The 60948-nt window shown below is 31.9% G+C and overlaps 2 protein-coding genes and 1 long non-coding RNA gene across 6 annotated transcripts; 1 reads left to right on the forward strand and 2 right to left on the reverse strand.

Moving 5' to 3' along the window:
- Positions 1-1709: 1709 nt before the first annotated feature.
- On the reverse strand, positions 1710-7521 carry LOC120088203. Of its 4 annotated transcripts, XR_005484861.1 has the most exons (5): positions 6143-7521; positions 5848-6031; positions 2404-5608; positions 2290-2320; positions 1710-2174 (listed from the first exon to the last, which is right to left on the reverse strand). It is a non-coding gene; the product is annotated as an uncharacterized LOC120088203 (long non-coding RNA). The 4 variants fall into 4 exon arrangements; XR_005484859.1 differs by having other exon boundaries at positions 1710-2320; XR_005484860.1 differs by having other exon boundaries at positions 1710-5608; positions 6143-7221; positions 7426-7515.
- A 4140-nt stretch (positions 7522-11661) lies between these two features.
- Positions 11662-19537, reverse strand: LOC120089191 (glutamine--tRNA ligase-like). Its single transcript, XM_039046604.1, has 23 exons — positions 19181-19537; positions 18942-18992; positions 18674-18745; positions 18422-18518; positions 18200-18295; positions 17379-17440; positions 17122-17223; positions 16926-17021; positions 16549-16701; positions 16390-16445; positions 16102-16192; positions 15929-16015; positions 15510-15707; positions 15332-15430; positions 14288-14419; positions 14077-14213; positions 13866-13965; positions 13690-13785; positions 13127-13227; positions 12934-13039; positions 12750-12839; positions 12534-12663; positions 11662-11977 (listed from the first exon to the last, which is right to left on the reverse strand). The coding sequence occupies exons 1-23, from the start codon at positions 19316-19318 to the stop codon at positions 11889-11891; spliced, it is 2379 nt and encodes a 792-aa protein (XP_038902532.1). The 5' UTR covers positions 19319-19537; the 3' UTR covers positions 11662-11888.
- A 14806-nt stretch (positions 19538-34343) lies between these two features.
- On the forward strand, positions 34344-39007 carry LOC120088253 (formin-like protein 6). Its single transcript, XM_039045407.1, is given in 5 exon segments — positions 34344-35462; positions 35465-36036; positions 36111-36310; positions 37296-37537; positions 37629-39007. Coding segments are annotated over 5 exon segments (2733 nt in total). The 5' UTR covers positions 34344-34535; the 3' UTR covers positions 38421-39007.
- The last annotated feature ends 21941 nt before the right edge of the window (positions 39008-60948 follow it).

The raw sequence follows: 60948 nt of genomic DNA on the forward strand, positions 1-60948 counted from the left end.
AAAAAAAAAAAAAAAAAAAAAAAAAAAAACCAAATTTAAAAAAAAAAAAAAAAAAAAAAAAAAAAAAAAAAAAAAAAAAAAAAACCAAATAGTTACTAAACGGGTTCTTAGTGATCTTCAGTTTATTTTAAATTATATCAATAGAAAACGGTTGGATAATACTAATGCAAGGTATAAATTGATTCACATGTGGAGATTTAGAGTTAAAATTGATACAATTACTAAATTGAAATTTTAACGATACAACTCTCAAAATAGGGTTATAAATTGGTGTATTTTTCTTATTCTTCTTTTTGTCATTAATAATCTCTAAATTTACTAATTTATTTTCTAAATTCTACTATTAAACAATTTTTCTTATTTTATTAAGGTATACATAATACATTATTATCAATAAGCATAATTCAACTAACATAAATTATAAATCATTGACCAAGAAGTTAAAGGTTCGAAACCCTCATATATTCTTGAACTAAAAAAGCTACAACATTATTAAATTCTAATGTGAGATAGCTTATTCACTATAATATAGTAATATGAAGGGATTCCATAATACGTAATACGAGAATATTAATTTCATCATTATGAACGAAATTAGGGTTTATTTTTTTTTAGTACAATAAATCTCTTAGTTTGTTTTGAACTATGCCCAATTGAGAGAATAAGGATAGAAAGAAAGAGGGAGTTGCCCATATTTAGGTTGAAGCATAATAATTATTTTTGTAACAATATTATAAAGTTTTTTCTCCCTAATTTGCTACATAATAGAAAGCTAACTTTTACTTTCTCCCTTCTACGTCTAATCATATTATACTATCAACTACATTATATTGCACTAACTTTCTTAAATAATTTGAGGTGAATATGAATATTAGTGTGCATTTTCCCCCTCTATTAATTCATTTTAAGTTTTATGTAAATGAAATTATTTTTCTTATCTCATATTTGTTAGGTTAGAATATCTATTTAGTTTTAATAGAAAGGACATATATATAGCATGATTATGTAAAGTTACAATTTTTTTTATTATTATTATTATGGTTTGTTTTTAAGAGCTCAATAATTTGTGGGTGGAAAAACTCGACTCTTAAATCTATTAATCGAAGTTATATGTCTTAACTAATTGAGCTATATTTAGATTGACATTTGGAGATTCGTTTTTTAGTAACATTTCTATCACGTAAATGAAACATATTATATCATCGGATCAATATAACTACATACTATATATATATATAGTCAAAGTCAAAGCCCTCCAAAGAAAGTCACATTATTAGATGACTTTTGAATGTATCATGTCGGTCACTTGAGGGGCAAATCATTAATTATTAGACATGCCTTGGGTCCAAGTAAAGATTTAACTCATTGCCTCTTCAATCAGGATAAATTAAAAAATATTCTCTCTTTCTACTTGGCCATTTTTTTTTTCAAAGCTATTAACTCATCATCATAAATTCTTTTATTTGATTTTTTTTTTCTTTATCATTATTTTCTTCAAGTGTAATTTTATTATATTCATGTCCTCTTGAGAAAACTTGGTAATAGGTCAAACTGTGCAGGGGATTTACGTAAATTTTATTGGTTTCTTTTCTTACTCTTACTTATGATTTGAAATTTTAGAGACTCAATATTAATCGTAATATATTATAGTTTTAAACAAACTTTTCAAATAGTTGGCTATTTTTAAGACATGTGTGACAATGTCTATATACTAAATCTCTCAAAATATACATTTTCTTACCAGAAAAGTGTGTCTATTATAAGTTAATTTAGGAAGAATTACACTTTTAACCCTTAAGATTTTAAGTTTATTTTAAATTGAACAATTATTTTTATCCCCAGATATGTAGGAAATGTTTTATTTTAGTCATTTGTTCTTTGCTTCAACTTGGTCTTATCAGCCTCGGTCTTTGCTCTTCGCTTCAATTTGGTCTCCTCAGCTTCGGTCTTTACTCTTTATTCTAATCCTCCATCTCTGTAGTCTTGACCTTTGCTTTTCACTTCAACTGGGTCTTCTTGGCCTCAATATTGCTCACATCATCCTCAATTTGAACTTGATATTGGTCGCCTCGGCCTCAACTCGAACTTAACATTAATCGCCTTAGCCTCGACTCAGACTCCTAGGCATAGTCTATACCACTGCTTCATGTGGAGGGTTGTCCGACAAGTTGAAACTGCCTTGTAAAGTATGCATATTATCAATATAACAATTTGTTTCTCACGACAACATCAATTGTTGATGTCAAATTTTGGAAAGGAAAGATACACCTAGCCTTCACGTGACATCACCTGTAATTTTGTAATTTGAGGAAGAAAAGACCTACAAAACAAAGAAAAATGGCATTGATACCTAAGTCAGTGTGTGAACTATAATGTAGAAAAGAAATCAGAACTATCAATTACCTCCTCTAGTGTTGGTATGACCTATTTATAATCTCTCTCATTCCTTGATCCTATTTGGAATCGAAATCTCCCCAAGGCTCGAAGACCTATTTTGGACAGGAAAGATACACCCGGCGTTCATGTGACACATCAAGGATAAATTTGTATGAGCAAGAGAAGACCTGCAAAACAAAAAAAAAAGAGCTCCGATGCTTAAGTCAGTTATCTTATGATTTATTTATAATCTTTCTCATTCCTTGATCCTATTTGGAATTTGATCTCCCCAAGGCTCCAAAGACCTATTGAAACCCTAGGGTTTCTTTAGGCTCGACTCGACTGGTGGTATGGGCTACATTTCCTTCTTGGGCCTTCCTTAACTCTTTTCATCCTTCTTTTTAATCCAATACTTCAAATAGCTAATTTTTTTAACTGGCTAGTTTCGAAATTTTTAAAACAATGCCAAATGTAGCTCACACCCAAATGGTATAGACATTTTAAAAATAAAACGAAATTAAAAACTTACATTTTTTTTTTCTTTTTGCAATTTTCCTAACTAAACCACACATAAAAATTAATAAATAGAAAAAAAATGTAAAAACAAGCTACAAAAGTTGATAATCATCAAATTAACAAATTATAAAATTATAACAAAATTAACATAAGAATTAAATTATGGTCTGATATTCCATATCGAAACGTCTATTTTGTTTTCTAGTCCAAATTTATCCACAACAGCCGATGACAGAAATCCTTTTGCTCGATTTTTTTTTAAATTATCGACTTCTTGACAACATTGAAAGTACTCAAACTTCGAGAATTAAAATGTAGGAACCAAACTATAGATACAATATCATATCTTAACCTATAAATTTTAAGCCACCAAGTGAAAAAAAATGCTAAATTATCAGAGTTAAACGGATAAATTTAAATTTTATAATTCATCCTAACATTTATGATCGCAATACAACAGTTAACTAGAGAAAAAAGATAAATAATTAACTAATGATAATTTTTCTTGATTTATTTGGAATTCTTTGCTTCTTCTTTTGTATATATATATGGGGATTGGTAGGGGAAAAGCAAACACAGGATTTGCCATTTTTATTCATCACTCTCCATCTTCTGATATCTGAACTTCTTCCACGTCATGATTCTAGGATTTTCACCCGGTTTCAGTACTGTGTTTTACACTCACAGCAATATAGTTAACATTAACGTTTCCTGTTACCTTCATTCTTGTTCTTTTTTTTACTTCTTCTCTGGCATATTGGTGGCCATTATTTGTATTTAATAGTTGTGTTATATGTTCTTTTTTTTCAAAGAGAATCTTGTCCCAGATGGAGAAGATTTCTTCTCATTTGAAACTTGGGGACTGGACGCAGAGTAATCTCTGCAAACCCATGAACAGTTGCATTCGGAGGCTTCTTCCTTTCTTCTTTTTAGTCTTCAATGTAAAGATTTGGAATCTCACTTCCATTCTGCTCAAGAGATGATTCGGATCTAGTACCAAGAGTTTGAGCAATGGGAGAAAGTCATCGCATTGAAGGAATCGTGGTTTGATGATGCGGAGAAATCATTACAAGCGCGCTCAGAGAATGTCAAGAAAGAAGAAGTCTATTTGGAAAGACGAAGAGAGCAGCTCGAGAAACAATATGAGAAAGGGAGGACGTTCCTAAAGGAGATTGAATCTTTAAAAGCTGACATGGATTCACAGATATTACTGCTGGAAAAAGGCAGGGAAGAACTAAGGTTAAAGGAAATACAACACAAGGTATTGGCTAACGAACTTGAGTAAAAAAAAAAACATATCAATCTAGTCAGAGGTTTGATGAACAAATATAATGAAAAGGTTAATAAAGAGGTGGAATTGAATTTAGCCCAAGAGAGATTAGGAGTTTTGTCGAAAGATATTAAATTGAAAGAAGACGAGGTTGATAAAGTATGCACGAGATTCTTGGACGTTGAGATTGAATTCGCGAAAAAGGAGAAGGATTTTGATCAACTTAGCATGGAACCAAACGAGAAGGGTTTATATTTCCACCTGAACACGAAGTTGACTGGACCGAAATTGATACCATGTATAATTTTATTCGTTCTTAAAACAGTCTTCAGACCCTGCAAAACTTGTCTTGAATCTGATTTTTAGGTTCTTTTGACCAACAGTTGAAGAAAGAACAACTGGGCCTGGAAGAAAGTTTCTTGAGGTGGTCCACACTTCTTTTCAAGACAATTAGAGCAGATCTCACCCATTATTGGTCCAAAGGAAAGAGAATATGCAATGAAGCTTGCAGTTGACTGGAAATTCAACATGAGAAGTGAGGAGTTTGAGGAAAAGGAGAAGGGGCTTTTGATGTGGTTTGAAAGAGGATTGACCACTGTGAACATGTGATGGAATTAAAAGAACAAAAATTAAATGGCATAATGTAGTTAACCGAAGAGCGATCGATGGAATGTGAGTTCTAGCAGAAGAGTGTTGAATCGATAAGAGCATTGTTTCAAGAACATGAAGAAGAGCTTGCAATCAAGGAGAAGCAATATGATGCAATCTAGATGGCAATTAAAGAGAGCAATGGAGAATGCAAACTGAAAGAAAGGGAGCACGATACAATTCAAAATATGATCGCCACTAGGTGGAAAGAGAGAAGATTAGACAAGATAGAGAAGACTATAAAAGTGCAGACTAAAGAGCTTGATCTTAAAGAGGAGTTTGGTGCAATGGAGAGCAAGTTGAAGGCTCTTTTTGAAGACATGTGTTATCACATGAATCAGAATTAGAATCCATCAAAACGTGTATAAGGAACATAGTAAAGAACTTGAGGAATGTTTATATACTGTTTACAGATTTTAGTATGATTGTACAGACGATTAAAGAGAGCAATGGAGAACTCGAACAAAAAGAGGAGCTTGAGACAATTCGAGATATGATTGACAAATGGAAAGAAAGACAATTACACAAGATGGAAAAGAGTATAAAATTGCAGACTGAAGAGCTTGATCTTAAAGAGGAGCATACAGTGGAGGAGGCTGTCAAGGGTATTTCTGTGTTTCTTCTGCAGAGGATGCTGCTGTCGGGGTTGCTCTGAATGCAATGGTTTCATTTCACCGTTGGTCGGATTTGATAGTTGTGCTTTGAAATTGGCCTTAGATAGTTGTGGTTGCTGAGTCATCGAATGAGTTGGTTGACCATGATTGTTGCATTTCGACCTTCTCATCTCTTCAAGTGAAGCTGTTACATGATATATAATTAAATTCGCCTTTATCCACGAAAGTTATATGCTTTTCAAGCCCTCAAAGTTGGGCTTTCAGGACTAAGGTTACAATGTTCGACACGTGTAATTACCGACTTCACAGCATCTATCTCCTTAGCAGTTAGAGCTATATCTTAGCAAAAAAATATAAAATAAAAACCATAGAATAGAAAGCGATGTTCATATTTTGAGGATTTCACAAGAATAGTGGACTAACCACGGCAGCACGTACATCTTCCTGACCTGTATTCTTCTTCTTGCTGGCTTTTACTTGGCATTTTTAGCATCTCGTAAATATTCGTTCAGAATGTGTACATGTCGAAAGCATTCCAACTTATATCCACATATAGACCTGACAGCCTTAATAAATTGATTTGTTCCAATAAGCTTTTGTACAATTTCTGCAAAATGCAAGATAATGAGATATGTTACATAAAACAAATAATTTCTCGATCCAAAATGCCACATTAAAAGACAGCCTTAACAAAGTTCCAACGTTGATGGGAAGTTACCTTGTATCTTTTGCTTATACCCGAACATGAGAGGCACAATTCCAATGCCTGTTCATGAAGCACTATGTGCTCAAAGTGCTTTAAAAGCTCATCCTCGCAATCCATATGAAAGAAGTAGAAGTTGCAAGAAGCCAACAGCATCCGTCCATAGACCCATTTGTATCACTTCTCATGTTGAATTTCCAGTCAACTGCAAGCTTCATGGCATCTTCTCTTTCCTCTCGACCAATAATTGGTGAGATTAGCTTTAATTGTCATAATAGAAGTGTGGGCCACCTCAAGAAACTTTCTTGAAAGCCTAGCTGTTCTTTCTTCAACTATTGGTGAAAAGAACCTTGAATCAAAGTTTTGCAGGTGTCTGAAGACTGTTTGAGAATGAATAAAATTACACATGGTAATCAATTTCGGTCCAGTCAACTTCTTGTTTAGATGTAAATATAATCTCTTCTCGTTTGGATCCATGCTGAGCTGATCAAAAACCTTCTCCTTTTCCTCGAACTCCTTCTCAACATCCAAGAATCTAGTGCATACTTTATTAAACTCGTTTTCTTTCAATTTAATATCCTTCGACAAAACTCCTAATCTCTCTTGGGCTAAATCCAATTCCACCTCTTTATTAGCCTTTTCATTACATTTGTTCATCAAAGCTCTAATATATTTTTCTTTTGACTCAAGTTCGTCAGCCGGTACCTTGTGTGGTTTCCCCTTTAATCTTAGTTCTTCCCGAACTTTTTCCAGCAAGAACATCTATGAACCCATGTCAGCTTTTAAAGATTCAATCTCCTTTAGGAATATCCTCCCTTTCTCATATTCTTTCTCGACCTGCTCTGTCCGTATTTCCAAATAGACTCCTTCTTTCTTGACATTCTCTGAGCGCGCTTGTAATGATTTCTCCATCATCAAACCGTGATTCTTTCAACGCGATGGCCTTCTCCCGGTCGCTCAAGCTGCTGGTACTGCGTCCGAATCATCGCTTGAGCGGAATGGAAGTGCGGTTCCAAATCTTTCCATTGAAGACTAGAAAGAAGAAAGGAAGAAGCCTCCGAATGCAACTGTTGGTTGGGTTTGCAGAGATTACTCTGCTTCCAGTCACCAAGTTTCAGATGAGAAGAAATCTTGTCCATAAAGAAAGAAAATATTGTTCTCCGCCAAAAGAAAAACATATAATGGCAGAGCTATTATATACAAATAATGACGATCAATATAGCAGAGAAGATGCAAAAGAAAGAAGAATAAAAAAGGAAAATGTAATGTCAACAATGTCGCATATAAATGCAAAATACCGAAAGAAGAGTGAAAACCCTAGAATCCCATGCGCCATGGAAGAGGTCAGAAATCTTGAAGATGGCAAAGACTCGGGGATGAACCAAAATGGCTAAATACTCTGTTAATTGAATAGAGAAGCCCCTTTTTATAAATTATAAATAAATAAAAAGAAACGAATTCTTATTATTCTTTTAAAAATAATTTTTTTAAAAAAAAAGTATTATTATTGTTATTATTATTATTTAGTTTTATAGTTTTTAAATAAATAAATAAAAATTGTCGTTTCATGAGATAATCGATAAGAGTCGTACTTTAGGAAAAATGGTTATTTTTAACCTAAAAATGTTTTCACTTCATCAAATTAACCTCTATTTTAAAAAAATTAGGAGTTTGTTTGGTTTGCAATCTAGATTCTGTTTTATATTTTCAAATTCACTGAATTTAGAAATTATGTGTTTGGCAAACCATCCGAATTCTGTTTTTGGAAACTGATTTAAATTTTGTGATCCAAATAGTGTAAATTATGAAAACAACATTTTTTATGTTTTCATTATATCCAGAATTCGTATTTTAAAATTTTAAATGTAGAATTATATTAAATAAAAATAAAAATAAAAACATTTAGAAATATAGAATATCATATTATAAACTTGATTTAAATTTTTTTAAATTTAAATATATGTTATGCAATGTATTATAAATTAGGTTAAATTTCAAATTTGGTCCCTATAATTTAGATAAAGTTAAAAGTTATTTCATATGGTTTTAAATTTTATAAATAGTTCCTATGGCTTGATATAACTTTATATATAGTCTCTATGATTTGTTAAATCCTCTAAATAGTCCTTATGGTAGAGAATATTTATGAATTTTTTTATCAAACCTAGGGGTAAATTCTAATTATAAACCATAAGACCTAGATTTTAATTTCTTCCAAATCATAGGGGTAAAAATTTTCAATTTATCCTATAAATTATATAATATTACAAAATAATAATTATACAATTTTTTAACATAAAAAACATATTTATAAATAAATTAATAATAGTTTTTTGTCAACTAATATTTAGTGAGTAACTACTACTAGTTTGTAATTGTTTAAATTAGAATCTAATTCCTGAATTTTGCTGCCAAACACATATCTAAAAACATAGAATACGATCATGTTTTCATTTATTCCTTGTTTTCAAATTCTTAACCAAACAGACCCTACATTTTCTAATCTCTTTCTTACTTTTTGAGATCTAATACTACTTTTCGAACCCAATTTCAATTTTAAACCTTAAAATTTATTTTTTCATTTTTTTTTTCATCGTGTTTTTGGCAAGTTTCAACCAATATTTGTGGTAGACTTATTGTTATTTTTAAATGAAAAAATAAAATAAAATTTTGTTGAAATTTCTTGTAAGAATTGAAATTTTTCTGGTAAAGAAACAGTTCTTACGTAAAATTTTCATTAAAATTGAAAATGGAAGGAAATTTAATAAATTTCAATTCTTACAAGAAATTAAATTAACTTCAACGTATAGGAAAAGGTTGGAGTTGGAATTGGGTAAAAGAAATAAATTAACATAAGTTGATGGATAAAAAATTAGAATTGATAAAAAGAGGGGGAAAAAACTACTAAAAATTTCTAATAATCTAAATTACTGTTAAGAAGCTTACTAGAAAATATCTAGTAAACTTTCAAGGGAAATTTCGGTGAGCTTGATTTTAAGTTTAAAGAAATTGGGCTGGCAACCAAGATTCCTTAAAATTGAACTTCCATTCATTTTCAATTTAAGTAAAATTTTACGTAATAACTCTTTTTGCCCAAAAATAAAAAAAAAAAAAATCAATCCTTATAAGAAATCTCAACAAAGTTTTATTTTTTATTTTTGTTTATTTTAAAAGTAACAACAAATCTACCTGGAAAGATGAAGTTTAAGGATTAAAATTGAAATTAAATTTGAAAAGTTGATATTTGAATGGGGAACAAAATGATATTTTCACTATATGAGACTCCACTTAAAAAGAAAGAGGAAACTAGTTTTTTTTTTTTAAAAAAATGTTAGTTTTATAGGGTGAAAACTTTTTTATGTTAAAAATAGCAATTTTCCCAACTTTAGCATCTTCGATTCAATAAATGGGCATTTATATATGGCTATCGATACCAATTTTAAACACAACCAAAACCATATGAAAAGTAATGAATGAGGTAGAAAACCCTCAAAGGAAAAATCTAAGAAATCCGCAAAGGTTTACACAAAATGAGGAATGGATCCTATCTAGTTATCAATGGTAGTTGGATTGAACACTCCCTCCTCTATAATCAAATACGTACCAAGATTACGAGTTCATACGAGATCGCTTCAACAAACTAGTTTCCTATATAAATAGCCCGTCTATCTCATATTAACCTTGTGTATCATATATTCAAGAATATTGTTGTCGCTTGTATGTATCCATCATCAATATTGATAATCAACATCCTCATATTGATAACGATATATGGCTACTGAAATCGATTTTAAATGCAACAAAAATTGTATGAATGGTAATTTATGATGTGTGAAGGAAATATCTAAAAAATCCCCAAAGGTTCACGCAAAAAGAGAAATGTATCCCATGTACTATCAACAATAATTCAATTGAAGAGTCTCTCCCATGTAATAGAAATAAGGATCGAGATTAAAACTTTCTTTATGGGATCTAGCGTTCATTACGATTATAGAATGTTGGTAAACACACAAAATAATAATTAAAATAATAATAATAAAGTGGAATTAAATAGAATATACCATTGTAAACATGGATAACTTAAAATCTCACATTATTCAAGATTCAAAGTTTCAATTTTTGAATTAACCATTTAAACATCATTTGATAACCATTTCATTTTTTATTTTTAGTTTTAAAAAATTAAACATATTTCCTCCACATTTTCTTACAAGGATTTGCATCTTTCTTAAATATAAAGGTTGAATTCTTAACCAAATACAAAAAATAAAAACAATTTTTTAAAAGTTACTTTTTTTTTAGTTTTCAAATTTTAGTTTGATTTTTTAAAATCATTGGTAGAAAGTAGATAACAAAGAAAAAATTTGGAGATGGGAGTAGTGTCGATTTATTTTTAAAAAACAAAAAATAAAAAACCAAGACCCCATTGGTAACCATTTTATTTTGTATTTTTATTTTTAAAAATTAAGTTTGTAGACATTACCTTCAAATTTTGAAAAAACCAAATTTAAAAAACCAAATCAAATTTTGAAAACTAAAAAAAAAAAATCACTTTTAAAAAACTTATTTTTATTTTTGAAATTTGACTAAGAATTCAATTATTGTATTTAAAAAAGATGCAAATAGAAATGAAGAAAAAATATATTTAATTTTCAAAAATCAAAAACAAAAAATAAAATAGTTATCAACCAACGTCAAATGATTATCAAATGAGCCTTAACTTTTAGTTTCAAACTTCTGAAAAATGTTAGTCTACTACTAATTTCTTAGTCCAAGTTCTTTCTTAAAAATAATTTGACATTGATTCTAATTAAAAAATTTTTTTTTTTTTTTTTTTTAAAAAAAAGGTAATCGTAATTATGTTTTTAACATTCAACATGCTTTTAAAAGGCAGAAAACAAATCTAAGAAATAATTGCATATAACAAATCTAAGAAATAATTGCAAATAACAAATCTAAGAAATAATTGCAGGTACTCTCATCTTGAATTATATTTCAAATTTGATATCCGATTCAATAAATGTAAGCCAGTTAGCCAACAATATTGAAACTGATTTTATTGTTTAAAAACATTCTAAATTCATAAATCAAAATCTCATTCATTTCAATTTTGATAACGTTACCTTGCAACGATTTGAACTTCGATTTAGCTTTTAGTAAAAAGGGCAAATAATTCTCTAATATTAGACCATAGATACTCGAAACATATTAATTATCGTACAAGATTTAATCAATATTCAAGAAAACTTGGACCAAAAAAATGTTTAAGAAAAGATAAGGTGGCTTTTGAAACATTTTTCCTAAAAACAACTCATGACACAAAGTTCAAGGAGATGTTTAGGCCAATGGTTTTGAATAAATCTCAGTTGATGAAGCAAAGAATTTGGTCTTTAATAAATGGTGTTTTGGCTTACTATCATGAGATTAGCCTTTAGGGTTAACAAACTTATAGGTTGGAATAAGCACCTGCCTACTGAGTAGAATAACTTCCAAAGCCTAACTTGTAAAACATTTCCTAATAAAGCAAGGGGCCCTTTCAAAATGAAATAAACAGAGGGAGCTATAGACTGAATAATTAAAGCTATTAAAACTTGTCTGAGTGTGTATACAAGCCACAAAATCTATATTGACATGTGTCAGGGATAAATGAACCTTAGTCATATACGATCTATAAAAGTGAAAATTTTACCAGCTAAAACACCTTTCTTTCCTTTTCTTTTCTAATCTTTGTCATTGCATTTCTTTCTCTTTCCTTTTCAACTTACTTGCTCTTATAGCTATCTCTCAGCGTTACTGTCCGGTTAAATACAAGTTTCTCAGGAGTCGAGTCTTTATCAACCGTGAAATACCCTGACAAAATGTAGAAAATAGATTAATAGGGATGACAAAACAGAAGCAAAACGTGAAAAATCAATAAGGAAAATTCTCTCAAGTAGCCTATCCAATTCTCCGTCTCTCCTGTTGAATGTATACGAAAAGAAAATGTAAATAACCAAATAATCTTCCTTCCAGCATTCTTCATTATGACATAGGACTTTCCTCCATTCTAAGAATGCTGGAAATTTGTGGCAGGCCAGCTTCTTTATTTATATTTTTACAATATTTTAGTGCTAGGAAGTTTTTGGATTGAGAGGAGTCGAGTAGGAGGTTTTACTAGTTTTCAAGGATTCCTAAAAGAGGTAGGGAAAATTTCGCACTTCAATACCTCCTTTGGGTTTTCTCAAAATAGAGTTTTCGTTTCTTAGTTGTTTTTTGGCCAGTATATTTTGTTTGATTTTTGTTCTTTTATCATTCTTAATAGAACTCTCGTACAAATTTTTTTAAAAATAAAAATAAAAGAACAATAATGATAATAAAAGATTAATAATAATAATAATAATTCAACTAAGGCATGCCAAAAACTTACCAAGCCTTTCAAATTGGAATGTGTCCCCAACAACAGCATTCTTAAGTTCTGGTACAGCATATGCACTTGGGATAACTACTTTAGAGTGTGGGTTCAAATCAGCAAGCCAATCATCAAGTTCAGCAGGGTTCTGATATGGCAAAAACCATAAATTAGAAAAAAGAACAAATTACACAAAATGCATGGCCAGCAAACAAATACATAGAGAATTCCAACCTCAGAAAGGAAGAGCTTATCAAACAATCTAACTTCCACATTGAGTGGATTAACTCCTGGAGAAGGTTGTGCAACCCAATGTAGGACACCCTGCATAAAAAATAAGCAGGAACCCTGATTATTGTACTGCAAGCTTTAAGATCTAAAACTCGACAATAAAGAACTTTGGCCAAACAAAATAAACCTTTGGCTTTGATTTCTTGGAAGCATCATATTCCGCTTGAATCTCAAGTACAGTTTCCTTATCATCTGCAAGGATAACATTCGTACATTTAATAGGATATGCATACCTGTAAAAAGAGAAGAAAATTATCATTTTATGGCATGCATTTGTCTGTGAACATAATGGTAAAACAAGAATTACAAGTATAAACTACCTCAGAAGGACAGACTTTCCAGGTGCAAGACCATAGTAATCTTTTGAATCTTTCAACCGGAAATCTGATTGTTCTATGTACACAATATTGGAAAAGGGAACCTTATGCAAGAACAGGAAAAGTAGAAAGAAAGCTATTCAGTTCAGTAGTGAAAGCAATGCAAAAAGAATAAGGTGGTGTGGTGTAAACAATATCATAATATATTGATAAGGAAAATTAAAGGAAAATTACAAGAAATCAAAATATCAACAAGGTGGTGTAAACCGTGTAATAAGGATTTTGCAACATAAGAATGCTGAAAAAAGTTTAAGATATTCACTGAAAAAAGGTTTGAGACCACGAAAGAAATGGAAAATTACAAGAAATCGAACATAATTATTGATACGGTTCACATTTTAAGGATCACCATAAAATTGGTTGATAAAATGCTTCCTCAGTAAAGCCAAATTAGCATCAATTTTAAAAATTGCTGGGCGCAACTGAAAAAGTTCTTGGAAATTTTTTTTTATAAATCATCAACACCAGATGCATATAGAACAGTATAAAGAGAAAACCAAGTCCACCTTATAAAAGGCCGATGCCTCATCTCCTTGAGCTTCAGGCCATTTCTTGGCATCAAGATCCAATATTGATCCATTTTCAAAATTTGTAATAACAACCTGAGAGAATAAAAAATTCATCAAAAGCACCAAACAAAAAATATATTGTGAGAAATCTAATAACAATCAAAGATGTGCACCTTGAGTGGCTGCAAGACAACCATTGCTCGTGCAGCTGTTCTATTTAGCTCTTCTCTAATGTGATATTCAAGACGATCAAACCGAATCAAAGAACAGTCGCTGTAGCGAAGACATCAGATAGTTATGGCAACAACAGAAAATAAATGTAGCATCAAATACAACCGACAACTTTTTACATGCACATATAGTAGGCATACAACAAGTTCCAACCTTCTGGTAATTCCCATTCCTCGAACAAAAGCATTAATTGCAGTTGACGTAACACCTCTACGCCTAAGACCAGCAAGTGTTAATAGGCGAGGATCATCCCAACCCTCAACCCATTTTTCAGTCACCAGTCGATTTAACTGCAAAGGACAGCAAGTGGTCAGTAAGGTAGCAAAAGGTCAAATATTTATTTAGAAGCATGCCCCACACCCACCTTACGCTTAGACAACACGTTATTTGAAACATTGAGGCGAGAATATTCCCACACATATGGTTGGTAAAGGCCCAGTGCATGCAATAACCAATAGTATGAAGCACGACGTGTTTCAAATTCCAAGGTGCACAGCTGCCAGAAAACAATAGAATAAAAGAATGTATAGATATCATATTCTGACCATCAATTACGTGAATGATGAACAAACATCATTATGCAAGCAAGCTGCATAATCAAACTCATATAGTCATCCTTTATTTACTTAAGAATTCTCAACCGAGAACATACAACCATAAATTAGGGCTACAGAAGATGTAGCTAAAATAAATTTAATTTTAAAATGAATGGATTAAACATTTCATTAAGAATCATCTTAAAATTTGATCCATGGTATACTAGAGATTATACAACTCACAAAAGCACCACTTATAAAACAGGAAAAGAAAACAAACCACACAGACCCAGACATTAGAAACCTACACCCCAAACACAAGCTTTAGACATAGAAACCTAAGCTTGACCTTGCACCCCAAATACAGGCATTTCTGATTTGCAGGCTTCAAAACCCCTTCAAATAAACCCCAAGCATTTTATTCCAAGGCTTTTAATTTCGAATCTGCAAGCCAAATGCTCCTAGATGTTTGTTGGATGGTGAAATCCCTGACGGATAGGGTTTAAAATATAAGGCTTAAGTGCCTTAGAACAACATTATTTTGAAGGGTATTTTTTGATTAATGGAAATAATGCTCACCTTAATAAATGGTAAAATCTTTACAGATAAGTTCAATTGTTTTGATTATTATTTAAACTTAGTTCACAGTTTCTAATTGGAGTAACCAATATAAGTTCTTTTGAAATTGCTTAACGTTCTTCATCAACTCAGATTGGATGGTTTTTATGTAATTTGTCTCTTGTTGGGAAGGGAGCAGGGGGCACCTTGTGTCGCTCGCCAGGTTAAGTTTCAGTGGTTGAATGAGGTGCTTGTCATTTCTTATAAATATATATATATATATAAATGAAAGCATATCAAGAAGGTAAACATACCGAATGTGTTATATTCTCAAGAGAATCCACAGTGCAGTGTGCATAATCATAACTTGGATAAATACACCACTTGTCTCCAGCATGTGGATGAGGAGTAAACTGGATGAGAAAGTGGCAACATAAAGTATTAGTGTCCACAGTTCAGATGTGTGTGTCAACAGGCTAAGAAGGGACTCACCTTAATACGATATGCAATAAGATCATACATATTAAAATTATCACTCTGCATGTCTTGCTTCATTCTAAGAGTCGCCTTGCCTTCCTCAATCAGACCTTGCTTCATTTCGTCAAACAATTTCAACGACTCAGCCACAGGCCTATCCCTCCAAGGACTATTCATCTTTTTCTCCCTATACTCCTTTATTTCGTCAGGAGTCTAAAACCAATAATTGAAAATGTACTTCAGTCAAACAGATGTAAATGTTATCATGGATCACAAAAACACTGACACAAGCACAAAAGTTAAGGAAACTGATCAACTCGTGATAACTATAAACATTCAGGCCTCACAAATGGAGTATGTTAAAAGGAAGCAAACACTCCCACTACAATTCAAATGCCCAAAAAAAAAAACAAACAAACAAAAAGACACTTAACCTGGTGATCAACATAAGCATGACCCCTACGTATGAGCTCCACAGCTAATTCATACAGATCTTGGAAGTAATCACTAGCATAAGTAATCTGAAAAAGAAACAAACAAATACCAAATGGTATCAAGATAAGAACAGATAAAACAAATAATTGACCAAAGTGGACTAAAATTACACCTTGAAAGGCTCCCAACCCATCCACTTGACAATTTCTTCTATATGATCAATATATTCCTTCTTCTCAGCTTCTGGATTCGTGTCATCATACCTACGAGCACATATTTTGGAACAGCCGCAAAAATAAAACAGCCAACTATATTGTTCAATGTTAAAACTATGATGTTGATGAGCAATGTCAGAAATTGTTGAACCCATAAAAGATTTAAGGTAGAAAAATAAGAAACTTAGTTACAAATTAAAAAGAAAGACAGAGATTGTTGAAAAATGCAAGAAAAGAAATTTAACCTCAAATAACAGCCTCCACCTCGCTCTTTTGCCAGGCCAAAATCCACAAACATTGCCTGATCGGTCATCATGATAATAACAAATACAGGAAAGTTTCTGGTCAAAGACTGAAGACAGCAATTGGAAAAAGAAAAACCATACAAGAATAGCTGATACTACCTTGGCATGACCAATATGGAGATAACCGTTTGGTTCAGGAGGAAAACGAGTCAAAACTCTTCCCCCTGTTGCTTTTAGGTGCTTTTCAAGCAGCTCCCTGGTGTTGCAACATCTTAAAATAGTTCCATCACTGAAAAATACTTCAGTATGAACCTTTCAATTTGTAAAGAAAGAAACTTGTTAAAAATTGTGTTGAATACAGGAAATCCTTCACAACTCTATTTACTAATTGCTAATTCAGTTCATGCAAATTTCTTTGGCATGGAGAGTTGAGAACAGCTGATATGTTTTCTAAGAGAAAAGTACAAAAACATTTAGAAAAAGAAAAGACGTAATCCATTATAGGAAACTAAGTATCTTTCAGGAATTTATTCTACCTTATAATTATCCTCGGGCTGAGGAAATATTAAATATGGGTTAAGATCTTCTTCAGATGGAGGCTGTTTCGTTGAAACGGTGGCAACAAGTTTATCCTGCATGAGAGCCAAGAGTTATAACAGAAAATAAGGTATAAAAGGCCTAGACATCACTCAAATAGATACAAGAACTACACGGTACAAAAGATGTGCTCACGTCTACTTTAGCAGGCTTCTCTTTTTTCTTTTTCACTATCTTTTCATTATCTGCTACAGTCCTTTCACCAAGTAATTCAAATAATTTGGAATCAATAAATTGCTGTCGGCATAAGGTAAACAAACGGTGGAAAATTAATGTTAGAGAAAAAACAAAATTAACAAATTAACCCAAAAAAAAAAAAAAAACTAATTGGCCTAATCAGATGTACTTATAGTATAAACTCCTAAAATGAAGTTCTCATAATGTAGAAGCACCTTTACAATCTTTGGATCAGCCCAAGGATGCTTCTTCCGTAGCTGCCCAAACAAGTCACCCACTACAACCAAAAGTAACATGTAAATAAAGTTGAACTAACTTGAATAAATTTTGTAAATACAAACTATCTATATGTATGAAATGCAATGAAACGTTCCATCCTACATAAAACAGGCAGCATCAATATACACAAAAAAATAATAGAATAAATACAAAATGATTAAGAAAAGTGAAGAGAACCCTAAGTTACAACTGAACACCCATATATTCAGATTGATGCAAACTATTAAAGGGCCAAAGAACAGTTCTATGTCTCCGTTCATGTTGTCTCGAAGTACAACAATATACATAACAATTAATAATGAATAGAAGTTCAAAACAAAGAAAAATCTATCCGACATAAAAAGTAACACATAGGTTAAAAATGTTGGATTAAAAAACAGCATCAATCAAGTACAAGCACTTTGCAGAACAGCATAACAACATGAAGTATTGAGTGAAAGCGAAACTATTAGCTAGAGAAATTAATATTTGGTACAATAATTTATAAAAACGCAGAAACAATTCCTTATAGAGACTGACTAACTAATCTTAAATTGAGTAATTCCAACCCATCCTCGAAAAGAAAAATACACAAAAACAGGCAACAGGGGGAACTGGGAAGATAAGAGGAATTCATCCAGAAGAAAGATAAGGTTTAACAGCTTAATAAAATACATATCTTCTAATAGAAGGTTAAAAAATAAGGGGTAAAAAAAAAGAAAGAAAAAGGTCTTGGAGGTATCACATGTCGATTCTCAACTACAAGAAATGTACTAACCATTTGTCCGATAACGTTGCTCCAGAATTTCATTTTTATGTTCTTCAAAAACCTCATTTACAGTTTTCTCAATTTCTTCAACTGAAACTTCTACACCTGCATGAATATATAATATAATCAAGATATTAGCTTATAGAATATAAGTAACTATGAAGAGAAACCAACGATAAATGTGCACTCCTACTAAAGGACCAAACCAAATGACAAATAATATTATCATACCAACACCACATGCATTTTCAAATTCACTTAAATTAATTTCTGGGCCTGCAGCAGAAAAAAATGAAAATGCCGCTTCCAATTGAGCCGGCATCTTTACCTGCAAAGTAACATAAAATATTAAAAGATCGCATATTGTTGCATGATTACAATTATCCTGCAACTTAAACAAGAAATTCAAGTAATAACACAATAAGAAAGTATTTCAATGATGTTCGAGATAGTTGTTTCTTTAAGAAGTCTTCATCTGAAAACCTTATTCGAGGTAATATATCGCAGCAATATTGGTCGATGAACAAGTGCATTTGTTGGATACTTTGTCGCAACCTGAACAGAAATGCAACGCAAAGCTATTCATAATTCAAACAAAATTGTTTCCTTCAGAGGAAAATAAGAAAAATAAAGAGTAGATGCTAATAAATAAGTAAGAAACAATTAAGCGAATTAAGTATTCTCGAAGAAAACCTATCTCCCCTCAATGAAACGAGTAAATGAAAACTTCGAAGTAGTTGAAGAATCTTACAGTATACAAGAGATTTCCAACAGCCCTATCACATCCATCAAGCATGGCAGCCTGAAAATCAAGCAAATAAGGACAACATATAGCAGAATTACTAGGCTAAAGAAAGGCAATAAATCCATTTCATATGACGATTCAGTACACATTACATATCGCCTTCTTTCCTTTCCTTCTCAATATTTCATTTGTTTCATTGAGGAATCGCAGAAACTAACAGATGGATGAGAGAAAAGTGAGAATACCTCATGAATAACGGCATTGAGATTGGCAGTGACTTTATTGTTAGCGACGGTGTTTCGTGCAGTGCGCTCATCCAATCCGATTCTCAAAAACTGCTCCAGCAACTTTTCCTTGTCGATATTCTCATTATTCACCGTCATTTCAGCTTGAGAGAGAGCGTTAATGGCGTTCGATGGATCGGGAATGGAGTCGGGATTCGGGAAGAAGGAGGAAGGATTGAGGGTGGAGATAATGGAGAAAACCCTAAACGAAACCAAAGGGAAATCAAAGGAATCAGTGGGCTGTGGAGAGTAAGATTCTTGCCGGTTGGAGTCCAATTTTAGGACAAGGTCTTGCTTTGACTTAATGGATTGAAAATATGAAGTCAAACATTCCAAGGGTCAAGTTGCAAAATATAAATACTTTTCTCAATAAATATATGCAAAACAAAATACTTGCCCTTCAAGTTCAAGCAATCCTTTCTATCAAAAGAAAAAAAGAACATTGATATTGAAAATTTTATTTTTCTGATTAAAATATTATTTTTGTCCGTTTAATTTGAATTTATGTATTTTTAATAAATTTTAAATGTAATTGCAATTCCTACTACTAGTATACTGTGAATTTTTTTCATTATTTTTATTTTTATTACCATTTTTACTATAAATTTGAAAATCTATTTACATGGTTGCATTTTTTTACATAAAAATTATTATGATCTCTTAATTAATTTCAATAAAAAATTAACGTTGAATGAAATTTATCAAAAGTAGATAAACTAAAATTATATATTTAAAAGTAGATTGTAGATCAACTAAAATTGAATCGATTTTAAAATACTATTTTAACCTAGATTAAAACTAAATTAAAATTCATGGTAGGATAAAAGGAAACATTCTTGTACCAGGATAATATCGATTTCTTTCCTTCCCTTCAAAATTAAGCAGTGTCATTCTTAAAGGCATAAATCGTGGGAAAAAATTTTGGTAAATTTTCTATTAGAGTTCTATTCATAATTTTGACACAAAATGATATATTAATTTAGGAAAAAATATATTTTTATCCCTAAGTTTTAGGTCTAATTTCTATTTGATTCCTAGACTTCAATAAATTACACATTTATGATTTAATCCTTTAACTTTGATTTTGTTTTAAATTCAATTCCTAAATTTTAAAATATTTTAATTTTACCCTTGAGATTTATGTTATGTTTTAACTTGACCCTTGATTTTAATATTTTATTTTTTAACTTTGATTTTTCATTAAATACTCAATATATCAATTATTGACATTAATGTTTATTAATTAATTTAAAATAGTTAAGAAGTGAAATTTTAATTTTAATTTTAAAATTGATGAAAAAGAATGATACTTAATTTAATTATAATTCGTTTTATTATTTTAAATTTATTAACCTATTTTGACAATAAAGACGAATAAAAGTATTTATTGAAAAATCAAGGTTAAAAATGTAAATCTTCAAATATAGGGAGCAAATTGAAGCAACATTGGTAAAATTGCAACGTTTTGAAACCTATGAATTAAATTGAAACCAAACTCAAAACTTAAAAGTGTGGCATTTTGAAAAGCAGGGACAAAATAGAAATTAAATCCAAAATTCTATACCAAAAAGATATTTTTCCTATTAATTTTATTCATTTATTGTGTGAATCTCATATATAATTATTAAATTATACTTTTTGTGCCGGGACAATAGTATGAAAAATTTTACATACTATCGTAGTACTATAAATTTTTTAATCAATTGTGAATTGTCATATTAAAGATTTTTTAACAAATCGCAATAATCACCCCTAAAGTATGATGGTAGTAATAATTGCACTCTTAAGCTTTCAATTTTACAAATTAAAACCTCAATTTTGTTGAAGAGTAATAACGGTCCCCCAAAACTTTCGGATGTAAAAATTAAATGTTAATAGATGCAAAAATCAAACTCTTAGTCTTTAGATTAAATAAGAATTAAATTCATTTCACTCAAAATTTCTTCATATTTTTTCTCTCTTCCTACATAAGCGTAATTCAATTGACACAGTGCTCGTTATCGACCTCGAGGTCAGATATTCGATTTTCCCATCTACACCTTAATTATAATACCTTTGCAGATGAATATATATATATTCCCTACCTCCTCGCTTCCATCATAGCCACAATGGGGCACTATTATTACATTTTTATTTATATAATTTTTTCCATGGCCTCATATTGATTTAAACCAATGTTTTCCCTAAATATTTCTCTCAATCAACTATTTTCTCTCTCATTTTTAATTTATATTATTTTTCACTCTCTCTCACTTTTAATTAATTTCCAACCATTTACATTATTTATTGTTTTTCTAAAACTTTTATTTTCAACACAATTCAACAATTTCACTTTCTCATCTCTCATTCCCATCTTCATATTCTCTACTCTTTTCATCAATTTTTGACACATTTTTTTCTACAATTTCACGCTCTTTCATCTTGTTTGAAGGTTTGCACTCCAATTATTTTAAATTATTATTTATTTTTTTCCCTCTTCGTTCAAATAATTTTATATTTGATTTGTTTATTTCTTAAATACATAATTTATTTATTTTATATTTGATTTATTTATTAATGTAGATATTTGGTGTGGAAGTAGAATTTAATGTGATATTGATTTTACTTATTGTCTTCTCTAGATATGAAATTCTTATTTGTACATAAAAGTCTCTATTTAATTAATTGTTGATTTAATTTGTGAAAATAATTATTTAATTATTTAAATATAAAGTTATATTTTTTTTTAAAAAAAAGTATATCCTAATAATTATAGTCCCAAGAATAATATAAATATAATAGTCATATTGAAATAAACCAACATACGAAATCAAATAAAACAATAGTGAAGAAAAAAAATAAAAATAGGAATAAAAAGAAAAGTGTTGAAATTGGTTTAAAAATAAAAACTGAAGAAAGAAAAATAATATTTACTTGATAGAGATGAATAATTTATATCTTTTTGCATTTAAATGAAAATAAATAAATAAATTGGTAAACAAGATAAAATGAGAGAGTAAAAAATAAAAATAAAAATAAAAAATGTGAAGAGTTGGAAATTAATTAAAATAAAGAGGAAATGAAATAAATAAAAATTAGTATATACGTATACAAGAATAATATAAATTAAAGAGGAGACAGAAAATTGTTGATTGAGAGAAAAAGAGAAAGAACACGTTGCTTTAAATCAACGTAGGACCATGTAAAAAATTATATAAATAAAAATACAACAATAGTGTCACGTGCCACTCAAGAAAAAAAAGATTTCCCTACTAGACTAAAATTTTCCCAGATGCTTCTCCCTCACTTCCTCCTTCCCTCCCATCTGGCCCTGTGTTGCATTTCCCATTAAGATGAAGAATCTGCAAATTTCCCCATTAATGGTTCATGCATGAACCAAGCTCAACACTTGATTTGGGGTGGGAGATTTTGAGTGAAATTGTGAGAAATATTTGAGAAAGGTTGGGTTAAATGGATTTAATTTTCACAGGTTTGATTTTTACCTTCACTGTCGTTTGTAGTTAATTTTTACATTTGAAAATCAATGGGTAAAGATGTTACTACCACCATACTTTAGAGGTAATTTTTCGAATATGCGTTTGAACTTTTTTATTCTATTATAATACCGAAAGAAATCATATATAAGACGAGTGTGAAGTTAGGGCTTACGAAGACAAACGTCAACAAGTTGTCGAGAAAAATATCCATACGGATATTTGACTTAATGCCAAAAGAGGGCAAAATTTCATCTTTCTTCAAATTTTATCATTTATTATTCTTTTTTACCATATGTTATTCTTTTTTACCTCAACTCATTGACCAAATGAAGTTATGTTTAGACATGGTTTTTTATAACATATATGAAAATTATTTTGAAATTGTTAAACTCATGTTTATCAAGTTCAAAATTACTCCCAATATATGCTATAGGAGCATCACATATGTTTGATAATCAATTGAGGCGGTTCAACTCGAATATGGTTGGGTTGGCTACTCGAATAGGGTCTTCAACCCCAATGCAACCTTCGATTGATAATATGAGAGATAAGCACATCAACACATAAATAGCCACCAACGTATAAACACATAAACTTCTTTTACAATTTTATATACGTCACATTGAAAAATATCCAAGCCTAGGCCTCTAAATGAGAGGGAGACGAGAAAGATAGAGAGATGTGGGAGACGTAAGAATGAAGACTTACCTTTGGAGTTTGAACTCATTACCACTGGAAATGATGGATTGGATGAAAGAGATATTGTGATGGAGACTAATGGACTGAAACGAGAGGGGCATGTTGGGGGATATCAACGGCCTAGGGGTAAATTGACGATGAGATAGCAAAGTAGCAAATGGTGAAGTGGGGGAGATGAAAAATTGCGACACGTGGGAGAATGGAGATATGATGCTGAAGGTCGAGGGAACAGGGTGAGAAATTGACCAAATGACAAACTGAAAAATGAAAATGAAACTAAGGTAATCAGATCCACCCAATGTTGGGTTATAAATTTGTTTGGGTTGCATTGGGTTTAAGTCAAAATTGTGTGAATTCACAACGTTCATGAATTCACCTAAAATTGGTTTGGATTGACGGGAATATATTATCAAGTGTCTAAGTATTTCTTTTACTTATCCTAATGCATATATTTATCATTGTCTTTAGATTATTGGTTATCAAACAATTAAAAAAAATAAATTTTCATCTTTTTGGAACTCAATTTTTTATAATAAAAAATAAATCACCCTGCTGATTTTAATTTTGTGTTTGAATATAAATAAACAGTTGTTTTAAGATAATAATTTTTTAAAAAATCTAAATTCTATTTGATAACTATTTCGTTTTTTTTTATTTTAAAAATTTAAGTGTATAAATACTGCTTGTACCTTAAAGTTTTGTTGTGTTATATAATCTACTTTTTTTTTTTGTTGTAAGTGTTTTAAAAATCAAACTAGGTTTTTTAAACTAAAAAAAGAAAAAGTAGTTTCTAAAAACTTGTTTTTGTTTTTATAATTTGACTAATAGTCCACATGTTTGTTAAGAATACAATGAAAAATATTTCAAAGATTTAGGGTAAAGACTCATACTAATTTAAAAAATCAAATGATTATTAAATAGGTCTTAAATGGCCGAATCATTATGGTACGGTTTGGTTCGGTTCATTATTTTATTAAGGTTATTTGCGTTGAATAAATTTACATCTAAGCCCAACTCTTGTTTGGGACAAGTTTATTTTCTTATAGGCTTGAATAGTAAACACTAACCTTCTTTTCCAACGGGTTTGATAGAAAACACTATCCAAATTTTAAAATTTTCACAAAGTTGTTCATATTTTCTCAAAATAACCCTATTTGGATAAATGATCCGTTTTTGAATATTCTGATTTATGGTCATTACGTTGTGTTGAGGCCCCATTCCTATTTGGATAAATTGATAAAAAAAAAAAAATCTTCTGTATTTTTAAAATTTGGTATGTAGATATCTTAGGGACACTTTAAAAACAAATTGGAAATATAATGATGGTTTTTTATATATTAAAAAAAAAAAAACAGTTTCTACGTTTATTTAGTAATGTTGACGTTTTCCATTCTTTGTATTATGTGTATCGGTTAAAAAAACAGAAAAAAGAAAAAAGAAAGAAAGAATTGTAGTCGATTCTATTATTGTTTCATCATGAATCATATAAAAAAAAAATATTTTTATCTTTTCAAGATTAGTTATATTACTAGTCTTTTGATGGTTTATGTAACTGACATTGCTCAATCACTTGGTTATTGGATTGACATTATCAGAATAAATTTAAATTTATGGTATGTATTACTTTTTTATTATTATTATTATTGGGGTAGTCAAATTGATTGGGTGTTTTTTGCATCCTAATTTGTGAGATTTCTAAATCGATGGTGATTAGAATGAACGATGAAATAGAGATTTGAAGAGAATCGGTATTTCTATAAAAGAGTTGTAGTAGAGTAGACGACATGAGAAATTGTGAAGAAGAATAGGCGGATATGGTGGTGGTGAATCTAGTTTGTAGCAACGTGGTAAGTTAAGAAGGAGAATAAGTCGTTTAGATTTTGGCCAAGTTGTTTGTTTGGAGTATCCTATTCCATGAAAGACTTTAGGTTTTCAGTAAAGTATTTATGAGGTTCAATTGATAGTTCTTTAGTACATAGCATTTGTGTTTGCATGACTCTGTGCGGAACTTAAGTTATTTTTATTATAAAAGATTGACAAAATATGACAAATATTCTAGATATTACAAGGATTTTATTATTTAAAAAAAAAAAGACAAATATTTTTTTTTTTTTGGAGAAAGACATTAATTGCTTTTAGTATGCATGATATGTGAAGAAATTTTAAAAATGTATGAATAGAAGGTATTTGTGGATTCATTAAGACTTCATTTGATAGCAATTTTTGAATTTCATATATGCGCTTATTTCATGTCTAAATCTTGTGTTATTCATCGTAATTATTGGTAATTAAATAATTTAATGGTGAAAATCAACACGTGAAAGATATAACTTCTATAATTTTCAGTCCTTGATGTGGTAGTTGATCTATACAAATTAGATATATGTGACGATTTAGATCGATATATATTATCATTTATGTAATCTCAAAAGACATTGTTAAAATATTTTACAAAATCAAAATTTACTTATAGACTGTAATGACAATATAAATGACGTCAAAAACATTTTCCAAGTTTTACATATTAGTCCTAAGCTAATTTTCATATTATTTTTTAAAAAATCTTTAAAGATGGTTTTTAAAGTTCAAAAAAATTCCAGACATTATTTGCAAAGTTCGAGGAATGTTTTGTAAATTTAGGGGGAAAAAAGACCGAACGACTGTGAATCTATAAAATGAGAAGGAAAAGCATGAGACAACTATCATTATAATCTTAATATCCTATATTCCACTACTTACTCCATCATCATTATCATCATCTTTTATTTTATGTCAATCAAACAGAAAAAATAACTTTATTTATTTGTTTAATTAATTATTTATCATTTTTTAAAAAAATAAAAAATAAAAAGTAAAAGTAAAGGGACTGGAAAAACAAAAAACAAAAAAAAACAAATAACAATGGGCATAAAAGGACAGTGTTGTCTTTTGTATTATCGTCTCTTTGGGTGGTGTCCAACCAAAGGCCTAAAGCAATATATATAAAGCATAAGCATTCTGCCCATTAAGCCGTTGTGCGTGTGCATGTTCCCCTATTTTTAATTATTTTTCTTTCTTCTTCTTTTTCACCTTTATTTTTAAAAAATTACACTAACCAAGTTTAAGATTTGAAACTTATTTGTCTATAAATATGGAGAAATTGTCCAAAATAATATCACAATTTTTCATCTTTCAAAATCCTTTTTTAAAAGTCGTTTTTTTTGGGAATTTCGAACAAGATCGACCACCGAAATGTAGTTAAAAATTCATTCAAGTAATTCTTTCAAATATTAAGTAATCTTATATATTTTCAAATTCCTCCAAAATTCGTTAACTTTACCGAATATTATATTCATTTTGATTTTTAAATTTTGGGAAATACTAAATTTTGCAAAAAAAAATGTATGATGAGGAAAATATATAAAATCTCGATATTAATCTGCCCGATAATTCACTGATCTCGGTGTTAATCTGTCCAATATTTTATTTTTTTTTTCATATTTTACTAAATGCAAAAAATGTAATCTTTCAATAATTTTTTAAAAAATAAATAAATAAAATCAACCACATGAGATGCATGTAAATTAAATCATTTGAATAATTGGTAAATTGATTTAGAAATTAGAATTTGGACTAAAGATTTAAAAAATTATGTAAAATTTTGATATAATATTTGGAGAAGTTTTAAAAATATATAAGATTTTGTATAAGATTTAAGAAAACCACGTAATATTTTGAAAAAATTACTACAATTTCGAGTATGTACTGACCCAAAAGGGCCAAAACAATGAGAAAAAAATTATTTTTTTAATCTAAATTTTGATGTCGATCTCGCCCGAGATCCATCGAGAAAAACAATTTGAATGAACTTTCAAAAAATATGCTAATTTTGTAAGATAAAAACTTAAAGGTATTATTTTTACAATCTATAAATGATCAGATTGTTCAATAATTTGTAAACTTCGCACTTTTTCTTCGTGCACGTCCCTTTTTCTGGTTTATATGAGTGCTTTCATATCTATGTTAGCTAATGATACAAGGGTCTATAATTGAGTACAAATACGAGAAAAAATAAAGGCTTTCGAATAAGTGAAAATTAGTTTAATGATATTTTGTAAGATCTAATAAAGTTGGGAGGACTAAAATATTTGAAACCATAAAATTGGACCTAAACTATAAATATCCGATTTAAAATTTTAGGGTGTGTTTGGGGTCCACTTAGCGTTTGAGTCGTGTGTTAAAAAAATGGAAGTAAGGATTATTGTAGACTTCCCGTTTTGCTATATCATCACCATTTACAACTCAATAGTTAAAATAATCAACTCTTTCCCTTCCTTTAATGTTTCCAATGACTATCTATGACGACTAATTCTAAAGAAAACTACCTCTATGTTCAATTTTGGTGGCAACCACCTTTGACAACCAATTCGGATGATAACCTCCCGCAACTAGTTCACAGTGTTTAATAGTTTTTCTTTTTTCTTTTTCTGTTTTCTTTTTCTTTTTTTCTTTTTTAAAAAATAGTAATAAGGCATCAATAGAAACATTTTTGTGTTTATCAAGCCAAACAAATTTATTACATGATATAATATTAAATTCGCTTTCATCCATTAACTTAAGTTTTTTGGGTCAATCGGTGATTTAAGATGGTACCAGAATAAGGAAACCTGTGTTCAAGTCTCTTCAATGTAGATGATTTGTGTACAAAAGATATTTTTTAGAAAATGTAACCAACACGTGAATGCTTTTATTTTAAACATTTTTTTTTTTTACAAAAAATGTATAAATGAAAGTGATTTTTTAAAAACATTTTTTCCTAAAATTGGAGAATAAGATAAGAAATCCATCAAGGAATCTCTTACTTCAATTTATATAATACTAGTTAGAGACATGTGTGATGCACATGACTTAAAATGTTTATAATGTTTATGACATCAAATATTTAAAATGTTTTTGACATATTTTTTTATGGAAAAGTTTACATTTTGATCGAGTATTTATTTTTCTTCGAGTTTATTAAGTACATAGTTACCATCAAATGAAGTAAAAAATAAAGTACCTAAAATTATATATTTATTATGAATGTAAAACTATGTACTTATTGTTTATCATACGGTATATTTATTAAAAATTATATCATGTAATTCTGAAATTTTCAAGAATTTTATTTTAACTTATAAATTAAATAATTTTGAATCATTAGTTCAATAAAATTGAAAGGTGAAAACAACCAAAACAATATAATTTGTATAACCGCCGTGACAATGATTCTACATTTTAAAAAATTGGTGAAACTTAAATATATTTATTTCTTCTTCATTTAAATCAAAATATAAATAACAAAATCGTGGTAGAAAAATTTGAAACATAATTTTTAATGTAGAAATAAGATTTTCGAATGATTACACTTGTAAATGAGTTCAAATTTTAAATAATTGACATGAATAAAAGTAAAGAAAGAGAAAAAATACTATAAAATAGATTGGATGATAAAATTAAAATACATGTGATGTAATTAAAATGAAACCTGTAAAATAAAATTGATAAGAAAAATAGACAAAATAAGATAACTTATTATTTGATCTTATTTGTTTACATCAGTCACAATTTTTTCCATGTTCTCTATATTTCTTTTTCCATTTTATATTCTAAAAATGTCGCTTATAAATGTATATATAAATTGAATTGTGTGAGAAGTATATGATCACTTAGAAGAAAATTAGGATTAGTAATAAAGTACAACCTCATGTTATGTGCATTCCAATTTCACTTCGAAGTCATGTAAATGCAATGTTAAGTTTTGCAAAACTTCTTCATCAAATAAGTTTTTATATAACTTTTGGCTTTGTAAAATAAATTCATTGATATTTCATAAAGTATCGCACACATCTTGAAATAGAGTGATTTCTAGAGATAGAAAAAAAATATATATATATATAATTGATTAAAAAGTGTACATGAGTTAATAATTAAATTTACTTGAAGGAAAAACACAAAAAATTACTATGTTTATCAAAAAGGCATAAAATTGGAAGGAAAAAAGAAGAAAAAAAAACCACAATAAATAATAAATCGAAAAGGTATGCACTATTCTACGAAAACAAAAAAAAGTACACATATAATTGTTTTTAATTATAGGTGGGTGTGGTTGTACCATTTTTTTTCCCCTCTCTCTCTTCTCTTTGGTACCCAAGGATGCCCCTTTTGTTCTATTTTTTTTCTTAAAGAGAATACATGAAAATAAATGAATAATAATAACACACAATTATAAGAAGAAAGGTAAAAAAAAAAACCATTAAAATTGAGGATATAATATATATTTATTTTAAAATGAATAACAAAATAGGAAGATAAAGATCTCGATTTCTAATAACCCTTTTTATATTAGTATATAACTGTATAACAATATATATATATATATATAACAATAGAAATTTATTTAAATCCCCAACCCTACGTATCTTATTAATCTAAACTAAATGTTAAACCATAGTATTAAAGTTACCTTTCTAGTGGTTAACTATGTATTATTTGTTTCTTTTATTTGATTGTCAATTGTTATCCAATGTCATTTTGACACGTGTATCTTCCCTTTTGTATTTTAGATCTTTGTATCGATACTTCTTTATATTAGATGTCTTCAATTTTGATAGAATAATATACATAAAATGCCTCAAATATTTTCAAATTTTCAAATTTTTTTACTCAACATCCTATATTCTCTTTATTAAGGGAAAAAAAAGTTTGGAAAGAATAAACTCACAAATTTCCATCATGAATGGAATATCCTTAGAGAATTTCCATGGATTCTTCACCGTATAGTTAGAGCCTTGGGTGGGTGATGGCAACAAAAATCTATTGAAAAAACCAATAAAACAAAGATAGGAGGATTGCGACCATCTCGAAATGGAGAACGAAAAACTTCAATACTATCATTCTAAAATTCTTTCTATCATAGGACATATTTGAAAATGAAAATAGGCCAAATAATAACGGAAAAAGTTTGTATTATTCATACTATGAAAAATTGGTCGTTACGACGTGAACAAATATGTCTATAAAATTTGCAGTTATAATGTGAAGGATGTGTCTATATGAAATTTAGCTATTATATGAAGTGATGCATCAAGGCAAAAATGTGGATCCTTTTGCTTAGGATGTGTTCGTTTAAAAAATTATTACAAATATTATAAAGGGTTGTGAGGGTAAAATAGGAATCCTTAAAAACTTTAAGGGCAAAAAGGGAAGAGAAAGATCCCCCAATATAGTATAGATAATAACTTATTTTAGTATTGTGAGCTCCTCAGAAAACACGCATGATCAATAATTTTTCTTAAACTTCTTTTGAATGATAACCTACCATCATTTTTGTGTGTCATCGTGGTGATGCCCTATACTTGACAACTATCATTCCCAGTTAATCGTTTTTTTTTTTTTTTTGTAATATTATGGAGTTAAAGACATGACTGCTTTTGTACACACCAAAATATTAAGTTTTCTCCCTTAATCAACAACGTGAATCTACGGTCTAATATAACATGTAACTTAAAATCTAACACATTTTTTCAAAATGGGTGGAACATATGTTTTTATTATATTTACAAAATATGGTATTAAAGTATCAAAACTTGTATAATATAACAAAAAAGAAAAACAAGTAAAAAACAACCCTAAACTCATAAAAAAAAAAAATCTCATGCTAAACAAACCAGAAACTGAAACACATAAAACCTGAACTCAAATTAAGATAGTATGTACCCCACGGAAGAATTCCTAAATCTATACTAAAATAATTGGCACTCTAAAAACAGATTATTGGAATCCAAACTAAAATAATATATATCACAAATACAAACTATTCAATTTTGTAGACTATTAAACCTCATATATTAATAATACACTATTATAATAAATCCTACGTTCAAACAACCCTAATTTTTTTTTTTTTTTTGAAACAAATTTGAACTCTAAAGATGGAATAAATAATTTACCATGCATTTTTTATAATTTAGCATTTAGAATAGTAAATTATTTTTTTTTTTACAATTTAGCATAGTAAATCTTATGATGGGAAGTTGGGACCAATCTAAATTTTACCACAAGGACATAAAGTTAGATTTGTGGGGAATTTCCTAAAAAAAAAAAAGAAAAGAAAAAAGATTTATGGGGTGAAAAAGAGAGAGATCTATCTACATCAAAGCATAAAGACAAAGCTGATTTGTAAGGCAAACATTAAATAAAATGAAATAAATAAAATAAATTCTTTTTTTTTTTAAAAAAAAAAAACGAAATTACTTACATAGCCTTCCAAATCCCCAAGCGAATTCTAAAAGAAGAAATGGTGAATTTGGCTATTTAATTAATTCATTTTTTTTTTTTTTATAATTCGAATGAATTTAATTATTAAGCATCCAAATCGCCGTACAAGCGTTTCAATGTGAACATTCCGTATCTTTGGATCATAACCGTCGATCTTGAGAGTGATGTTAAAAAACCTCGATGTTTGCGTAGTTCTGTTTGTAGGGGATTGGGGTCGACCAAAAAGTACTTAAAGCATGATCCTTGATGAAGGATATCACGGCACCGAGGAAAAAAATTAAAAAAGCTAAAAACTCATGGGAATATGTGCTTTGCCCTCCCTCGAGATAATTCATATGCATCTCAATTATTTATTTCTTTTTTTCTTTCTATTTTTAATTCACCAAATAACTCATCAACGTTTTTTTTTTCTTTTAATGTACTATGCCTAAAAATGCCTATTTTTAATTCACCAAAAAAACTCATTAACGTTTTAGTCACCCAACTCTTATAAAATATTTATTTTGGTGTATACTATTATGGTTACGATAATTCTTTAAAGATGAAATATATTTAAAGATCAAATTGCATCAAGTATGGATTGAGCAAGACGAAAGTGAAGTAAAATATCAATACAAACGTGCTAAAATAGTGAACAACCAAAATCTTTGACACAAAATGACATTTGAGATCTCCTATAGAAAGACACTTTACCACCTAATTCAAAATTGGAACACTCGATTGTTTAGAATAGCTAAAATGTTTGGAAGTCTAATTATTGAAAAAGTCATTTCACCATTATGTTTAAGAGTTAACAGAATCTTAATAATATAGATCAAAATAAGCACTTTTTAAAAGTTCGTGGACTAACATTTTTTGAGTTTAGAAATCAAAATATATCATGTTCAAAATTTAGAAACCAAAATAGTATTAAATCCTTCTTTTTTTTAAGTTGAATTTAAATTTTCTTCTACAGTCCATCCAATTCAATCCTATAAAAAAAATATTGGTTTGTTTGTTTGTTTTTTTTTTTTTCTTTTTTTCTTTCTCTTTTGCCAATTTTTCTATTTCAGTACATAAACTAGACATTTGAAAGGTGGAGATAGTTTAACCAAAGTTAAAAACATAGGACGGAGATTCAAACTCTGGATAAAAACATGTGTTAACTAATGAAATTATTTTTTTCTTTGGTTAAGCTATCGATTTAGTTTGAGGTTTGCTCCGTTTTAGTTTTTATATTTTCAATTGTTTAATTTTAATCTTTGTACTTTCAATAAATCTTAAATATAGTCTCTCAAAGATAAATTTTACTAAAATTGGTTAAAGTAGTAATAATAATAATTATTATAATAATTTTCATGTAAGTAAATGCAACGAGTGAATATCTTTTAAAAAATGTTAATAGACCACAAAAAATGTTTCTTTAAATCATAAATAAACGTGTAGTGTGGACTAAATTAATATTTATTAAAGGAAAACTATCAATTTGTACTCTCTAAACTTTGAGAGTTTTTATTAATTTAAATTCCAAATTAATAATTATATCAATTTAAAACTAAACGTACGTTCATTCATTCAGTTTGGATAAGCATCACATAAACTAATGATTTTATAAATCAAACCTCCAAATTTTACATGGAGTTAATTTAAATTCTCAATCAAGATTTCCTTTGAAAATTATCAATACATAAATTATTATCATTCATTTTATCAACCTAACAATTGAAGAAGTTTACACACTTATAAGAATTGAACGCATGTCTAATTTTCAAATGTAATATTAATAAAAGAGTCTAAACTAATTCACTTAAAATAATTTAGGAATTTAATTAAAAAGATTAAATGTTTCACACGATAGATTTTGAACTAAGTATGAAGGAGAGTGTAAATTGATATATTTATGAAAGTTCATGTTTAAATTGATATAATTATTAATTCATAATTTAAATTAATATAATTTTTAACGCGTAGGAGTGTAAATGATATATATATATATATATATATATATATATATATATATATATATGTTTAAAAGCAGTACTAAAATTGTATAATTAAATTTGAACAAACTATAAAAGTATAAGATAAAAATGTAAATTAGTCCCGTTTGTAACCATTTGGTTTTTTATTTTTGTTTTAGAAAATTAAGTATATTTAATCTATATTTCTTATAATAATTTGTTTATTTCTTAAGTATAATAATTGATTTTTAACCAAATTTTAAAAATAAAAATAATTTTTTGAAAGCTATTTTTTTTTAATTCTTAAATTTTGACTGATTTTTAAACTATTGATAAAAACAGAAAATAAAAAGAATTTTGAAGATGAAAGTAATGTTGATAGATTTCATTTTATAAAACAAAAACAACAAAACAAACAAATTTTTTAATTTGTAGAGAGCACTTTCTAGTTTTAGCCTCAAGGGATCGTGATTTATATAATAATATTTGATTTAATAATAATAAAAAAAAAACAATAAAGCAAATCTACTTTCATTGAAACTGCCACGTGTAAGCTCATGGCCATGGTGACAATGCGTAACGTCCTGATACATACCGAAGAGAAGAGTTGTATTAAACAAGGAATATTGATTGATTAATAAATTAAATATTAAATAATTAAATAATTTAAATAATAATAATAATAATAAGGGAGAGAGAGAGATTATTTGGCTCTGTTGACGTGAACGCCTACTTGGGGGTATCCAGATCTTGCAGCTCTAAGAAGCTTCCCTTTCTCACTCCTCACTCTCTTTCTCTCTCTAGTTCTTCTTTTTTCTCTCAAACCACATTGAAGGATTGATACGAGACAGCGATGAATTTGGTGCAAGAAAACAAGATAACAGAGATTCAAACAAATTCGCCATGAAAGCTCATCGTTTGAGCTTCTTCATTTCGTTTCTATCTTTATTCGCTACATTCATCACAGCCAGAGGATTAACGTTTCTCCACGATTCCGGCATTCCCTACCGGAGAATTCTACATCAGCCGCTCTTTCCAATAGGCTCCGAGCCACCGGCGGACATTGACTTGTCTCCACCGCCTCCACCGCCGCCGGATTCTCCGTCGGATGATCAGCCGTTTTTCCATGAGCTGCCGACGAGTCCAGATCAGAGTCAACCATCTCCTTCCTCAAATACTAATGGAACTATGCCAATCCCCGCCTCTACGGCGCAACCGTCCAAGCCTACGAAGACTGTCGCGATTGCTATTTCGGTTGGGATTGTGACTTTGGGGATGCTTTCAGCTCTTGCTTTCTTTTTGTATCGTCACCGCGCGAAACATCCCGGGGAGTCGCAGAAGCTTGTTGGAGGGAATAATCCGGAGAGATTTGTGGAGGATTCGAGAGCGCCGCCTTCGAGTTTTTTCTATATTGGAACTGTTGAGCCGAGTCAGAGCTCTGTTGTGGAGCAGAATGGTGCTAATGGTGCTAATAGTTCGCCTTATAGGAAGCTGAATTCGATTAAGAGGTCGGATCGGTACCGTCCGAGTCCGGAGTTGCAGCCACTGCCACCTCTGCCTAAGCCGCCGGTGGCTATGTCGCCTCCGGCTTTGTCGTCTTCTGATGACGAAAGCCAGGATACGGCATTTCATACTCCGCAATGCTCGTCGATTGTCAGTCATGATGATGGCTATTTTTCACCGGCTTCTCGTCGGAGTAATTCGGTTAAAAGCTGTTCAACGGCCAGTTTTAAGAATGACCATATGAATTCCAATCCTCCTCCTCCCATTCCTCATTCCAAAAGAACCTCTCCTAAATCGAGATTTTCAGTTTCTTCGACGAAGCGCACCTACGTCCTCAACCTCAGCCACCGCCGCCGCCTCCTCCTCCACCGCGTTCGTTTGATGATTTTCGTGAAACTCCGAATTCGAAAGAAACAATGCCTTTCTCTTCCACGAGACCTAAATTTTCAAAGCCGCCTCCTCCGCCGAATTTGGCCCTTCTTCAAACAATTAGCAATTCAGCCACATTTCCTCAAGTTCCGCAACCTGCTGCAGCTCCACCTCCGCCTCCCACCACCCCCACCGGTCCACCACCACGGCCACCGGCGCGTCCGGCCTCTTATACAACGCCTCAAAAACTAGGGTTATCGGAAACCAGAATGTCGGCAGTTACTCCTCCAGACTCCTCTAAGTCACAAATCTACTCAACAGCGAGATCAAACTCTTCTCCGAAATCAACACCGAGTTCTGCGACAACAAATTCTGCTAAAGACGTTGTCCCGAGGATTAATTCTATGGAGAAGCTCGAATCAGAAGATGCAGAAGGTGCAAAACCGAGATTGAAGCCCTTGCACTGGGACAAAGTACGAGCAACCTCAGACCGAGCTACAGTTTGGGATCAACTTAAATCAAGCTCATTCCAGTAAGTAGGCCTTTTAATTCCAATTCTTGCAGTTTATTTGAATATTTGTGAAGTTCTTACTGAGATTTCCTAAGATTAAACGAGGACATGATGGAGACACTTTTCGGCTTCAATTCTGCAAATTCCGTTCCCAAAGAAGCCACTAGAAAGTCTGTTCTTCCCCCCGTTGAGAAGGAAAATCGGGTATTGGACCCAAAAAAGTCGCAGAACATAGCAATACTTCTAAGAGCACTTAATGTCACGCGCGATGAGGTGATCGAAGCTCTTCAAGATGGTGAGTGCTTTCTATATTGCTGTCCAATTATGAATTCTTTTCATAATTTGGGATCTGACTTACTGAAGAATTTGCTCAGAATCATGGCTGTAATGACTGTTTTCGATCAGCAGTTTCAGTATATTTTAAGTAATGACCACATCGCCATCATTATCAGCATTAGAAGATTGTCATCATTTTGCATCCTTATTTTAGTTGATGCTGTTTTGTTCTCACCATAGGTTTAGTTATGAATCTTTTAGAAATTCATGTTTCTTTCTTATAATTTCAATTATGAACAAAATATAACATTAGCTGAATAAATCAAGATTTTGTTATATTTTTTCATGTCATCTTGAACTTTAAGATTGTGCATTCTGGATTGTTATACAGTGATCAGATGTTACTGATTCCTAAGTTTCATACGGTATTCATTCACTGGGCATTACTTGTTACATCTCTAATATCAATGCCATATTCTTTCCTGCCACTTTTGCTATTCTTCCTGTCACACCTCCACATATTTGTCTTGTTGACTGATGATTTTTCATCCCTACCCTGCTTTTGTGCCTTGATGTTGAATTTTCATAAAGTTGGCATGTTACTGTAGAGTATCGTTCATTCTTTCTCTGCCAATGAACTAGAATTGCTTCACTAGTTCTAGCTGGTCTAAGGAAAGTACCTTGCTCATTAGATGTTTCAACTGAATTGCATTGAGAAAAAGATTCTTTGCAATAACATAATTCAGCTGCGGCATATATTTCAAAGAGTCTGTATGGGAACATATGAACATTTTTTTTCATTTCATATCGTCTGAGTCATAGATGACCTTACTTAAGCATGATCTGTTCTATAAGTTGTACAATATTGTCCTCGAGTTCTAAAAATCTGAGTCATGCCATTGGACTCCCACAATATAATCTGAATTATTTTTTTTTTAATCAATAGTACGTTCTGTTTAGAATGTGTTTCATTCTCATCATATAAAATATATCTTCATTAACAGGTAACCCAGAAGGCTTTGGTACTGAGCTCTTAGAAACTCTTGTAAAGATGGCTCCAACCAAAGAGGAAGAGATAAAACTCAGAGAGTACTGTGGTGATGTTTCAAAATTAGGGACTGCAGAAAGATTTCTCAAGGCAGTGCTTGAAATTCCATTTGCCTTTAGAAGAGTTGAGGCAATGCTATACAGAGCCAATTTTGATTCGGAAGTAAAGTACCTGAGAAAATCTTTTCAAACCCTTGAGGTAGTTTGTCCAAGATTCTTTTAGTTAGCCATATGAGATACAATGAATTTTCTTTCATCCCTGTGTAATCAATATTTTAATTTTTTTCCAGGGTGCAAGTGACGAATTGAAGAACAGTAGACTTTTTCTTAAACTCCTTGAAGCAGTTCTTAAGACAGGAAATAGGATGAATGTTGGTACGAATCGTGGTGATGCTAAAGCCTTTAAGCTTGAAACCCTGTTAAAATTAGTAGATATAAAGGGAACGGATGGAAAGACAACATTGCTTCATTTTGTTGTTCAAGAAATCATCAGATCAGAAGGTGGTGTTGATTCAACTAATGACAACCTTCAACCCCGCACGCAAGCTAAAATTGAGGATGAATTCAGAAAGCAGGGCTTGCAAGTTGTGGCTGGTCTAAGCAGAGACCTCAGCAATGTAAAAAAAGCGGCAGGGATGGACTCAGATGTCTTGAGCAGTTACGTCACAAAGCTCGAAATGGGGCTCGAAAAAGTAAGGCTGGTTTTGCAATTTGAAAGGCCAGGAATGCAGGGAAAGTTCTTCAACTCAATGAAAGCATTCTTGAAAGAGGCAGAAGAGGAAATAGTCAGGATTAAGGCTGACGAAAGACAAGCTTTATCGCTCGTAAAAGCAGTCACGGAGTATTTCCATGGTGATGCTGCTAAGGAGGAAGCACATCCCTTCCGAATCTTCATGATCGTTAGGGATTTCCTAACCGTACTGGATCAAGTATGCAAAGAAGTCGGGACAATGCAGGACGGAGTAATGGTTGGTGCTGCTAGATCCTTTCGGATATCCGCTACAGCCTCACTCCCAGTCCTCAGCAGGTATAATATCAAACAACACGACCGAAGCTCCGACGAGGATAGCTCATCTCCATGAACTCCCATAACTATACCTTTTAGGAAGTTCATCAGGTTAGCTTAATCCTCCCCATTAATGGAGCAGAGGGAGAATTTCACTAGTTCCGTAGATATTAAGCATCTTTCAGTCCAAAAAACACAAATGGGTGAGCAGAGAATCTCCTTTTAGAGAAAGCGATGCCCCGGCGAGGTTTGTCCGTTACTCAAAACACGGTTTCCTACAGGGGAATAATGATAGATTAGATTTTGTAGCAAAAAGGCAACAAGGACATGATCAAAGTTGATGAAAAAAACACAAAAATACAGCATGGGAAGGAGCAATGGCAACACTGAAAGGTACGTTTCAATGAAATGAAGTGAAAGATGAATAAAAAAGATATAAAGAAGATAAAGAAAGAAAGTGATTTGAAACAAAAACACATTCCCCTCCCTCGATATTATTATTCCACTTGAGAATACACAACTATAGATAGGACAGAGTTTCTCTATTTAGATCAGATTCCTACACATTTCCAGAGAAAGTAGAATGTTTTTGACTTGTTGGGTAATATGTTCTTGCATTTGTTCAATGTTTACTAATAATAAATATCAATTTTTTTGTTCAAATCTTCTTGATATGGATGAATATATTCTGTAAAGTCTTTTATCAATCCATTCCTATTTTGTGGTGCTTGTCTCTTTTAAAGTGCTTGTCCATTTTTTTTTTTTTTTTTTGTTGAATAAAGTTAAATATAGGTTATTTTTAATTGAAAAGTAATGTATACGAAATCTAGAAGGACACGAATATGTATATATATTTTTTCTTTTAGGTCAGATGGGAAAATCTGGTACTTTGTTCTTTCTGTTTGTCCAATACTGCTTCTTAGTCTTACCTTCCTTGATTGCATTTATTACTCTATTTCCATTCAAATTCTAACTGATAGCCTTAAATTCTTGTCTTTTTCAACATACCTGACTTTCACAAAATGATTGAGGTAACTGCAGATGTACAACACAAAGAAATATCTGTATGTATGTATAAAAAAGAGAGAGAAAAAAATTTTAATTGATCAAATGAACAAAGTAATTTGACCAAAATATTACTGTATGTTGTCACTCACAAAGTTATTTGAAGACTAAATTAATTAATTGAACAAAATGAACATAACTCAATTGCTATGGTTTGGATCTACTCACTTTACATATTGTTAAAAAAAAACGACCACTAAGACCCCGTTTGTTAAGTATTTTGATTTTGATTTTTGTTTTTGAAAAACTAAGTCTATAGATACTATTTTTACCTTTTCATTTCTTCATTTATTATCTACTTTTCACCAATAATTTAAAAAATCAAGTCAAATTTTGAGAATTTAAAAAAAAGTAGCTTTCAAAAAGTTGTTTTTGTTTTTAGAATTTGGTCAAGAATTTAACCTTGTATTTAAGAAAGATGTAAATTATTGTAAGAAATGTGGATGAAATAGACCAAATTTTCAAAAAAAGAAAACAAAAAACCAAGGTCCCGTTTCATAACCATTTTGTTTTTGAAAATTAGGTCATTACCTCCACTTCTAATTTTTTTCCTTTGTTAACCACTTTTCACGATTGGTATAAAAAATCAAGCCAAATTTTGAGAATTAAGAAAAGTAGCATTCAAAAAATTGTTTTTGTTTTTAAAATTTGGTTAAGAACTCAACCATTGTAATTAATAAAGATGCAAAATCATTATAAAAAATGTAGATGAAATAGACTTAATTTTAAAAAATAAAAATAAAAAATCAAGATCCCGTTTGATAAGCATTTAGTTTTTTTTATTTTTGTTTTTGAAAACCATTTGGTAACTATTTAGTTTTTGAAAATTAAGCCTATTTTATTCACATCTTTTACAATGATTTGCATATTTCTTAAATACAATGGTTTAATTCTTATCCAAATTTGAAGAACAAAAACAACTTTTTGAAAGTTATTTTTTTTTTTTAATTCTCAAAATTTGGCTTGGTTTTTTAAACTATTGGTGAAAAGTAGATAATAAAGGAAGAAATTTGGAGATGAAAGTAATGTTCATATTCTTAATTTTTAAAACAAAAATAAAAAATAAAATGGTTATCAAATGGAGTCTAAATTAATTGATTTAAAATTGATATATTTTTTTAAAATTAAGTCTATTTTCTTACCAGATAAAGATTTTTGAAACACTGTGTGGCAGCAAAAATCATGTCATCCAAAAAAGCAAATGCAAAAGCTTTTAAATCTGTGATGAGATCAGTATGCGGAGTTCATAATAATACCAAAATAGATTTAGCAGCGGATAATGTGATTTTCTAACACTAGCCCTTGGATGTTTGACAAACATTTGATTACCAAAGGAATTTGATAACTATTGGAATCCTAGAATTATTTATATCGGTTCAAATTCATGTTATTTACGTTTTGACGTTGAAATTTAGATAAGTACATTGTATAAACTCTTTAATCTTACAGAAGCATGATCTGTGATTTGAATTATTCTTTCTAATGGTATATCGTCACCTTCTATCCGTGGATATCGCTAATATACTATTAGTCAACTACATAAGTTTTTATGTCGATTTTATAAAAATAACACTCATTCATTTCATACAACTTTTTGGATCCAAATACTTAATTTGCATTTTAACCTTAAAAAATAGTTGAATTGTGATGGGGAGGAAAATAGATTGTGATGAATAGAATAAGCGTACTCTCTTGTATATATGCGTTGAGGGTTAACCTGGATGTGAAAAAGCCTTTGCAAAGGGGCATCACATTACGGGGATGTTTAGCCAGACTTCTTAAGTTAGTGTTAAATAACAATTTCAGTAAGTTTAATAATATTCACTATGATGTTTACACATTTATCAAGTAATTTTATTTTCTTTTCTTTTTCACATTTATCAAAGAAGTCAAACTAAACAATATTACACTTTAAACATAAATTTTTAATTAACTTCAATATATTTACTCAATTAAGCATTTCAAACATCTTGTAAAGGTCAATAATACCCTTTTAGTTTGGTGTCTTTTAAAATATGAAAAATTAGATCATCTTTGGTAGTGGTATTATTGGGAATTTGATGAAGGGGAATGCAAGTTAAAAAAGAAAAAAAGATCTAGTTAATGGTGAAATGGAAGTTGACACTCTTTATTGAATGAGTGGGTTTGTCAACACGTTCATTCAAAGGATCTAATGAATGATGGTGGGACTGAGGGATTTTAGAATAGGATTGAGTAGCATGGAATATGTAGAATTTTAAAAAGGATAATGATTAGATGCAATCTAATTTGTACTTAATTCTATGCTATATAGTAAAAGAAAAAATAAAAACAATTCATTTTAAAAATATCTGTCACGTGATAGATTTTTATCACTGTGTAGCTGAAATGCACAAAGTTACACCCAAATTTTTTCTTTTGTAAAAAGAAATTAGAAGGAAAAACATTTTAAATGTACAAAATAAGGAGGGAGGAGGTCAATTAGCTCAATGTAGAGGGAAAAAAAGGAAGATGATTGAAATAGTAGAGGAGTATTGTTTTATCTGTTAAAAAACATAAATTCGAGGGAGAGATTTTGGCTTTTGATTTATTGAAAAATGTCTTAATTAGGTACCGTTAGTTTCTTAGCTTGAATGTTCGAGGGATGAGGAACATAAGGACATTCAAAGATTTGAAAGACATTGTTCATCTTTATAACCTGACCTAATGATTAATTGTTTTTAGTTGATACTCTGTTTGTCGTTGTTTAGCAAGATTAGTTCTTTGAGATAAAGTTTTACTACCTCCTAATATACAATTGGTTAGAATTAAAAACTAAAAGGAGATAAGTAGATATTAGAGAGGGAAACAAAATTCAAATCTTTAATTTTTTTTTTTAATCCTAAGGTCATTTCACTTCTATTATTAAACATATTTTGATCTTATTTTTCTTACGAATGTTAATTAATAAAAAAGTAGAAAGAGTAAGAGAAGTAAACTTTAGAAACAAGAATAAAGCTTTTAAAATTTTAATAACCAAACTAAAGCATAGAATAAAGTTTAGGAATCAAAATATATTATATTGTAACTATTTTAAAAATTTGAATTTTATTGAAAAAAAAGATGAATAGTGAAAAAAAGAAGTCCAAATAATAGGCCAAAGCTGGCAATGGGGCAGTGGAAGATGTTGTAGAGAATGTTTTCCCTTTGTCCTTACGGAAATTTTATTCTTCTTTTTGGAAGTCCCACACCATCCGTCGGCAAAACCAGCCAAAAAGCCTTTTCATCTATTTTAAAAAGTTATACTATTAAATCTTAATTAATTAAAAAAAAAAACCATAGTGATCACATTACCATTTTGAAAATTTTTACCGATATAAAAAAATGTTAAAACTATTTATAGAAATAGAAAAAAAAAAAAAACACGGATAGACATGATCGTCTATCGCATAATATAGACTATCCTCTGTCAAAGAAGATTAAATGTTGCTATTTTGTATAAATTGTTTCTCTTATTTTTTTATTTTTGAAAATCTCCTTATATAGGGACAATTTTTATTTTTCCATTTTGTCCCTACTTTTTCTTTCAATAAATTTCTATTTTACATTTCCTTGGTAAATCACAACTCTTTGAGTGTAGGTGCTTGTTGAGTCTTATAGATGCAAGTGATGCTGACGAGAAGAAACTCTTCAAGATGGATCACGATTCTTTAAATGTACTTGTTTGTTGAGTCCAATTGATCCAAATGATATCAATGAGTTGCAACTATTCAGGCGAAGGTGATTACATATCGAATTTCACTTATGGGGTTAGATACATATATAATAAAAACATGTGCTCGTTATCATCTTAGAAAATGATTTCATATGAACCAAGTTTAGAGAAAAGAATAAAAATTTTATAGAGACAAGGTAAAATAAATTTAAAAATATTGAATCGAGATATTCTTTCATATTAAAAAAGGATTAATGATATGAATAGACCAAGAGCTTATATTTCAAAAAATATCATGGATCTTAAAAATATCATCTTTATCAATGACAAAGCCATTTGAACGGTAAGCCATATTTTAAATTACTAATGTGCCAAATGTAGTGTTTTTTTTATTTAAAATTCAAAATTAGAAAAAAGGAAAAAATAAATGAGTTATATTTTACATAAATGTTCACTTTTCTCTCTGATGCTATGCAACTTTCCATATCTATATTAAGAAAAACTAAATATTTTGGAGACAAAAAAGCTAATCAAAATTTAAATATAGAGGAGGGACAAAATTTTAGAAAGTTTTAGAGAATGAAACAAAGTTACCAAGAGGAAGAAAGATTTTACAGAGAGAAAAATATAGATAATTAATTATTATTTTTTGGGGACAAAAAGACTAAAGAGAGTGAAAAAAAAAACTAGAGAAAGAAATTAAAAAAAAAGTTTGCGTAGAGGACAAATAAAATCAAGTTATTTTAATATGTAATATTTATTTTTGTTATGACATTAAATCTTATTTATCTTCCACACAAAAATCGATGCATTTTAAAATCTAGAGGCTTATAGTTACATCATAAATAATTTAGGTCCCATTTGGTAACTATTTGAGTTTTAATTTTTGATTTCTGAAAATTAAATCTATTTCCTCTCAATTTCTTATATGATTTTCATTTTTCTTACCTAAAAGAGTTGGATTCTTAGGCAAATTCTAAAACCAAAACTATTTTTTTAGTTTTTGAAAATATTGATAGAAAGTAGATAATAAAACAAGGATTTCAAAGGTACAATAAGTATTTATAGGTATAATTTTCAAAAACCAAAAACAAAAAGCCAATGTCTTGTTTGGTAACCATTTTGTTTTTGAAAATTAAGCCTATAAATATTCCTTCAATCTCTAAATTTCTTCATTTGTTATATATTTTTCACCAACGGTTTAAAAAATTAAACCAAATTTTGAGAACTAAAAAAAGAAGCTTTCAAAAAGTTTTTTTTTGTTTTTGGAATTTGATCAAGAATTCAACTATTGTACTTAAGAAAGATGCAAATTATTGTAAGAAATATGGATAAAACAAACTTAATTTTCAAAAAAAAAAAAAAAAAATGATTATCAAATAGAGCCTTATTTTTAATTTTTGGTTTTTGAAAATTAAACTTATTGTAAGAAATATGGATAAAACAAACTTAATTTTCAAAAAAAAAAAAAAAAATGATTATCAAATAGAGCCTTATTTTTAATTTTTGGTTTTTGAAAATTAAACTTATTTCCTCTCAATTTGTTACATTATTTTTATCTTTCTTAAGTAAGAGTTGAATTTTTGCAAGATTCTAAAAGCAAAAATAAGTTATTTTAAAAACTATTTTTTTTAGTTTTCAAATTTTGGCTTGATTTTTGAAATTATTGATAAAAAGTAGATAACAAAACAAGAAATTTAGAAGTAGAATGAGTATCTATAGGTTTAATTTTTAAAAAGAAGAAAAAAAAAGTTATCAAATGAGACTTTAATTCATGAGTTAGTTTCTATTTTACTTCAATCTTATACTCCTTGAACTTTTCAAGTGTTTCAGACTTATGTTGCATTAGGTATAGATACCCATATATAAAATAATCATCTATGAAGAGATGAAATATTCATACCCTCTTAGTTCTCTTACATTTATCGGATTGTAGAGATTTGAATGTACAAGCTCCAAGGTCTCTTTGGCTCTATAACCTTTTCCAGTAAAAGGTCGTTTTGTCATTTTATCTTCAAGGCATGACTCACATATAGGTAAAGAGTTTTCTTCTAAACCATTTAGAAGTCCATTTTTCACCAATCTTTTAATCCTATTGAGATTAGTGTGACCTAACCTTATATGCCAAAGATGGACATTTTCTTTAGGAGAAACTCTCGATCTTTTAACAGTTGCTGCCGTTTTGAACATTTCAATATTTGGCACGACTTTTGTAACTAACGGCCTTAGTAAATATAAGTTATTTTCCATTGAACCAAAGATTAGTTCCATTCCATTCTTAAAAATAAACACTTTATTTTCAGAGAATGATAAGAAATATTTTTGTTCAATCAGACAAAAAAACAAAAATTAAGTTCCTCTTGATATGAGGAACTACATATACGTCATCTAATAATATATATCGTTTGTTGTCCAAAAATAACTTAAGCCTACATACAACAACAGCTGAAACGACCTTATCAGTACCGACTCTTAGAGTCGTCTTTCTAGCTATTAATTGTCTTCAGGAATTATATCCCTGATAGGAAGAACATACGTGATTAGTAGCTCTTGAATCAACTATCTTGGCAGAATCTGAAAGAACTCTTAACGAAGAGCATCCATGAGTGCGTTTAGATATTTTCGATTTCATCGTGATCGAAATACAACACATACATTCTAACAGACAGTTATGCAATTTACACTAATTAATGACATGCTTTGAACACTAAAATACAAGGGAAAGAGTTCTCATACCAGTTGAAGACCCTTTTCAAGCTTTGAATCAGACGTAACGAAACCACCTCTACGCGAATTCTATCGCCTAACAAACCAGTTGGCTGCAGTAGCACGATCGTCTACACGAACGACAACAACTCGAACAAGCACGAACAAATGAATAGCAGCGGGGACGACATCTCCAAATGAAGCCCTTGGTATTCTCAGAGCGAGAATCCAAAGCGTGGTCTTTGGTGAATTTAGTAGAGGTCGAGAAAAAGAATAAATTGTGTAGACGATAAGCAAGTGGGAGAGAAAATGAGCTATCGTATAACTATGTGCTTATTGTTTAGAATAAACTACACAATTGTGTAGGTTTTACTGAGCGATCGTTTAGTTAATGGCAGATGTTCGTTTAGAAAACACGGCACACTATGCGATCATTTACGAAAGCTAAGCAATCGTTTAGGGATGAGCGTGCGATCGTTTAGGTGCTGGTGTTTGATCGTTTAGGCAATGAACGACTATCATATAGGCTCTCAAGCTATGCGATCGTTACGTTTTCACAACGATTGCAATCTTTTTGAACTTTTGTAAAATGAAACAAATTTTCATTTTATTCTTCGGTTACAATAATTGACTTCGGATTCTCCCACTAATGCACATCCGAAAGAAGTTTTAGGCCAATTATCATATAATTAACCAATTTAATAATTAATGAATATAATCATATTATATTCCCATCCTATAGTTTGATATCACATATCTACTATAGTAATTTATCCTCCACTTGATATAAATCATATTTATATCTAATTTCCTCCAAAATAATGTATCTCATACATTTAGTCAATTATATCATATATAATTAACTGGTCCAATTATATCATATATAATCGAACTCCCTCTTGTCAATTGGAACATTTCAAATTAACCCAAACACACTTTATCCAAGTTACCCAGGGGACTTAATGGACCTGTGTCTCAAAGCTCCAATGATACATGAATAGCTGACTAAATTCTTTAGCCATGAGATTCACCATTCGCTAACTGTCGGGCATTTCACTAAAGACCAATAGTTGAACTCTTCTTACCACATATATATTTCTGTGTCCATCGGATATAATCAATCATGAGTACGATGATCCTTCACAGATGCTCGTAAATACAACTTGGCCAATTTACCATTTTGCCTCTGTAGTTACATCGCACTTCTTAAGTACCACTGATTCCTCTAATGAACAATGCAATATAGTTTAACTATGTGTGAACACCTCTCGGGCCAAGAGAAGATGTGTGGCGCCATATCATTCAAGCCCTGGAATTAGCCCTTAAGGGAGCTATCTATCTACTTAACTCTGCTTCGGGGAAGGAGTGAATTCCATCTTGTGTAGCTGAGTTCCAACTCCCAAATCAGACAAATCCTCAAAATGGTAGGTTTGAATCAACGAACTAGCCACTTACACTCATACAAATCAAAGAACCAACTTCAATGGCAGGAGTTCCCAACTCATTCAGGATTGAGGTCATGTTTGTTGGGGTTGATGCCCTAAAGTCTCAGGTCCTGTAGATTGTAAACAGTTTGTACGAATGCTTGTGTTGTTAATATATAATATTAACTTCACATTTTAGTATTTTGCTCGGTTACTTGTTTTATTTGCTTTATCACAAACCAATAAACATAAAATCCCTGATTATCTGTATGTGACTCAAGCATGTATGTGGTGACATACAAGTGGATCATGTCTTGAGTGATAACCAAAATGGTTTGTAGTATATGGATATAAGAGGGAAACTTTATCCTGGTAACGCTACGGATGCGGCCCGCTTTGTGGAATGGTCACAAGTGTTATGACTTATCATAGATGGTCTGATCCTGATCATTCGTGTTGGGGACATGCGAGTGGGGGCGTCCTATACAAAGAGTTTGTATAAGACCTGACAACGAAGTGTTAACATCTCGTTATATAACACCGTTCATGACAGATACTTCACTTCACTAGGATGACCATAGGTAACATGACCTCAATGCTGAGTGAGTTGGGAACTCCTGCCATTGAGGGTGGTCCTTTGATTTGTATGGGTGCGAGTGGCCAGTTCGCCGATTCAAACCTATCCTTTTAGGGATTCGTTTGATTTGGGAGCTGAGAACTCGGCTACACAAGATGAAATTCACTCCTTCCGTGAGGCAGGGGTAAGTAGATAGATAGCTCCTTTAAGGACTGATTCCGTAGCTTGAACGATGTGGCACCACACACCTTCTCTTGGCTCGAAAGGTGTTCACACATAGTTGGACTATGTTGTATTGTTCATTAGAGGAATCAGTGGTACTTAAGGAGTGAGATGTAACTATAGGGGTAAAACGGTAATTTGGTTCAGCTGTACTTACGAGCATCTCTGAAGGATCATGGTACTCATGATTGGTTATATCCGATGGACACATAAATATATCTGTGGTAAGAAGAGTTTAGATGTTGGTCTTTAGTGGAATACCTGACAGTTAACGGATGGTGGATCTTGTGGCTAAAGAGTTTAGTCAGCTATTCACGTACCATTGAAGCTTCGAGCCACAGGTCCATTAGGTCCCCTGGGTAGCTTGGATAAAGTCGAGAACTAGTGTTTGGGTTAATTTGAAATGTTTAAATTGACAAGAGGAAGTTCGATTATATATGATATAATTGGACTGGTTAATTATATATGATATAATTGGCTAAATGTATGAGATACATTATTTTGGAGGAANCTAAATGTATGAGATACATTATTTTGGAGGAAATTAGATATAAATATGATTTATATCAAGTAGAGGAGAAAATACTATAGTAGATATGTGATATCAAACTATAGGATAAAAATATAATATGATTATATTTATTAATTAATTAATTGGTTAATTATAAGATAATTATGCTAAATTTCCCGTTCGGACGTGGGTTAGTGGGGAGTGTCGGTTAATGTAACCGATGAATTAAAATGAAAAGGGTTTCATTTTGATCCCCTGTCATTCAATCGCCCGAGGAGAAAAGTGAGAGCGCGCTGGTGTTGATCAAAACGATCGCTTAAGCATTTTGAGAGACTATACAATAGCTGTTCTCCACCTGAACAATCGTCCACCTTGAGCTAAACGATCGCGTACTATCGCCTACACAATCAGATAGCTTCTCTAAACGATCGTATAGTGTGCCGATCTTACTAAACGATCATGTACCTTTTCCTAAACGATCGTTCAGTAAATCCTACACGATAGTGTAGCTCCTCCTAAACAATAAGCATTTTTGTTATGCGATAGTAGCCTTTTCCCTCCCACTTGCTTATCGCCTACACGATTCGTGTTCCTCCTTCCTCTACCAAATTCACCAAAACCCACCCTTTGGGTTTTCACTCCGAGAATACCCGGAGATCTTTAGTGGTGGTGTCGTCCCCGTTGCGGTCGTGAGTTTGCATTGTTCGTGCTGCTGCAGTCGACGTTTTCCCTGGCCGCTGATAGATCGCGTGGAAGTTTTTTCGCTGCGTTGAAGTTCCGAAGTGTGAAAAGTGTCTTCAACTGATATGGAACACTCTCCCTTGTTGTTTATCTTGTTCATAGCATGCCGTTAATTTAGATTTGTTTGCATAACTGTATGTATTGAATGTATAATATGTATTTCGGTCACTGTGAGATCGGAACGATCTGAATGCGCTCATGGAACTCTACGAAATGAGATCCTTCAATTGGTATCTGAGACAGGTTCTGATACTCCGATTTAATCTGTTGTAACGAAATGATATTTACATTCATGGTGGGTGCATTTCTACACTAATTTAATTGTTAAATTTTGCTGTAGATGTACGAATTAATGGATGTTTTCGGGATGATTAGCCTTGGTTTGATTGAAATCCTTTTACATTTGCGATTGTTTGTAAAAGCCCTTACGTTTTTTGGCATTAATAATCGTTATTGAGTCTGTATTCAAAGTTTGTTTGAAGTTTTGAGTCGTTCATCGAAGAAGAAAATCTGTGCAAGCATTGCATACGAGTGGCACGCGATCTGGGCAAGCATTGCGGTTCTTCGAAGAAGGAGACGATCAAGGGTTGATCGCATCGTGCAAAAGATGTGCTAAGCGATCACCGTTGATCGCATCGTAAAGATGAATGAGTACGCGATCACAGTTGAACACATCGGTTAAACGATGGGGTATACGATCAAGAGTTGATTGTATCGTTTTGACGATCGAGTACGCGATCGCTGAGTATCGTGTCGTGTAGACGACATTATGCTCGCAGATCGCTTAATGCGCGGGCGCGCTAGACAATCATTTTGGTCAGCAAGCTTCATCGCTTAGTAACTGACTAAACGATCGCTTAGTAACGCAAAGTAAATCATTTACTTGTCTTTGCGCTACACGATCAGGCTTTGCAGCCTCGTCGTCGTCTAGGCGATCGTTTACTTATGCTTCTATCGTATAGTATGCACTGAACGATCGTCTACCTACTGGAGTTTACTACATGATGAAGACCTCTTGGCGGTTCAAGTCTCGGTTCGCTTGTGAACCAGTTTGCTTGATGAAAAATGTAACAGATAGGGTTTTTTCACTCCGATTTCCGTAAAGGCTCATCCCGGTCATTTATTTATTACATGCGATGTATGTTTTTATATGTCATATGGTATGAACATATAGTAAATCCCACCATAGGTTATGCAATGGTCGTGCATCATCTCTTTATTGTAATTGTTATAATTTAGAGAAGCATGATTTAATTATGTAAGAGCATGCTAATGCATCATATAATATAAGAGTTATATTTATGCATGCATAAAAAGCATTGACATGCATCATCTTTATATTATAAATGTTATAGTATAAGGGTGAATGATAGCACGTTCGCTTGGTTGTTATGTGTTATATAAAAATTATATAAAGTAATGGCCGGACATTGCATGAAGCATGACACATAGGTTATTTTATAAATGTTATAAATGCCTCGTTGTGCGCAATGGTTTTAGTTGTTTCTTTTTAAAAGTTAAAGAGAAATTAGAACTAAAAGAAATAAGGAAGACATGCATGCTCACTTAGGTTTAATTAATGGTTTTAAAGTGTTTAAAACTTGGATCACATAGACCTAAGATCACGGTTCTAATACGATTAGCAACCCTAAGGCTTTAATCTTTTAATCAGTTTAATAGGATTAAATTGGCTAATAAAAGGTTAAAGTGTAGCAAATCTATCCATAATAGACCTTTTGTCTAAGGTGGGTTCTGTCTAGGCTGGGGTATTTAAGTTGACGGAAATGTAGCGCCCCTACCTGGAAACTTACCTGGAAAGGTGAATTAGAAAGATTTGATGCATGCATGCAAGTTAAGGACAGTCCATTAAAGTGATTAAATGTGACTACTTGAACTTGTTCATATTTCATAGACAAACGTTGTTTATGAGCAGAGTTTAAAAAGACGACCTAGACTAAAATCAGTAGCCGGATTGTCTAGGTTAATGAATCCCTAAGAAGAAAATTCAGTGGGAGGTACTTGGGGCATAAGATGGTTCAGTTAAACCTTTCACATTTCTCCTAAATAGTCCACACCGTGAGATCTACCATCGACCTCGCGACACCTTTGGCGTAACCCCCCAACGGATGGTGTTTGGGTAGGTCAATATCAAGGTGGATGGAGAGAGTGTTCATAGTAAGTGGGAACGGGAAGTGCGATAGCATATCCCTCGGTCTCCCTCGTTAGGTTGAATAACGTTACTTCGCATCGCCTCGGGGCACCCTGGGAGTATCCCCTTAAAGGATGGCAGTTTTGCGCATTGCTTTATTTGATCTCCTACAAGGGGATAAGGTAACTTAGTCTCTTGTCCTAATATGTTTCTTCCCTATGGTGGGCTCATTAGGGTAGGACTCTGACACCGAAAACGAGGGGTTATACTTACATGTAATAGTTAAAGGTTAAGGATTCTGGACCGAAAAATGGTGGCTGTTAGGTTCAGTTCGAAGAGTTGGTTCTGCCTAATGGTTGAGAATGTCTCATCCCAGCGAAGGGGCAACTGATCACCCCACTGATGACATTTTTTTTGCCTCACTGAGGCATCATTGCAAAATAGAAGTCTATAACTTAGGGTAGTTGAAACTGTTTTGCAAAACTGATTGCTTTAAAAGTTGTTTAGCATTCTAATAAAGTTTTGTTCGTATTTTCAGCAAAATTTCAAAATGGCAATAGCCACGTTAGCATTGTTAAGTGCCGAAAAACTTACTGACGATAATTTTGTAACATGGAAACATATGATCACGATGATTCTGATCATCGAGGATCTCATGTTCGCTCTCACGGAGGCTTGTTCTTCTATTCCAGCTCCAAATGCCGCTTAAAGTGTTCTGAAGGCATACGAGCGATGGACAAGGGCGAATGAGAAGGCTCGAGCCTACATCTTGGCAAGCCTTTCTAAAGTCTTGGCCAAGAAACATGAGCCTATAGTTTCAACGCGTGAGATCATGGAAACACATGATCACGACGATCCTGATCATCGAGGATCTTATGTTCGCTCTCACAGAGGCTTGTCTTCTATTCCAACTACAAATGCCGCTCGAAGTGTTCGGGAGGCATATGAGCGATGGACAAGGGCGAATGAAAAGGCCCGAGCCTATATCTTGGCAAGTATTTCTGAAGTCTTAGCCAAGAAACATGAGCCTATGGTCTCAACACGTGAGTCATGGAGTCCCTGCGAGGGATGTTTGGACAACCGTCTGAACAGCTTATGCATGAGGCTCTTAAATACATATTCAACTCCAAAGTGGAAGAAGGCACCTCTGTTCATGAACATGTGCTTAACATGATGTTCCACTTTAATGTGGCGGAGTTGAATGGGTCTACCATCAATGAGGGCAACTAGGTTAGCATAATTGTGCATTCATTGCCGGAGAGCTTCCTGCACTTTGTTAGTAATGTGATTCTTAGCAAAGTGAAATATAACCTTACAACTCTCCTCAATGAGTTGCAGACATACCAATCTTTACTGAAAAGTAAAGAGAGGCAGAAGGGTGAGGCGAATGTTGCTTTATCCTCCAGAGTGTTCCATAGAGGTTTGGCCTTAGGAACGAAGTCTGCACCTTCTACTTCTAACTCTGCAAAGGGGAAGAAAAAGAAGGGTGATAAGGGAAAAGGGATGGCACCTGCTAACCCACCGCCTGTCACCCAAAGTAGGCGTCCACAAGTTGCTAAAGAAAAGTGTTTCTACTGCAACCAAGATGGACACTGGAAGAGGATCTGTCCTCGGTATCTGAAAGAGAAGAAAGCAGCCAAGGCCGATAAAGGTAAATGTGATTTACTTGTGCTTGAATCTTGTTTAGTGAAGAATGATGATTCTGCCTGGATAATTGATTCAGCCGCCACTAACCAAGTTTGTTCTTCTTTTTAGGGGATTAGATCTTGGCGACAGTTGGAGATTGATGAGATGATGGTGTGAGTTGGCACCGGGCACGTCATCTCAGCTGTGGCAGTGGGAGGACTCCAGTTAGCATTATAGAATAGGTCTCTTATTTTGTTCCTGAACTAAAGAGGAACCTCATTTCTGTAAAGTGTTTATTGTAATGTAAATATATTATCTCTTTTAATGTGAATAAAGCGTTTATTCATAAAGATGGTATTTTTATTTGCATGACAAATCTGGAATCGAATTTATATGTACTAAGGTCGTTAGACATTTTCTCTCCATAATATTGAATTGTTCAGAACTGCCGTAACTCAATCAGAACGTCGACGTATTTCTCCAAAAGAAAATGCCCAACTTTGGCATCTTCGTTTAGGGCACATCAATCTCAATCGAATGGAGAGATTGGTGTAGAATGGACTTCTAAGTGAGGTAGAAGAAAATTCATTACCACTGTGCGAATCTTGCCTTGAGGGTAAGATGACTAAACGACCTTTTACTGGAAAAGGTTATATAGCCAAGAAGCCTCTTGAGTTAGTACATTCTGACCTTTGAGGTCCTATAAATGTACGAGCCCGAGGTGGCTATAAGTATTTTATCAGTTTTACTGATGATTATTCAAGGTACGGGTATGTTTATCTTATGCAATAGAAGTCTGAATCCTTTGAAAAGTTCAAAGAGTTAGTGGCTGAAGTTGAAAATGCATTGGATAGATGGATTAAAACACTTTGATCGGATTGAAGTGGAGAGTTTTTGGACTTGGCATTCCAGGACTATTTAATAGAACATGGAATCATTTCCCAACTCTTAGCGCCAGGTACACCTTAGCAGAATTGTGTGGCGGAGAGGAGAAATAAGACCTTGTTAGACATGGTTTGCTCGATGATGAGTTACACTTCCTTACCAGACTCGTTTTGTGGTTTCACAGTTTAGACTGCGATGTACATATTCAACTGTATTCCCTCCAAGAGTGGTGCAAAAACAACTCCGAGTTGTGGAATGGGCGTAAAGCTAGTTTACGTCACTTCAACATTTAGGGTTGCCCTGCACATGTGCTTGAGGCTAATCCCAAGAAGTTGGAACCACGGTCGAAGTTCTACCTCTTTGTAGGCTACTCCAAAGGTACACGAGGGGGTTATTTTTATGATCCGATGGAAGATAGGGTGTTTGTTTCAACAAATGCTACTTTCCTGGAGGAGGATCATATAAGGAAGCACAATCCACGAAGCAAAGTCATGTTGCGTGAGCTTTCCAATGAAACTACTGACACTTCAACAAGAGTTGTTGAAGAGCCTGCTTCATCAGCAAGGGTTGTTGATGGAAGTTCATCCAGTAGGTCGGTTCCACCTCAAGATTTGAGGGAACCTCGAGGTAGTGGGAGGGTTGCAAACCCATTCGTTCGTTATCTGGGTTTCACGAAAATCCTTGCTATGGTAGCAGATGAGGACGTTGAGGATCCGTTGTCTTATAAGAAGGCAATGGAGGATGTTGACCGGGATGGCGACGTTGATGAACTTTGTGTTTACAAGAAGATCATCCACACTTCAGTAGTCTTCTTAGTGTTGTTTGTAGACATCATTCTACTAATTGGGAATGATGTAGGTCTACTGACTACAGTTAAGAACTTGCTATCGACCCAATTCCAAATAAATGTTTTGGGAGAGGTCAGTTTGTTCTAGGTATACAGATCTTATGAGATTGTAAGAACAAAGTACTAGCACTGTTTCGGGCATCGTACATTGACAAGATGTTGCTCAAGTACTCGATGTAGGAATCTAGGAGGGGCCTACTGCCATTCAAGCACGAAGTCACTTTGTCTAAGAAAATGTGTCCTAATACGCCTCAAGGGTTGAGAAGATGAGATGGATCAATCTGACCCAGGCCATTTTATGTTGCTGACTCGTTTACGAAGGCTCTCACAACTATAGTGTTTGAGAATCACCTACAGAACATGGGTCTACAGGATAGCTCGAGGTTGGACTAGGGCAAGTGGGAGATTTTCTTGTACTGGGCTTTTATGCCCTAGTTGATTGTTTTGTACTAAGTTTTTTGTACACCCCACTTCGCTTTAGAACAAGTGGGAGATTGTTGGGGTTGATGCCCTAAAGTCTCGTGTCTTGTAGTTTGTAAACAATTTGTACGAACATTTGTGTTGTTAATATATGATATTTACTTCACATTTTAGTATTTTTCTCGGTTACTTGTTTTATTTGCTTTACCACAAACCAATAAACATAAAATCCCTGATTATCTGTATGTGACTCGAGCATGTATGTGGTGACATATGATATATTATTTTATGAGGTGGAATAATGGATGAAATGCGGTGATGGAAATGCGTTGAGTATTCAAGTTTTCTCAGTAGAATCTAAATGTGAACCCCACTGAGTTTCTTGGTAACTCTAGAGTCGAACTTAGGGACTTGGAAAAACGGTATGTGGTGATAATTTTTCAGAAAGACTTTGCGGTAACCGTAACTCAATAATTGTTTGGTTTATTGTTGGTGGTAATAAAAATAAACAAATGCGGTGGAGTTTCGAAAAGAGTTGATAATACGAAAAATGCGATGAGTATGCGGTAAACGAGTTGAAAAGGGTTTTAGCTAACACTTCCTAAGATGCGTTCATGCTATGCGATCATGCAACACACATACAATAATAAACCACCTCTTGATACGAATGCTACGACTTCTAATGTTAGAATGCATGAGATATATGCGATAAGTCTATAGAACCTACACATAAGACTCTATTCTTATTTATGCGATGACAAAATGATACACACATAAATAAGCCGACCACATAATATCATACCTATCTTTAGGGTGCATGCGATGCAGGTTGACAAACAGAGGTTATCTCTAAGTCCCTATCCTTTGCTTATGTAGATCTAATCTTGCTCTCTCGAGTCTAGATTCTAACCTAGCTCTCTCGAGTCTTTAGGTTCTTTCTTTAGACTCTCTCTCGAGTAGCTCTAAAGGGGTGTTGTGCACAACATAAAACAAGATAATCGCATGCGATGAAGATCCTAGGTCATGTTAGCTTAGTTATTCTCAACCCATTCGATTAGTTTAGCTACTCATGCGTGCTAAGAGAGTGAACAGATGTAGAATAAGAACTTCCATTGTATAAATATAAAGTTGAAATACAAAATAACAATGCACGAAGAGAATAAAGAGCTTGGTAGCAATTTCTTGTTTCCCAAGCTTCTATAGTATCTTTTCTATTCGTGTTCAAAAGATAGTCTCAATCTTGCGAAAGTCAGCCCGCTCTTTGCTTTCCACGCCTCCGGATTCTCTCTCGAGTTTCCCTGAGCGATCCTCCAGTGTCTCTTCTCTTCTCTCGGTCCGCCTGAAAATAAAAAGGAAAACTATGGACAAGGCTAAACTAACTAGGGAGAAAATTATTTAACTATCTAAACTCCTTTTCGGAAGGTTACCTTCGGTATTTATAGAGCCTTCGGGGTTAAGACGACTTCTTTCTTATGATTGCACGGATGGGATGGCTTTAATTCTCTGATTGATGCGCTGAATATTTGTTACCGAAAAGCTTAGTGTAGTTGTTATCGTTAGCAGCTTGTCAACTTAATTCGAATTCGACTGTCATCAGCTTTCTGTCCCATCGTGATTAATTATGCCTTTCACCCAGATGCGCCTACCAAGTTGCGGTGACTCTATGCGGCAATCCTTCTTGAGCAGATGTTTGCGAGCACAAATCATCACAAAATCTTACGGTAATGCTGCGCTCGACCATTGATTTCTTGTGATTGCGATTTTCGCCTTGCGTCAACGCATATTCTGCATAAAAACATAAAAGTTAACTGTTTCTATGCGATGGACGTATGCGACTGCAATGTTATGAACTTAATGCTTTTTGGACGCAATCTAACATATCTTATCAATGCAAGCTAGCATTGTTTAAGAACTTAGCATGTAATAACGTGCATTTCTGTTTGTTATCAACATACAAGTAGATTATGTCTTGAGTGATAACCAAAATGGTCTGTAGTATATGGATATAGGAGGGAAACCTTATCATGGTAATGCTACGGATGTGACCCTCTTTGTTGAATGGTCACCAGTGTTGTGACTTGTCATAGATTGTCTGATCATATTCATTCGTGTTGAGGACATGTGAGTGGGGGCGTCCTATACAAAGAGTTTGTGTAAGACATGACCACGAAGTGTTAACATCTCGTTATATAACACTGTTCATGACAGAGACTTCACTTCACTAGGATGTCCATAGGTAACATGACCTCAATCCTGAGTGAGTTGAAAACTCTTGCCATTAAGGGCGGTTCTTTGATTTGTATGGGTGCGAGTGGCCAGTTCGCCGATTCAAACCTACCATTTTGAGGATTTGTCTGATTTGGGAGCTGGAAACTCAGCTACACAAGATGGAATTCACTCCTTCCCCGAGGCAGGAGTAAGTAGATAGATAGCTCCCTTAAGGGCTGATTCCGGAGCTTGAACGAAGTGGTGCCACACACCTTCTCTTGCCCCGAGAGGTGTTCACACATAGTTGGACTATGTTGTATTGTTCATTAGAGAAATCAGTGGTACTTAAGAAGTAAGATGTAACTACAGGAGCAAAATGGTAATTTGGCCAGCTGTACTTAAGAGCATTTGTAAAGGGTCATCGTACTCATGATTGGTTATATCTGATGGACACAAAAATATATCTGTGGTAAGAAGAGTTTAGTTGTTGATCTTTGATGATTTCCACTTGTTCCTTGTAATCTCCACGAAATTGACCTTCAATTCTTGGAAAGGGATTTAGATTGTTTTTGAGGGTTTGATAGAAAATTAGTTTTTCAGCAGAAATTTTCTCAAAATTTCAAATCATGCCCTTAATTATGATGAAATCTCAGTTATTTAATCAAACTGAACCTGCAAAAACTAACTAATTAACTATTTGACACTTCAAATAGCACAAAATTAGTGGGCTAGGTGTTTAATTTTGGATATATCCACTAACAATCCAATTTTCAAAATTTAATTTAATTTAATTTAATTCTTCAACTTAATTAAATTAAATAAAATGTAAATTCAATTTTTGAAATTGAATTTTAAAATTTGAAATTGATTTAATTAAATAATTAATTAAATAATAATCATTTAATATAAAATATTAAATTGTTAAACACCTAATTTAAATATAAATTCCTATTCATGTAATCAATATTTAAATCATTATTTAAATATATTGAACTCTCCAAATACGTTTTAATCTAAATAAATTTAAACGTTAATTATATCGAATATAATTATCTAAACCCTAGTTTGAATTTGAACATTTTAAATTCACTCAATATTCTAATCTAAGGTTTAATCCTTTTACGAGCTAGTAGAGGGACCTAATAGACCTACAGATCATGAGCTTCAATGATTTTATCCACTTGATTTAACTATAATTAATAAGTCAATCCTTCATAAGTCATTCGTATTTACAGCTAGGTCAAAATTATCAGTTTACCCCTGTAATACATCTTGATCCTTAAGTCGCCACTGATTCTCTTTTGAACAGTTGGTATATGGTCGAACCAATAAACCAATTTATCTTCTATCATGAGATGGAAGACCTCTTTGTTCAAGACCAGAAGTCAATACTTAATTACCTATTCGTTAACCCTAAAATGGATAAGAGCAAATTTCTTCTTGCATGACTATGTCCTCAACTATCTATCCGGTCTTATCCCTCAAATGGGAGGCTTATTGAGTGGTGATGTTGAACCATTCTCACCTATACAGATTAAAGGATAATTTCGAATAAACAAGAGTTCATAGTTAGCTCAAGATTAAGATCGAGTTACCTTAGGTCATCAATTTGAAATAGTCAGTTTTAATAGTAAACAGTTGTTATAAAGAAAAATGACTATTTCGTGGTCCGATCTTTTGCAAACATATTTTGCATAGGATGCCTTCGCTCGCATGTCTCCATATGAACGACTTTGAGATCACATCGTTTGTATCAATACAAAGTGGACCGCATCCATAGTGTCCCCAAAATAAGGTGTCCAACCTCATTCATATACTTATAGACCTTTGTGGCTTTATACTAAAACTTGATCCTCTTTAATATCTCTACATAAAGTTTAAGTATTCATGCTATAGCCATGAGTTTTTTTTATTGAATTTATAAATAAATACAGTCAATAACATTTTTATTGAACAAAATCTCAATAATACCTTTATTATGAATAGAATATATTTAATGTTTACAAATTTGAGTTTTAGGACATTTTTAATAATATATATAATTATTATTTAAATTAAATTATTTTTTTTAACTTAATTTTAAATTTCAAAATTAAAGGGATTGAAATAACTTCCATTCCCTTAATTCTCTCAATCACTAACGTGTGGTGGGGTTTTGCAAGAGGTTTTCTTTTCTCTCTTCTTCTCTCTTTAAGGTTGATACAAAAAAAAAACTCTCTGGAATTAAAAAAATAAGAGATCATATTAACTTCTCCTCTCAAATCTTTTTTTTCCTCTTCTAAAATCTCAGAACCCACACACTTCTGAGAAATTCTCCTCCCAAGAGAATATGAAGGTCTCATTTGTAGTGGTGGCCATTTTGGATTGCGATCGAAGAGGAAAAAATTTGTGAAGAAATTGGTTTCTTCAAGGGTACGTATTTCTCCCAACCCTTTCTCTTCTTTTCTTTTAAAGATGCATGTTGTAATTTTTTTTTATTTTGATGCATATTGTATGTTTTGTAATTTCGTTGTTCTGTGAAAATAAAAATTTTGATCCCCGCTTCTGCTACGGAACTTCACAGCTCCTTCACTTGTTTCATGTTTGACTCCTTTGGGTTCCCAACACAACTCTGATTCCATTATTATGTTTTAAGACTATTAAAAAGAAAAAAAGTTCAATAATACTTAACAAGTCAATAGTCAGTATAAATAAAATTAAATGTAAATAAGAGTTGAGAGTAGAAACTTAGAACTGTAGAATCATAATTCAAATTCTTAAAGGCAATCTCCATCTCCTTTCATATGTTTATGAATTCTAGATCAAAATAAAAAAGAATTGGCTCATTAAATGTAAATTGGGAAATAATGAAATAAATAAAATTTGTAGTCGTTACGATGATATTATATATTACCTTCTTCAATTTCTTTAGCTCCATCAATTTCTTAACTCATGTCATCAAAAGTTTTAGATTGAAGCCAATTTTGAGTACAAATGAGTGCCTCTGTGATTTGAGGAGTTAATAAACTACAAAAAGAATCTAACACTTGTCCTCCAATGCTAAAGACTGACTCAGATGGTACAGTAGATATAGGTGTTGGGGATGATGCCTTAAAGTCTCGTGTCCTATAGTTTGTAAACAGTTTGTACGAACGCTTGTGATGTATAATATATGATACTTACTTCACTTCTTAAATTTTCATCTTCTATACAAGCCTCATCTAGATAACGAGCTCCTTCTATTTTAGCATTGAAGGAAATCAAATCCTGCAGGAGCGTGTGATCACCGTGTAATTTGAAAATCGATTTTATAAAACTCAAAATCAGTGAACTAAATCACATAAACATAGGATAAACATTAAATAAACCTAAGCATGCTTGTAATGAGGAAGAAAGGGAAGAAGAGGACTCACCCTTGAATATTTTCCTTCTTTGCGTTTTCTTTTCCCTTTGGTCACAAACAAACTCGAACCTCTAAATGAAAATGACCACCGTAAGAGTTTCCTCGTTATGCTCTAGGATTCCAAGGAGCTAGATATGTGAGTCCTAACACCTTTGAAGAGGGATTGGA

The sequence above is a fragment of the Benincasa hispida genome, chromosome 10 (assembly GCF_009727055.1).
Source record: "Benincasa hispida cultivar B227 chromosome 10, ASM972705v1, whole genome shotgun sequence".
Classification (NCBI taxonomy): domain Eukaryota; kingdom Viridiplantae; phylum Streptophyta; class Magnoliopsida; order Cucurbitales; family Cucurbitaceae; genus Benincasa; species Benincasa hispida.

What these genes read in the sequence shown, in the direction of transcription:
- LOC120089191 (XM_039046604.1), bottom strand. Translation starts at nt 19,318, where the DNA reads ATGACGGTGAATAATGAGAATATCGACAAGGAAAAGTTGCTGGAGCAG. An exon ending in TGAAAATGCATGTGGTGTTG is followed by an intron (nt 18,296 to 18,421) that starts GTATGATAATAT and finishes ATATTCATGCAG; the next exon opens with GTGTAGAAGTTTCAGTTGAA. An exon ending in ACGTGTTGTCTAAGCGTAAG is followed by an intron (nt 14,214 to 14,287) that starts GTGGGTGTGGGG and finishes TGTCCTTTGCAG; the next exon opens with TTAAATCGACTGGTGACTGA.